The sequence below is a fragment of the Staurois parvus genome, unplaced genomic scaffold, assembly GCF_062004578.1.
Source record: "Staurois parvus isolate SC_StPar_1 unplaced genomic scaffold, SC_StPar_1.0 ptg000402l, whole genome shotgun sequence".
In the NCBI taxonomy this organism is placed as follows: Eukaryota; Metazoa; Chordata; class Amphibia; order Anura; family Ranidae; genus Staurois; species Staurois parvus.
Window position 1 is genome coordinate 1,493,835 of NW_028318198.1, and position 60,948 is coordinate 1,554,782.

At 42.5% G+C, this 60,948-nt stretch overlaps 1 protein-coding gene across 1 annotated transcript; it reads right to left on the reverse strand.

Moving 5' to 3' along the window:
- Positions 1-34,679: 34,679 nt before the first annotated feature.
- Positions 34,680-59,609, reverse strand: EXTL2 (exostosin like glycosyltransferase 2). Its single transcript, XM_089686586.1, has 5 exons — positions 59,541-59,609; positions 50,891-50,941; positions 50,674-50,701; positions 47,573-47,643; positions 34,680-35,424 (listed from the first exon to the last, which is right to left on the reverse strand). The coding sequence occupies exons 4-5, from the start codon at positions 47,633-47,635 to the stop codon at positions 34,936-34,938; spliced, it is 552 nt and encodes a 183-aa protein (XP_089542712.1). The 5' UTR covers positions 47,636-47,643; positions 50,674-50,701; positions 50,891-50,941; positions 59,541-59,609; the 3' UTR covers positions 34,680-34,935.
- Positions 59,610-60,948: the final 1,339 nt, after the last annotated feature.

A 60,948-nucleotide genomic window follows, 5' to 3' on the forward strand; every position in this document is an offset into this window, starting at 1 on the left:
TCCCTGCATTTACTACATCTGTCTCCCACAGTACACAGCGCATGGAAATGCAATTATTTTAGTAAATATAAACTGCTAGATACCTTTTCTCATCAGCAGTTAGAGCAGTCTTGTGACTTCTATCAGTGTTTAGCAGAGCAGTGGTTCAAGCTTGTAGTAGAAGTTTTCATTCTCCTCTGACTGTCCTATGAGACTGCAGGAACCTTGACCCTCTGTCTGGACAGTGATGATTGGCCCTGTGCTGATCACATGCACTCTCCGAAGAAAAAAAAAAACCCTCTCTAGCAATACACACCAAACTGAGCATTCAGTTCCACATGGAGTATAACAAGCATGCTTTACTGCATATACAGTTTGATTATACTGTTGTGCGTTTAGTAACACTTTAAACATATACTTATGAACCTTACAGATAACATCCCTTGGGCTATCTGAATCTTGAGAGATGGTTCTGAGCACCCTATGAGCTCCCAATTTCAATGGGAACAGTAGCAGGGACTTCCAGGATTTCTCTGAAAACTCCAACTAGAGTAGGGATAATGGCCCTGGGAGCTGTATCTTCTGGCAAGCCGCAAATACAGATATTTGGCTGCTGACTGTGGCTCTCAAAATCATGCAGCTGACAAAGCAAATCTTCAATTCTCTGGTCTTGGGCCGTACACTGGTCCTTGAACAAAGAAATGAAAGGAAGAGCCTCATCAAATTTCTGCTTAAGTGATTCAAATCTAGTTCCCAGCTGGGTAGTGTTGGATTTAAGCTGTTAAATGTCCTGTTTGAAAGCCTCCATCCCCAAGAAATTTTGCTAGATCAGAGCCCCTATCCTGCAATGTTCGCCAGAGCTGTGGCATAGTAGGCGGCTATGTTAAGCTGAGAATGACCCTGTAGCTGCGGTTAAAGCAGCGGTTTGAGCAGAGCTTCAGAGTGGCACATCTTCACTCTTCCATAGTCAGGCCACGACCCCAGTACCTGTTCATTTAAATCTGGAACCGCTGTAATTTTCTGAAACTGTCAAATCTTACCTCCATGCAACAACGCAACCTGGAGGCATTCTCTGAGCCCTCAAATTCCTCCTGTATTGAATTGTATTGTAACTGTACTGTCTGCCCTCATGTTGTAAAGCGCTGCTCAAACTGTGGCGCTTTATAAATCCTGTATAATAAGAATTTTTGTACAGAATGCCCCCAGAAATGTAAATCAACATCTTTGTCATTGGCTCAAAGATTTTCCCAGAAGTTAGATATTCCAGGACATTTCTTTTTTAGGTGAAATACTTTCTAAGAACCCATCCAAATGAGCAGCTGCCAGCAGGTACTTGCTGGTGGAGGACATCTACTTTTACACAGTGTGTGCAAACCGCAGCTGGAGCTCCAATCATCTCTATAGTCTAAGAAACCAGAAGCTATGAGCACTTTGGTTTCGCTGGATATAAACAGCGCTATTTTTAAATTGGGAAAGCATCTGATCACAGTGATCTTGGTGTGATTAGATGCTTTAAGGGCAGTGGATAGATCTAGAGTCTAATAGACCCCAGATTTCTCAGAAAAAAGTACCTGCCACTGTCTATTGCCATCACAAGGGATATTTACATTCCTAGTAGTGATAACAATAAAAGTAATAAAAACAAATGAAAAGGAACAATTTACAAATAAAAAAAGCAAAATAAAGAATAATAATTAAAAAAAAAGTGCAGAGGCGAATGCAAGCGTCTGTCCCGTGCTGGTATATAAACAGCAGTTGCACCATGCATGTGAGGCATCACAGCAAATGTCAGATTGAGGACAGTGATTCTAGACCTCTTGTGTAAATCTAAAGTGGTAACCTGTAAAGACTTTTAAAGCGTTGCCTATGGATATTAAAAATGTATGTAGTTTGTAGCCATTATAAAATAAAAAGTGCAGCGCTGATAGTCATAAAATATATGAATATGAGTACATCCAATGTAGGAAATTAATTATAAGTAGGTGAAAAGTTCATATAACGTATATAAATGATCCTCTTTGTAGCATATTTCAGACAAGCTTGTGACTGGAACCAACAGTAAAATTGCGCACTCACCGGAAGCGCATAGGTAATGCGAATATAAATATAACCACCAAGGATCTCTTAGGTAGGCAGGATTATGGGCATGGCTGTGCACGAAGAAAGATAAGTAATAATGCGGAGCACAAACTGCTCAATGGCGAAAAGTGGGAGTGGTTTAAAATACACTGAATATTAGACGTAGCTTAAAGGGGGGGGGGGGGAGTGTGGTTACAAAGTCTGAGATAACTTACATAGTGAAGAATGTGGTAATGTTAAACAGGCACATATATTTGCAGGATGGAGATGACAGAATGGAGGTGACTGTGTATGTAGGATGAAGATGACTGGCAACCATCACCACCAAATAGACCCCAAATGGCTGCTGCTCTCTTCCCTCACAAAAAAAGCAGAGAAAGAGCAGAGTAATGATATTCCCCCAGTGATGGAGATGCAACATGAACCCAAGCACTGAACACACCTCTTCTCGGGTCCACTCCAGCCTCACACGTATTGCAGTTCAAGGCTCAAGGTGGGCTGGCATATTCATCTTCACCCCTCTGAGGCCAGCCATATCCCCTCAGAGTCGCACCCAGTGAGAGGTAAGTGTCACCTATCCTCCTTGCATGCTGACTTCATGGAAGTGGAGAAGGTAAGGGGAGGACCTGAGTCAGTCTGTATGATTAACCTCTGTTACCCTGGTGCCACGGCTGTTTTGTAATACTGAGTGAACTAGGCTGCTGACTGTCCGTGATGGACCTTAATTTTTGTGATTCTGCCCGGGACAAGGTCTGAGCGAGACATCAGTTGATTTTCTGTGAATATCCTGGGCAATTAGGGACTGTTGGCAACTATGGGTATAGATCGACTCACAGGAAAAAGAGCTCCTGGCTGTCGGGGACTGCTTGAACTACAAAACATTCACCTGGTAGTGCTAGCAGAGATCAGGCCTGATTCTGCCAACACTGGTTTTGTGTGCAATGTATCACAGGTGACAATGAACAGAAATTACACTGACGCTGCACTTCTGGTTTGGGGGAGGGGGGGGGGGGTCGAAGGTCTAAATGCTAGTACTGGCAGTGAGCAGGCCTGGTCCTGCTAGCAGTAAGTTTTTGGGGACTCTATACTAAGGGGGCACTATTATAGTTATGTTCGTGATCAATATATTGATCTATACAAACACTATACTAGCAATGGTGGTGATCAGCGACCTATAGCATGAGTGCGATAGTACGTGGGAAATCTAACGCTAGCTGACCCTGGCTAGGAGGGGCGCCAACTAACCCTGATGCTGATGTCACAAGTGGCAGTAATACAGCGATCAGTGAAAAATTCTATATACCGACACTGTCTAAATGGCACTGGCTGGGTGACAGGGGTAATCAAAGGGTTAATAGGGGCAATCAAAGGGTCAAATGCGCTAATCTAAATGTGAAATGTAGTGCTTTTACTCAGTGTGGTGTGTCTCTCTTCTTTCCCTGGACTGAAAGGGGGAATCAGCTGTGGCAGAGCACATGCGTGGTAACAGTCGGAAATAGATTGCGATGTAAGGGTATGTTGCTTTGCCCAGACCCGCCGCTTCCCCTCACACTGCGGGCAGTTGGCAAACAGTAAAAAAAAAATTATTTCTTATTCAATAATTTAAATTTTTTAAAGTTTTTATTTTTTTACAATTAAAGCTTGAGTTTTGTTTTAACTAAATTTGTACATTAGGTATTTTATGTGGTTTTTCTATTGCATGAGTGTATAGGATAAATTGGTCCTACCCCCAATATACAGTATTTACTGGAAATCTTAAATATTTGTTCCATGAAATTCTTGTAACCTTAAAAATTGTGAAAAAGAGAAAGGAGAAGTTATTCTAAGGTTTTAAAAGAAACAAAGCAAACACGTGTATAAGTGATTAGAGGAAAGATCTCTGCTGTTCTGTGGAATTTTCTACAACTTGTGTAAACAAAGCATTCTGTTTCCTTCTGAAAAGTGAACTACACTTCCCTGCCTTGTAAGTGCCTGGCACAGATAACATTTCCTGACCGGACACCTTGTTTCATTCACCAAAATGCAAAGAAGGGTGATAGTACTGCGGTCTAACGGCTGTGTTAAAAGTGCCAGTAAGACCTTTTGAAATGGCTTGAATAAAATGATAAGAACAAACATTACCACAGGATAGAACGCTCTTTAAAAAAAACACATTGCTGCACATCGCTGATAGTAAATGGTGCTTTAAAACAGTATCAAGCTCAAAAGCAAACATTTATTATACTGCAACATACCAATTCTTAGATGTGATGACTGCATTGGTATTCTTTCTTTAGGCTTTCTTCTATTTCCACATGGTGATCCTGCCAGCAAGTCTGTTACTTTTCAAAAGACCAAGCTGTCCTGCAGGTGTATCAGTTACAGGGAGGAGAAAAACCATTTAACACTGGCAGGGGTGCTTACAATGAACAGCTTTTATTTACTTATGTAAAACCTTTATTCCAAAAGGAAAAAAACAGTTTCCTGTAACTGCCTATAAAGTATTAGCTGGAGTTTGGCTTCAGTTTGTTAGGGTATTTAAAGCTGTTAGTACATCTAACACTCCCCTGCCCTCCCCCCAGACTGAGTGGAGGCACTCTGACATACAGTGCCTTGAAAAAGTTTTCCATTTTGTCATGTTACAACCAAAAACGGAAATGTATTTTATTGGGATTTTATGTGATAGACAAACACAAAGTGGCACATGTGACGATCGCGGCGTCAGATCCCTGCCCTTCTCACCAAACTCGTGACCGAAGGACTAGCCAATCTAAAACCGAGATGTCATGTACGTAACAATGCCACGCCCAGCTGTGCCCTGCACACAGATTTTCCAGCTGATGGACCACAGTCTGTGGACAGGCAGCCTGGAAGCGATTGTTACTGGGTCAGATAATTACGCAATTAACCCTTCACACTGCCACCACCTCCTTTTTGTACAGAGAAAGAGGAACTCGGCAATATCAGCAATAACACTAGGATAGTTGAAATAATCGTCTGTATACCACTGTCACCGCAGGCAGGTTATACAGAGGGTTAAACACACATAGTAGAGCTCTTCAGCGGCAGGAATTCTTAATTTGCGTTAAAGAGCTTTAGAAACAGTTCAACACTTTCAGAAAGCAAGATTTATTACTAAAAGGTCAAAAGGGTGCAATAAAAATATTTACAAAAAAAAGATGTAGCCAATATATATATAACTATACAGAGAACAATAGCACAGCAAAGAGATAACAGAAAGGAGTTTAAAGGGTTAAAGTACTTGCCAATCAGCCGTGGTTTAAGCAGTTTCAAGTCTTATGAGCTCAAAAAAGGTTTCTTGTCTCTCATTCAGTTTTGATGTTAAACAGGAGACTCTTCTTTCTCTCACACACCGCACACTAAGCATAACAGCCCTTTTCTAGGATCTCAGCAGGGTGTCTCCTTTTGGGGAGTAAACCAATCGTTTCCTTTTGGGGAGGGGAGTGTAGGTGGAGACTTAAGTTACAACCAGAACTCTCATAGCTGCTATTAAGATTCATAACTTGGTCTAGGGGTATTTGCCGGCCTGGTCACTAGTATAATAATACTCAGCCACATCTGCGGAATGGTTAGAGAGGACACGTCATATACACTTGAATGGTTCAGGAGATATACTTTTCTGCTTTTCTATGTATGGCAGCTAAGAGGTGTAACATACCAGGAGAATGGTCTCAAATTGAGCCTTCCAAATATAGGCTCCATGTTTAGGTAATTATGTCCTACGTGAAGATATCAACTTATATGAAAAAGTGAGTTTTTAAAAGTAAGTCTGTTTTTACGACCCCTTGGAAGGTCTTTTGAAGTTCAGTGAGGGACTTGGTTTACACTTTTGCGATACGCCAGATTGCACAGTTTCTTAGACAGAGAGGCACCCAGCTAGTGAGGTTTTATAGCCAGGACACTCTCCCACTGAGTTTGGTGCCTGTGATCTCTGCAAACACACAGCGACCACATGTCACTCAACAGAGAGGGAGGGGGGATGAGCAAAGAGGGGGAGAGAGATCTACAAGATGGAGGGTTGGAGCAAAATGGTTGAACCGCGTCCATCTCTATGGGTACGATTGCTACAGCACATAATTGTGAAGTGGAAGGAAAATTATGATTTTCAAAATAAATATCTGAAAAGTGTGACATGCATTTGTATTCAGCCCCCGAGTCAATACTTTGTAGAACCACCTTTTGCTGCAATTATAGCTGCAAGTCTTTTTGGGTATATATCTACCAGCTTTGCACATCTAGAGTGAAATTTTTGCCCATTCCTCTTTGAAAAATAGCTGCAACTCTGTCAGATTGGATGAAGAGCATCTGTGAACAGCAATATTCAAGTCTTGCCACAGATTCTTAATTAGATTTAGGTCTGGACTTTGACTGAGCCATTTGAACACATGAATGTGCTTTGATCTACACCATTCCATTGTAGCTCTGGCTGAATGTGTAGGGTTGTTGTCCTGCTGGAAGATGAACCTGTGCCCCAGTCTCAATTCTTTTTGCACTCTATCAGGTTTTCTTCTAAGATTGCCCTGTATTTGGCTCCATTCACCTTCTCACCAACTCTGAACAGCTTCCCTGTCCCTGCTGAAGAAAAGCATCCCCACAACATGATGCTGGCACCACCATGTTTCACAGTGGGGATGGTGTGTCCAGGGTTATGTGCAATGTTAGTTTTGCGCCACACACAGCGTTTTGCTTTTAGGCCAAAAAGTTCAATTTTGGTCTCATCTGACCAGAGCACTTTCATCCACGTTTGCTGTGTCCCCCACATGGCTTCTTGCAAACTGCAAATGGGACTTCTTATGGCTCTCTTTCAACAATGGCTTTCTTCTTGCCACTCTTCCATAAAGGCCAGATTTGTGGAGTGCACGACTAATCGTTGACCTGTGGACAGATTCTCCCACCAGAGCTGTGGATCCCTGCAGCTCCTCCAGAGTTACCATGGGTCTCTTGGCTGCTTCTTTTATTAATACTTTCCTTGCCTGGCCTGACAGTTTAGGTGGACGGCCATGTGTTGGTAAGTCTGCAGTTGTACCATACTCTTTCCATTTTCGGATGATGGATTGCACAGTGCATCGTGAGATGTTCCAAGCTTGAGATTTTTTTTTAATAACCCTAACCCTGCTTTAAACGTCTCCACAACTTTATACCTGACCTGTCCGCTGTGTTCCTTGGCCTTCATGATGCGGTTTGTTCATTCATGTTCTCTAACAAACCTTTGAGGGCTCCACAGAACAGTTGTATTTATACTGAGATTAAATTACACACAGATGGACTCTGTTAATTAATTAGTTGACTTTTGAAGGCAATTGGTTCCACTAAATTTTACTTAGGAGTATCAAAGAAAAGGGGACAAAATATAAATGCACATTAAACTTTTCAGATATTTATTTGTAAAACATTTTGAAAACCATTTATAAATTTTCCTTCCACTTCACAGTTATGTGCCACTTTGTGTTGGTCTGTCACATAAAATCCCAATAAAATATATTTATGTTTTTGGTTGTAACATGACAAAATGTCATGAATACTTTTTCAGGGCACTGTAGGAGGTATGTTACTGGCCAGATCACCTAGTGAAAAACGGGAGGAAAAAAGTCTAAAAAGATAAAAATAATGCAGCCACCACATCTAATGATTGGTAAGCTACAGTATATAACATTTTTGGTATTGGGTTTAATACCGCTTTGAGGAGAACAGTACCTTTAGAATGTATTAAATAGAATTAATAGATGTGTATTTTTTGTATTTTCTCCTTTAACTTGGTGCTATGGACTCTATAGCAGTATATGTAGTTAACAAGTCAAGGTATATCAGCTATCCAGCCATTTTATTAACCCTCGCATGCTTAGAATGCATTCAGGAACCAAAACTACCAGTAGTTGCCACTGCCCTGGACCTGCTGAATACTATACAGCTAACTGCACCATTTTACAAACACACAAATGCATTGGGAACACTACACATTGTATTCCAAATCAAAGCATGAAGAAAAATATATCACATTTGTGTTGTTCCTCTAAAAAAAAAATGAAGAAAAGTGAATATTAGTGTAAGGGACCGCCCGGCGGTACTACTAGCACTCCACTGAATAGGCGTCCCCAGCGCACGGAGTCTAAGTCCCAGGGTGCTTGTTCACCAGGGCCCCTGATGGTGGGGATGGACTTGGAGCTCCCTGAGACCAGGTCGTGGCTACCGGGTGCGCCCGTCAGTGGTAGTAGTATGCGCAAGGGGCTCCCACGGGGAAGAGTCTGATGTGAGGAGGTCAGAAGACCCCACTGCACGAGATGGATGGATGGATGAGCAAGGTCAGACGGGCCGGGTCGGTAACAGAGAGGGCGGCAAGGTACAAGGCAGCGGGCATAGAATGGTCGGGTCACACGCCAGGTCAGCAACAGCAGGTCAAATCCAATAGGGGGCATTCAGGAGAGAGGTCAGGCAAAGCAAGGGTCAGAATAGGAGAAAACAGCAAGGTCAGGTACAATCCGGGTCAATAACTTACAGGGTACAGGTTCACAGGATACAGGATGCAGGAAAGACCAGAAGGCACTGAATGACAGCTCAGGGTCGTTTAAATATCCCGCCCTGCGCTGCCATTGGTGCCCAGCGGGCGGCCGCGGCTTCTACTGCGCATGCGCGAACTCGAACGCCGCGGCCGGCCCGGACCCAGTGCTCGAGTCCCTGCGCCGGGCGGCATACTGCGCCTGCGCCGGGACCAACGCGGAGGGGATCGAGGGGATCCCTGACATTGCCCCCCCCTACGGGCAACCTCCGGATGCCCACCCGATCTCTCCACCACGGGTGATCGCGAAAGAACCTCCGGACAAGTCTGGGTGCATGGACATTATGGGCTGGTTCCCAAGAATTGTTCTCAGGACCGTAGCCCTTCCATTTGATAAGGAATTGGGTCTGGCCTCCCCTCCTTCGACACTTCAGGATTGTTTCAACCTCAAACTCTTCTTCTCCTTCGACCGTTACCGCTTCCGGGGGTCTAGATTCCCGGTCAGGGAAGGCATCTGGGACCACTGGCTTCAGCAGGGACACATGAAAGACCGGGTGGATCTTGAGCGTGTCAGGGAGGGCGAGTTCGTAGGCTACTTCGTTAACCATCCGTTTAATGCAGAAGGGGCCTATAAATTTGGGTCCCAATTTCTTTGACGGGCAAAGCATCTTTAGATTGGACGTCGCCAGCCAAACCTTCTCCCCAGGCCGCAATACCAGATCTCCTCTCCGTTTCCTGTTGAATGCTTTCCTGTAGTCTTCCTGGGCCCGACTGATGGCCACTTGAAGCTTCTTGTTGTTCGCAGCGAAGAATGTTACCACATCTTGTGTTGCTGGTACTGGGCATTCCGACACCAAATCCGGGAGGAAGACTGGGTGAAAGCCATAGTTGGCAAAGAACGGGGACTGCCCTGTTGCTGAGTGGCGGGCGTTGTTATAAGCAAATTCCGCTAAAGGAAGAAGTGGCAGCCAGTCATCTTGAGTAAACGAGGTATAGCATCTTAAGTATTGCTCCAAGGTCTGATTGGTCCTTTCGGTTTGACCGTTAGTTTGAGGGTGGAATGCAGAGGAGAGAGATAATTTGATGTCCAGGGCTTTGCACAGTGCCCTCCAGAATCTGGACGTGAACTGGACCCCTCGGTCCGAGACGATGTCTTCAGGGACCCCATGCAACCTGACTACCTCACGAATGAAGACTTGCGCGGTCTCGGCCGCCGAGGGGGTTTTCTTCAACGGGATGAAGTGGGCCATCTTGGACAAGCGGTCCACGACTACCAGGATTGCCGTGTGGTCTCGGGATGGCGGAAGCTCGACTATAAAGTCTAGTGAGATCTTTTGCCAAGGCCGTTCAGGAATAGGTAAGGGTCGCAGCAGACCCCAAACCTTGTTTCTTGCTGGCTTGTTCTTCTGGCAGGTGACACAGGACCTGACATAGCCCTTACAATCCTTAGCCATGTCTGGCCACCAGAATGAGCGTCGGAGAAGTTCCAGGGTCTTTTCTGGGCCAAAGTGCCCCGCCATTGGGTGGTCGTGGCAATGCCCCAAGACCAAGGTTCGGGTTTCTTCCGGCACCACAATTCGGTCTTCCCTCCATAGGAGTCCCCCCTTGTTCCGGAGTGGCCCTCCGCCTGGGGTAGAGAAGTTTGTGGATGCCTCCATTAGCCTGGAACGAAGATCCGACTGAAGGGCCAAGAAGTTACCCGAGGACAGGATGGTGTCAGGTACTGGGGTCTCCTTGGCGTCTTCGTACATCCGTGATAACGCATCCGGCTTAGTGTTCTTTGATCCCGGCCGGTACGTAATGTGGAAGTTGAATCTCGAAAAGAATAGTGCCCATCTCGCCTGTCGCGGGCGTAGACGCTTGGCGGTTCTCAGATACTCTAGGTTCTTGTGGTCAGTAAATATTAAGATGGGGTGCACCGCACCTTCCAGCAGGTACCTCCATTCCTCTAACGCCGTTTTGATCGCTAGTAGCTCTCGATCACCGATATCATAGTTCCTCTCCGCTGGGGTCAGCTTCCGTGAGAAGAACGCTACAGGGTGGAGCAGTTCCTTGGTGCCTTTTCGTTGGGAGAGGATGGAGCCTACCGCATTCTCCGATGCATCTACCTCCAAGATATAGGGCAGAGCGGCGTCTGGGTGACCCAAAATGGGTGCCGAAGTGAACAGCTTCTTTAAGACTTCGAAAGCTCCCTGCGCTTCTGGTGTCCATCTGAATCGGGTTCCCAGCTTGGTTAGCTGAGTAATGGGGGAGACCAGACCCGAGAAGTTCTTGATGAACTTCCGGTAAAAATTTGCAAAGCCGATGAATCGTTGGACGTCTTTCCTATCTGTGGGTTCAGGCCAATCCAGTATTGCAGCGACCTTCTGGGGATCCATCGCGACCCCCGCGGTGGAGATAATCAGGCCCAAGAAGGCAATGCTGGATTGTTCAAAACAACATTTTTCTGCCTTGGCGTACAACCCATGCTGCCGCAACCGCCCCAATACTTTTGCTACATGTATTCTGTGTTCCCCCAAAGACGGGGAGAAAATCAGAATGTCGTCTAAATAAACGATCACGAAGACATCCAGAAAGTCCCTAAAAATATCATTTACAAAGTGTTGAAAAGTGGCCGGAGCATTGCACAACCCGAACGGCATGACCAGATATTCAAAATGACCGAAGCGGGTGCGGAAGGCCGTCTTCCACTCGTCCCCCTCCCTTATGCGAATCAAGTTGTACGCCCCCCTCAGATCCAGCTTGGTAAAAACCACTGCTGACTTTAAACTTTGGAACAGCTCAGGTACTAATGGTAGTGGGTAACGGTTTTTTATCGTGACCCTGTTCAATTCCCTGTAATCGATACATGGCCTTAAGGTTTTGTCCTTCTTTTCAACAAAGAAGATTCCCGCCCCCGCCGGTGAGGTGGAGTGGCGGATGAACCCCTTCTGGAGGCTGTCCTCGATATATTCCTTTAGGGCCCCCAATTCGGGCTCTGAAAGGGGGAAGATTCGCCCAAAAGGAATTTCTGAGCCGGGTAACAGGTCAATGGGGCAGTCATAAGGGCGGTGGGGGGGTAGAGTATCAGCTCCCCGTTTGCTGAACACATCTAAAAACCCATGGTAGACCGCAGGGATTACTTGTTTTAATTCAGCTTCCCCCTCAGAGCACAGGAGGATTTGGGGGGCCCCCGGGCCCGAAGTGCGGCAGTATATCCGACAGTATGGGGAAGGGAACGTGATTACTCCGGTCTCCCAGTCAATCTGGGGGTTATGGGCCCGTAACCATGGGAGCCCCAGAATGACTGGGAAGAGGGGTAAAGCTATAGCATCCAGGCGGAGGAATTCCTGGTGCTGGCCGGCAATGACAGTGGTGATGGAGGGGGTTTCCTGGTTCACTACCCCCGATTTTATTCGGGAACCGTCGGCCAAATAAATATTGAACCCCTTCTGTTTCAATTGAAGGGGAATACCCTGCTGGTGAGCAAAATTAATATCCACGAAGCAGCTGCATGCCCCAGAGTCAATTATGGCCGATACTTCCACGGTCCTTTCTGGAAGCTGAAAGGAAAGGGGTACCACTAAGTATTGGGATGGACCAACATTGCCAATGGATAAGGAAGAAGAGGTGCACTTACTCAGTTTCTGCGGGCAGGAACGCGCCATATGACCAGCTTCGCCACAATAGAGGCACAGGTTCTGGGATCGTCTGCGCAGATGTTCCTCTGGGGATAGTTTAGGCCGTGCCAGGCCGAGCTGCATGGGTTCGGGGTTGTCTCCAGGTGGCCGGTTTTGGACGACTGGCCTAGGTGTTTGACTGGGACCCTGAAATGATCCCCAGGGATTTCCATGACCCTGGCCGGACCTCTCAAACCTGCGTTCTCGCAGTCTACGGTCAATTTTAATGGTCAGTGCTATTAAGTCCTCTAAAGTCTCAGGTACCTCCACCCGGGCGAGCTCGTCTTTCAGGCCATCTGATAGGCCAATACGGAACTGATGCAGGAGTGCGAACTCGTTCCAGCGAGTATCCCCCATCCATCGCCTAAATTCAGCTGCGTACTCCTCCGCCGCTCGGCGGCCTTGCCGGAGCGTGTACAGAGTAGCTTCAGCAGAAGCTGCCCGCTGTGGGTCATCATAAAGGATGGCCATAGCATCAAAAAAACTGTCAACCGAACTGAGGTGAGGGTCGTTTTTTCCCCGTAATCGATGGGCCCAGTCTTGGGGTTCACCCTGCAGGAGGGAGATGACGAACCCCACCTTCACAGATTCAGTCACGAAGGTTCGGGGTTGTAGCTCAAAATAGAGGAGGCAGGACTCGCGGAATGATCTAAAACGTGTGCGGTCCCCGTGGAAACGTTCCGGTAAGGGTACTCGGGGGTCGGCCGCCGGGAGTGGTGCGGATGCCCCAGACACCAGCACAGGGGCTGCTACAGCTGGAGATGTGGGGACCGCGGCCTGTGGAGCGGGAGCGGATATAGTGCAGGCCTGGAATTGAGTTTCAATCCGCTGACATCTATCCTGCAGGGCCGATACGGTCTGTGTCAAATTGGACAGGTGCCTGCAGATCTCCTCCAGCGGCGAGGGACCTCCTCTAGACTCAGTCATGGCCTTCTGGTACTGTAAGGGACCGCCCGGCGGTACTACTAGCACTCCACTGAATAGGCGTCCCCAGCGCACGGAGTCTAAGTCCCAGGGTGCTTGTTCACCAGGGCCCCTGATGGTGGGGATGGACTTGGAGCTCCCTGAGACCAGGTCGTGGCTACCGGGTGCGCCCGTCAGTGGTAGTAGTATGCGCAAGGGGCTCCCACGGGGAAGAGTCTGATGTGAGGAGGTCAGAAGACCCCACTGCACGAGATGGATGGATGGATGGATGAGCAAGGTCAGACGGGCCGGGTCGGTAACAGAGAGGGCGGCAAGGTACAAGGCAGCGGGCATAGAATGGTCGGGTCACACGCCAGGTCAGCAACAGCAGGTCAAATCCAATAGGGGGCATTCAGGAGAGAGGTCAGGCAAAGCAAGGGTCAGAATAGGAGAAAACAGCAAGGTCAGGTACAATCCGGGTCAATAACTTACAGGGTACAGGTTCACAGGATACAGGATGCAGGAAAGACCAGAAGGCACTGAATGACAGCTCAGGGTCGTTTAAATATCCTGCCCTGCGCTGCCATTGGTGCCCAGCGGGCGACCGCGGCTTCTACTGCGCATGCGCGAACTCGAACGCCGCGGCCGGCCCGGACCCAGTGCTCGAGTCCCTGCGCCGGGCGGCATACTGCGCCTGCGCCGGGACCAACGCGGAGGGGATCGAGGGGATCCCTGACAATTAGACTGTTCAAAAAAATAGCAGTGTTTGTATTCTTCTTTACAAACGCAAACATTCACTATATAAACTGAAAAATGTTTGAAGATTTTGCTTTCCTTTGAATCATTTAATTAATATTTAGTTGTATAACCACTGTTTCTGAGAACTGCTGTATATCTGTGTTGCATGGAGTCAACCAACTTCTGGCACCTGTGAACAGGTATTCCAGCCCAGGATGATTGGACTACATTCCACAGTTCTTCTCTATTTCTTGGTTTTGCCTCAGAAACTGCATTTTTGATGTCACCCCACAAGTTTTCTATTGGAGTAAGATCCGGGGATTGGGCTGGCCACTCCATAACGTCAATCTTGTTGGTCTGGAACCAAGATGTTGCACGTTTACTGGTGTGTTTGGGGTCATTGTCTTGTTGGAACACCCATTTCAAGGGCATTTCCTCTTCAGCATAAGGCAGCATGACCTCTTCAAGTATTCTGATGTATTCAAACTGATCCATGATCCCTGGTATGCGATAAATAGGCCCAACACCGTAGTATGAGAAACATCTCCATATCATGATGCTTGCGCAACCATGCTTCACTGTCTTCACAGTGTACTGTGGCTTGAATTCAGTGTTTGGAGGTCATCTGACAAACTGTCTCCAGCCACTAGACCCAAAAAGAACAATCTTACTTTCATCAGTCCCCAAAATGTTGCGCCATTTCTCTTTAGGCCAGTCAATGTGCTCTTTGGCAAATTGTAACCTCTTCAGCACGTCTTTTTTTCAACAGTGGGACTTTGCGGGGGCTTCTTGCAGATAGCTTGGCTTCACATAGACGTCTTCTAATTGTAACAGTACTCACAGGTAACTTTAGACCTGCTTTGATCTTCCTGAAGCTGATTGTTGGCTGAGTCATTGCCATTTTTCGCTTTCTTCCACGTCTTTCAGGTTTTGGTTGCCATTTTAAAGCATTTGCAATCATTTTACCTGAGCAGCCTATCATTTTCTGCACTTCTTTATATGTTTTCCCCTCTTCAATCAACTTTTTAATCAAGGTACGCTGTTCTTCTGAACAATGTCTGGAACGACCCATTTTCCTCAGAATTTCAGAGAGAAATGCACTGTAACCAGCATGTATATTTGCTGCCTTCCTTCCTTAAATAAGGGCAATAATTGCCACCTGTTTTTCAAAGAATGAATGACCTCACTAATAGAACTCCACACAGCTATTATTTTGAACATGCCCCTTTCAATTAGTGATTCAATTACACAGAATCATCAGCATGCATGTCATGACTGTTGGGTCTGTTGGATTTCTATTACTTTACTACACCTGCTAGTAAATTATTTGCCATGTAGAAATATCATTTCTACAAAAAACAGTGATTGATCAGGTTAGTGATGTCTGACTGCTATTATTTTGAACACATCTGTAGCTGTACTGAGGGTGCACACCACACACAGAGTCCAGTGCCAAAGGCTACGTTACAGGCTGTCCCTTGTCTTTCATGTGACGGGGTCAGATTCCCAGGTATGATTCCCCAAGACACTCCCAATGCATGGCCAATCTAGAAGCTACAATCCTTTGTCTCAATGGCAAAGATGCAGCTTGATGGAGAAAGGACCAGGCATAGTCTTCAGTATTCTCCTATAAGCAAAATCATATGCCAGAGACCTGCTCTCAGTAGGCACAGATCATCCATCACTTAAGGACAAAAGCAAAAAACTGTGTATTGCTGGGAGTGGGAGGAGTTATATGGGATGTTCTAACAACTTTGTTTTCCAGCGTCCTCACCAAGGTGGCAACATATTGTCCATTATTAAGACTTAAATGAGCCGAAGTCCTTTTCTGTATGATTAAAAAAAAGCACTTACCTGGTGGTAAGTAGTGTAGAGCTGTGGAGGCGATGAGGCAGGTGAATGAGCAGCTGTACTGGACCTCTTTGTGGCAGTCCCCACTGATCACAAGAGTAATTTGGAGCCCAGAACCCTAACCAGATTTTTATTTAAAGCCCTGCACACACCTGTACAATTATTCTGCAGGGGGTTCAGAAAACATGGACCCAGGAATGAAGATTTCATTCCTCCCAAATAAATAGGGTGAATGGCGCTGAGAGGGAACTATCCTGACAAATGCAGACTAAATAAACATTGACATCAGTAGTACAACTGTAAACCATGTAAGAGTACGTAATGATAAAAAAAAAAAACATAAAATAGTGAAAACATCACAAAGTCCATAGGAGGCACTGGTGAAGGCAGCTCGCCATAGAGCGAAGCAGTACACTGTTGGAACCATAAAAGGACACAAGGGGGCGCCAACCTAAGTGCAGAGAGTTAAAACCATTTATTAAAATACAATAGCCTGTAGCTACTCACAAAGGAAGGAGAATGATAAGCAAATATATCAATCTTTGGCTTGGCCAGAGGCGTTAGTCAGAGCCCTGGTCCCTCGGGATGAAAAGAGATGGAGGCCGTCAGCTGTCAGGATGCTGGAGACCAGCGCGGAGCGCACTGAAGTCCGGACAGGACGGGCGACCAATGGTAAGGCGAGCACAAGTCAGGTGACACGTTTCAAAACAACTGCTTCTTCAAATCTGACTGGATGTGAAGGATGTCACTCTCTTATAGGAAGAGGGCTGCAGAGGGCGGACTATGCAAATTGATTGACAGTAATAAACTGGAGGTGAGATGAGCAGCGCGAGTCGGCGGACGTGATTGGGACACAGCAACACAGTGGAAATGACAAATTTGTGAAACATAAAGATGGTCACTGATCCAAATACATATATTACAGATATATATATATATAACCCCCTCATTTAACCCCCCAGGGGCCAGTGAATTCAGGGTGTATATACATGTTTCTCTTTTGCATAATCTTTGAAAACGTTCAGCTGTGGTATATGTGTCAGGTATGGAATCAACGATCCATACTTGAAGGCCATGAATGGATTCATTATGAAATTCAGAGAAGTGTCGTGGGACACTATGTTTCATATTACCATCCTGCACTAGACGAAAATGTTCTCTGAACCTCTTCCTAATCGTTCTAATGGTGCGGCCAACATAAAGCAAGCCGCAGGGGCAGGAGAGGCAATAGACCACATAAGTAGATGAACAATTATAGAATGCTTTGATGGGATAGGTTTTACCATTGGTACAAAAAGTTTTTTTACCATGGGAAACATGAGCACAAGTAAGGCATAAGGTTTTATTGCAACGGAACATCCCTACTAGTGAAATGAGGGTGAGCTGTCTGGAGGTGGTATTGTTAGTAACAGTGCAATCTTATTTTTTACACTAGGTGCTTCTTTGTAAGCAAATTTAGGATGAGATGGAATGGATGATGCGAGGTGTGGATCTTGGGACAAGATGGACCAATGCATTTTAAAAAACACTGTCCATTGTCAAATGATATTGAGTCACAAACCTGATGGTGGGTTCTGGACTTCCTTTCTGGGGGGCTGGTGTGTCTATAAGATAAAAAGGAGTAGGCTTCCTTGATAAGCTCAGGTTGATATCCTTTTTCGAGGAATTTGTTCTTTAGGGCCGTGCTTTGTTGTTTGTATTCCGTCACCCAGGTACAATTTTTTCTAAGGCGATGGAATTGGCTTTTTGGAACGTTGCGGATCCATCTGGGGTGTTGCCTGCTGTAGGCTTGTTGTAATTTTTGCCAATGATAGTGGAATTTGAATGTGTGAGTTTTCAATGATTATGCAAACAAGAAACCTTCTGGATATACAACCTGATGTGATGGCCCCTGGGGGGTTAAATGAGGAAATTGAGATCCACGCCATTTTATGATTTTTTTTATCTATTTGGGTTCATCAGTATTTTATTTAGATCTGCACATAACCCCAATTCGTAGGCACCATATCCTCCTTTTCCTAACCTATGCAATTATTGCATTTTTATTTGAATGGTAGTCATATTTATCAAACTCCTCTTCATATTTAATAAGCTCCTTTTCACATTCATGAAGCTCTTTTTCATAAATATCCTGACAGCCTAACATAGTACCATACATTACATCATATACTATCATGGTTTATTCAAAACGGCTTAAGCATACTTTGTTATAATTTTTCATGCTCTATTTATTATTTTTTCATGCTCTATATATGTTTGCTGTAATCTATGTTTTTGGATCAGTGACTGTCTTTATGTTTCACAAATTTGCCATTTTTACTGTGTATTGCCTTCCCATTGGTTGCCCGTCCGGTCCGGACTTCCGTGCGCTCCACACTAGTTACGGTGCTGGTTTCCAGCGTCTTCACTGCTGACGGCTTCCATCTCTCTTCATCCTGAGGGACCAGAGCTCTGACTGACACCACCAGCCCCCCACTGGGAAAGCCGAGGATTGATATATTTACTGATCATTCTCCTTCCTTTGAGAGTAGCTACAGGCCATTGTATTTTAATAAATAGTTTTAACACTCTGCACTTAGGTTGGCGCCCCCTTGTGTCCGTTTACATCCCTCCCAAATCACTTTGAAATCTCCAGGCTTCAGATCCCAAAACGGACTTTATGAACGCATGAGGAAACTAAAAAGCCAGTTTCCTCTGCATTAAGCAACCCCTCTAGAGCCCCTCAAAAAGTTTAGTTGAGAATCCTGAGGTATAACCTTGATTCCCACTGTGAGAGTGCCCAGAACTGCCAAAATACATACATACATACATACAGTTAGATCCACATCTTTGGACACAGGCACAATTTTAGATTTTTCAGGTATTTACCAAAACATATTCAAGCTATAGTTATATAATGGATATAGGCTAAAAGTACACGTTCATGTTTAATTTCAGGGTATGTTCATTCAAATTGGAGGAAGGGTTTAGGAATTACTGCTCTTAAGAGTAGCCAACCCCCTTTTTCAAGGGACCAAAAGTAATTGGTTTCATGGCCAGGTGTGGGTTCATTGCTTCCTTATTTCTTCATCAATTAAGCAGGTAAAAGGTCTGGAGTTGATTCTAAGTGTAGTATTTGCATTTGGAATCTACTGCGGTGAACCTACATCATGTGTTCAAAAGGAGCTGTCCATGCAAGTGAAACAGGCTATTGTAAGGCTTCAAAAACAAAACAAATCCATCAACATTAGGAGTGGCCAAATCAACAGTTCAGTACATTTTTAGGAAAGTAGAACGCACTGGTGAGCTCAGCAACATAAAAAGGCATGGAAGTCCACAGAACACAACAACAGTGGTGGATGATCGCAGGATCCTTTCTATGGTAAAGAAAAACCCATTCACAACATCCAGACAAGTGAAGGACACTCTCCAGGAGGTGGGTGTATCATTGTCAAAGTCTACAAATCAAGAGAAGACTTCACAAGAGCAAATACAGAGGGTTCACCAAAAGGTGCAAACCATTCATAAGCCTGAAGAATAGAAAAGCCAGACTAGATTTGCCAAAAGAAATCTAAAAAAGCCAGACTAGTTCTGGAAAAGCATTCTTTGGATGGATGAAACTAAGATTAATCTGTACCAGAATGGCGGGAAGAAAAAAGTGTGGAGAAGGCTTGGAAAAGCTCACGATCCAAAGCACAGAACGTCATCTGTAAAACATGGTGGAGGCAGTATGATGGCATGGGCATGCATGGCTTCCAGTGGCACTGGGTCATTGGTGTTTATGGATGATGTAGCAGAAGACAGAAGCAGCCAGATGAATTCTGCACTGCCTAGAGATATACTGTCAGCCAAATGCAGCAAAGTTGATTGGACAGTGCTTCCCAGTACAGATGAACAATGATCCAAAACACACTGCAAAAGCAACCCAGGAGCTTTTGAAGGAAAAGAAGTGGATTATTCTGCAATGGCCGAGTCAATCACCTGATCTCAACCCAACTGAGCATGCATTTCACTTTGAAGGCAAAACTAAAAAGGCAGGAAGACCCACAACAAACAACTGAAGACAGCTGCAGTTAGAGCCTGGTAAAGCATCAGAAAGGAGGAAACCCAGACTTTGGTAATGTTCATGAGTTCCAGACTTCAGGCAGTTATTGCCAGTAAGGGATTCTCAACAAAGTATTAAAAATGAAATTTATGATTATATTCATTTGTCCAATTACATTTGAGCCCCTGCAATTGGAGGAACTGTGTATAAAAATAGTTGCAGTTGCTAAAATTTGTATTTGATATTTATGTTCAACCCCTTAAATTAAAGCTGAAAGTCTGCACTACAAATTCATTTGGATGGTTTCATTTTAATTTATTCTGGTGGCATACAGAGGCAAAAGTATGAAGATTGTGCCTGTGTCCAAATATATATGGACCTAACTGTACTTTAAAGCGGAGCTCCACCTGAAAGGGGAACTGAGCCAGAAGTTTGGTCCCCTTTTTTTTCCCCCCACAGTCCTTTGGGACACTTCACAGGTCCCAGAAGACTATGGGACCAATCACAAAGCGCAACACAGCAGTAAACCGGCCTTGCAGCTTCACTTGTGGTTTCCCTTACTTGCAATTGCTGCACTGGGAAACCGAAGCCGGTTGAAGAACTAACCTGTGTGACAATGGCGCTGGAGCCCGGGACAGGTAAATGGCCTTATATTAAAAGTCAGCAGCTACAGTATTTGTAGCTGCTGAGTTAATTTGCCTGGAACGCCTCTTTAAGCATATTAAAAAACCAAAAATGTAATATATTGCATATTATCAGTCTTAAATGTGGTGGTCAAATTTGTTCTTTTTCATTTACAGTATTTTTATGTGGTGATACTGCCAGTAACACACTTCCTATCCTAGGGTGACAACATTTGCTCACTTCATTGTCTCTATGGGAGGAGCAGTGTTGTCACCCTAGGCTGCTCTCCTGATTTTGGCTACAAACACCTCCATCTCCATTACATTGGGTGCTTAGCTGTCTTCTGTAAAATACAAGCTAAGAAAGCTGGCAACATTGAGATTTCATTCCACAGGTAGTTATAAAATCACATTCCTGCTCGGATCAGCTGTTATTTTTCTATATTTGCAGAAAACTTAGCCTGAAAAAAGAAAAAAACTGATGCTGCCACCACATCTAGGACTTTAAGCTGCAATATATTACAATTTTTTGTTTTTCGATGTTTTCAGTCTGCAGCTGAGGACATCAGTTATATGTGAAAATAGCAATAAACAAAATGTATATTACTCAAGTTTTTTTTTTAAATGCCATAACAATTTACTCTTACTTGTATATGTGTTGAAGGAACAACAGTGCCTCCAGCTGGACAAATGAACATTATACTAACAGCACAGCTATGCTAATGCTAGGAATTTACCACACATATGCAGTGGTCATGCATTTGGCCACAAGATTCCCTTATGACTGTCAGAGAAAGAGCTCTGTGACATTAGAAACACTTTAAAGAAAATACTAAGTATATAGGGTACATATACAATACAGCAAAAAGAGCAGTCCCCTGCATGCAGATTTTGCTCTTAAATGGGAATTAAAGGGTATCTTTGGCAAAACCTTTTTTTTAATGTTTTCAGTAAAGTAGGTAGTAGGGAAGGGTTAGAACCTCTGCTAAGTTTTTGTTGTTACCTAGAAAGTGAGGGAAAATCCAAAATGTTACAGCTGTCCCCAGAACAAGAGGTGAGGGGAATCTTCCAAAGGGCCTCTGTCCTGGGGACAACTGTCAAAGAATGGCATTCCCCTCACTATGGGATATTTCCTGTAACTTCCTGCTGAGTCTCTGCGACGGAAAGTTAAAAGGAAATTTCCCTAATGGTACACACCAAAAAAAAAAAACTGGCAGGAGTTTTGTCCCTTCCCTACACCATCTAAAACAAAAAAAAAAACAGTTTTGATAATACATTGACTTGAAACAATGGACACAAGCATTGAATAAAACAATACTAACCAATGTAATACCGTCAATTGTGCAGATGCTTCTGTCAGCCAGGTTTGCTTTTGGTCTTCAAAAAAATTATAGAGCATAGCCACCAGATCTTAGATGTCTAAAGGCTGAATTGGCTTGTTGCAATGCTATAGAGATATAAACCACCAGTGTATGTTCAAAAACAAATATCAACTTTGGGATTATATTATATGAACACGGCTAAGGGCTAAATATTTTCTCACATGTTACGTTCTAGTCTTACAACTAGAGATGGGAAGGCCTTGAAAAAAAGTGAAAAATTGGGGAGAAAAAAAAACAAAAAAAAACCTATTTTTTCCAAAGCCGGTTTTTGTTTTTTTTCCTGGAAAAAAAAATGTTTAATATGTTCTTTTACAATGATAAATAATATATCTGTGACCAGGTATTCAAACTATTTAATGTGTAAAACTTAAAGATTTTTAAGATTTTTTGTGAAGTTTTAAAATTAGTGCACGTTCTCTCAGCTGAAGACTAGCAACTTCTGAAATACAATTCAAGTAACGCTGTATTTCTCAAGGAGTTCTCAAACAAGAGAATTATGCATTTCTCCCACTAGGGGCACTACAGAGGAAAGTATCCAGTTTAGGTTGCTTTAGGGTTCCATCTTGTACCTCCTAGTTGGGTGATTGTTGAGATACAGTAACTGACCTTAAATCGACAAGAGGGTACATTTGTCTGACAAATTATGTTTACAACCTTTAAAGGATTCCTATTGATGTTCTCCACCATCACAGCATAATGTTTACCCATAGTAGTAAATTAGTCAGTAAATAATTTTCTCTTTTCCTCCTCTCAGTAAAATGGTGAGACCAACATCTAGAGTTTGGAAAGATTGTCACAGTGCAATTTCTGCTGAAAACAATTTGCAAATATTCTTTTTCAAATGCTACACGGATGACAAACACATCCTTGCATACCAGAAGTGCCCTAAAGACAAAAAAAAAAAAAAAATACTTTATGGAAATAAATGAAGGACTAGAATGAAAGTGCAAGTAGCTTTTCCCTCCAGTTCTCATTCCAGAAACACTCTTCATGCTGCTTCTGGATCATCACAGATGTAAGAAAAAAAATAGTTTGTTTACTGAATAGGCTGTACTTTTAGTTCAAGCATAATACTTTTATATACACTGAATTTTATGTCCCCAGTTTAACCAAATGACTTTCAATTTGTAAAACTACTCCACAGTTAATTTTTTTTTTCAAACATTTCAATTTTTAACAGGAAAGAAAAAAAAAAAAAAACACAAACACACACCACACCCACACAGGAAAAAAAATTTTTTTTCCATGGCTTCAAATTTTTGGGAAATTTTATCCCTCTACTTAGAACTAATCCCAACAGTATTCAACTGTCATAACATATAATCAGAAAGTAATAAAATTAAAAAAATCTAAGTAAAATTTTGTCATACATAAATGTTCATATCTTGAAATAAAAAGTAATTGCACAGACCAGTTTTCTTTGTTATTTTTTTAAAAATATCATAACTTTATATAATGGTAACATTTTCTTCAACAAAAAAAAAAATTACTTTACAGAGAATTCATTTCAAATCTAGACCTGGATAATCAAGAAGACATTTACTTCCAAAGTAATAGCTTAAACATTGACATACATACAGCAATTTGCATGTTTATATAAAACAGATGATGAAGAAACTCCTCTATTGTTGGGACTTTTAAAGGCTACAGTTTAATAAAACAAATGCTTGATTTATACAAATATTTTTATATTAAAAATTATATTAAAAACCAGTATGATATTATTTTTTTGCGGCTAAAAATACCAGTTTACACATCTACAAAGCTATACATCAAGGCACAAAAATCAGAACTGCATAGATATTCCACAATATACAACATCCGACACATTTCGAAGTCTCCTTCAGGAGTGTTCTCTATGCATTTCAAAGTGTACTATAATCAAAAAGACATTATTATTATTTTTTATTATTATTATACAGTATTTATAAAGCGCCAATAGTTCGCTCAGCGCTGTACATTATAAAGGGGGACAGAACATGTGACAGAACAATACCAATACAATGCAAAACATGAGGGGATCGAGGGCCCTGCTCTTTCAAGCTTACAATCTAGGAGGGAGGGGATGGTGGCACAGGAGGAGATAGCTGTGGGGGATGGAGTGGTAGGAAGAGTGGAGGAGGTCGGCAAGTTAGCAGGGAGCGGGGTAGGCTTCCCTGAAGAGATGGGTTTTCAGGGTGCGCCTAAAGGAGAGGAGAGTAGGTGATAATCTGATGGGTTGGGGCAGGGAGTTCCAGAGGATGGGTGACACCCTGGAGAAGTCCTGGAGGCGGGCATGGGAGGAGGAGACCAGGGAACTAGAGAGAAGGAGGTCTTGTGAGGAGCGGAGTGTGCGTGCTGGGCGGTACTTGGATATTAGGTCAGTGATGTAGTTCGGGGCAGTATGGTGGACAGCTTTGTAAGTCAGCGTTAGGATTTTGAATTTGATCCGTTGCGCAATCGGAAGACAGTGGAGGGATTGGCAGAGGGGGGTGGCGGAAACGGAGCGGTTGGAAAGGTGAATGAGTCTGGCAGACATTATATTAATAACAAATCTTAGTTACATACAGTGGGGCAAAAAAGTATTTAGTCAGCCACCAATTGTGCAAGTTCTCCCACTTAAAAAGATGAGCAAGGCCTGTAACTGGCATCATAGGTAGACCTTAACTATGAGAGAAAAATGAGAAAAAAAAACCCAGACAATCACATTGGCTGATTTGGAAAGAATTTATTTGCAAATCATGGTGGAAAATAAGTATTTGGTCAATATCAAAAGTTCATCTTAATACTTTGACCTCTGTCATTGCCAAAAAAGGATATATAACAAACGTTTCCTGTAAGTCTTCACAAGGTTGGCACACACTGTTGCTGGTATGTTTGCCCATTCCTCCATGCAGATCTCCTCTAGAGCAGTGATGTTTTGGGGCTGTCGCTGGGCATACAGACTTTCAACTCCCTCCAAAGGTTTTCTATGGGGTTGAGATCTGGAGACTGGCTAGGCCACTCCAGGACCTTGAAATGCTTCTTACAAAGCCACTCCTTCATTGCCCGGGCGGTATGTTTGGGATCATTGTCATGTTGGAAGACCCAGCCACGTTTCATCTTCAATGCCCTTGCTAAAGGAAGGAGGTTTGCACTCAAAATCTCACGATACATGGCCCCATTAATTCTGTCCTGTACATGGATCAGTTGTCCTGGTCCCTTTGCAGAGAAACAGCCCCAAAGCATGATGTTGCCACCCCCATGCTTCACAGTAGGTATGGTGTTCTTTGGATGCAACTCAGCATTCTCTCTCCTCCAAACACGACGAGTTGTGTTTCTACCAAACAGTTTTATTTTGGTTTCATCTGACTATATGACATTCTCCCAATCCTCTTCTGGATCATCCAAATGCTCTCTAGCAAACTTCAGACGGACATGTACTGGCTTAAGCAGGGGGACACGTCTGGCACTGCAGGATCTAATTCCCTGGCGGCGTATTGTGTTACTGATGGTAGCCTTTGTTACGTTGGTCCCAGCTCTCTGCAGGTCTTTCACTAGGTCCCTCCGTGTGGTCCCGGGATTTTTGCTCACCGTTCTTGTGATCATTTTGACCCCACGGGGTGAGATCTTGGGTAGAGCCCCCGATCGAGGGAGAGAATCAGTGGTCTTGTATGTCTTCCATTTTCTAATTATTGCTCCCACAGTTGATTTGTTCACACCAAGCTGCTTGCCTATTGCAGATTCAGTCTTCCCAGCCTGGTCAGGTCTACAATTTTGTTTCTGGTGTCCTTCGACAGCTCTTTAGTCTTCACCATAGTGGAGTTTGGAGTGTGACTGTTTGAGGTTGTGGACAGGTGTCTTTTATACTGATAACAAGTTCAAACAGGTGCCATTGATACAGGTAATGAGTGCAGGACAGAGGAGCTTCTTGAAGAAGGTACAGGTCTTTACGAGCCAGAAATCTTGCTTGTTTGTAGGTGACCAAATAATTATTTTCCACCATAATTTGCAAATAAATTCTTTCCAAATCAGCCAATGTGATTGTCTGGATTTTTTTCTCATTTTGTCTCTCATAGTTGAGGTCTACCTATGATGCAAATTACAGGCCTCTCTCATCTTTTTAAGTGGGAGAACTTGCACAATTGGTGGCTGACTAAATATGTTTTTGCCCCACTGTATATACAGAGTGTTTTCTATCCTTATAGACACTAACCTTTACATGTGTTGTCAGCAAGTATATGTAAAGCCGCAAACATTGTCTAAATTAAAATACCGTATATACTCGAGTATAAGCCGACCCGAATATAAGCCGAGGTACCTAATTTTACCACAAAAAACTGGGAAAAACTATTGACTCGAGTATAAGCCGAGGGGGGAGGAATAGTGCCCCATCATTGGTGTCAGTGGGGGGAGGAATAGTGCCCCATCGTTGGTGTCAGTGGGGGGAGGAATAGTGCCCCATCGTTGGTGTCAGTGGGGGGAGGAATAGTGCCCCATTGTTGGTGACCCCTGCTCCAGCCTGGGCTCGCTCGCTCCCTCCCTCTCCCATGGTACACACTTACCGGTCAGATGTCTTCCTTTTCCGGCCGCTCTCCTCCTCTTCACTCGCTCGATCTTCGCAGTGTCGCTCGGCTCCTCCTCTCCAAGCTCCACCTCCTCGCTGGTGATTGGGTGCCTCTCCTGAGCTACAGTTCTGGCGGCCAATCACCGGCAAGGATTGATCCAGGGGGTGTGTCCAGATGACAGGGACGGCATGTCATCTGCAGACGTTGACTCGAGTATAAGCCGAGGGGGCCGTTTTTCAGCACAAAAAAATGTGCTGAAAAACTCGGCTTATACTCGAGTATATACGGTAATGTTGATGCCATTCTGCAAGTGGAACTCTCCCCCTTAGAACCAGATGGAAAAGGGGAGAGAGAGAGAAAGACCCTTTTTTCTACTGCCCATAGGCCAGAGCATAATTAATTTTAGCCATAGTTTTGTGGCAATTTTACTTTGTTTGGGTACAGTTCCATTGAGAACCTGGCTTTCCGGTACCTATTTGCGCTCCAGCAAGGTTCCGTGTGCACCTGCGGGTTGCCAGCACATGATGCTGTGACGCAACGTCACATTGACGATGCGGAATGCCATTGCGCTGCTGGGCAGCACCACGTGCCGATGACTAAGGGAGCCGCCGCTGGCTGTATTTTTTAGCTTATGGGGAGAGAGGGGGAGGAGAGGGAGAGAGATGCTAACAGGACTGCTTGTGAAAATCAGATATTTGACATTCTGGCTCCTCATTGGGGATTCATATATCAGGCCTTAAAGCATTGCATGCATCCGGTTCACATGCTCAACGTACATCAATAAGACGGTGGATAAATATCCACTCTTACATATATTCGTTTCAAAAAAATATATGTAAAATATGAGGTTTATACATTTTATTATTTATTTTTCATCACCTAAAACTAATATGGTGGCCCCAGTGGTGAAAATTCCTTTTCCATCTGGTTCCTAGGGAGAGTTCCACTTGGCGGAATGGCATCAACATTTTAATTTGGACTATGTTTGGGGCTAAACATATAATTGCTGACTATGCATGTAAAGGTTAGGGTCTATGAGGATAAAAAACAAACACTCTGTATACATGTAACTGAGATTTGTTATTAATATAAAGTCTTCGATTATAGTACATTTTGAAATGCATAGAGAACACCCCTGAGGAAGATGGAGTCTTCAAAATGCATATCATGTTAAATATTCTGGAATATATATGCATTTCTGATTTTTGTGCCTTACTGTATATAGCCTTGTAGATGTGAAAAACAAAAGAGCATCATACTGTTTTTTAACACAATTTTTAATATAAAAGACTTGTATAAATAGAACATTTATATTTTATTTTAAAAAAAAAAACTTTAGTTGTAGCCTTTAAAAGCCTCAACAATAGTATATATCTAGGCATGTTAGCTACTTATTTAGCAGTCCTTTTCAAGTCTATCATGTAAAAACAGAGAAATGAGAAATATTTCAAATGGAAAAACTCAAAAAGGTGAAGACGTGCTAATTTATAGGAAACATCAAGAAATGGTAATTGTGCCTAAGCAGTACCATAAGAAAAATCCTTTATCTTGATTTACTCATTTAAAAGTGCACTTCCTGGTATGTGTGTCCCTGGATACTCCTGTGCCTTTTAGCTGTATATTCACAGTGCGGTATCATCAAAAGCTAGCCATAGATGAACCAATCCAGGTCAGCAGGGACCAGCCGAATTTTGATCCATGTATGGCCATTCTCACTCTACAGAAGACAATTCGTCGATTGACTTCTGTCGAATGTGAATATTAGAAAATTTGTTGGTCAGCGACTGCAGTAGCTGATCAGTGTATTCTGCCAGCAGAGCAGCCCCACTGTCAGAATACAATGGCACAGTAGGAAGGATTCTTCCATCCACCTCACTTCTGTGGATGGGGAAATCTGCCAGTTTTTTTTATGGCCAGCCTAAGACACTGCTGCCTCTAGCTGCTAGTCTCATGAGATTTTGTATGAGATTTGGGGGTTGATTTACTAAAGGCAAATAGGCTGTTTATCTTGCAAGGAAGTTTGCCCTAGAGTTTAGTAAAAAGTGGCGTAGTTTCACTTTGCAAAAAATATGTAATCATGTAAATATTATTAAAAAAAAAACAAAAACAAAAAAAAACACATTTTGCTTGCACATGATTGGATCATGGAAGTCAGCAGATCTTCACCTCCTTCATTAAGCTCTAAGGATCTCCCTGCTTCTGCTTCATCCTCCTCTCCTGCTGCCACGTGATCAATAACCCACCTGTGAAGCTGATCGGGGGCAGCTCTGACATAAAGAAGCAAAATCCTCTTCTCTGCAAAGATGGCTGCCGCCACACAGAGACAGAGATAGTACATAAAAAAGGCATGGTGTCAGTAAAAGGAAAATACTAACTGCAGGTAAGCCACTAGCAAAACTGGTGACTGGATTCCATTTTCCCTTTACTTGCCTTTCTTGGAAACAGCTTTCACAGTTCTGCGACACGTGTTATTTAATATACTGGGGCACAGTGCTCAAAAGTACAGTAAGACACTTCATTCAAAAACCCTAAATTCATTACATTCATATAGTTGCATTACATATTTATGCTTTTCTCATATTTACATAGCACCAAAGATTTTGCAGTACTATACAGAGTACATACCGTATTTGCCGGCGTATAAGACGACCCCCCTACTTTTCCTGCTAAAATGTAGTGTTTGGGCTATACTCGCCGTATAAGACTACCCCTCTTCCAATGCACACCAGTGGGAGGAATAGTGCCCCATCATTGATGTCAGTGGGAGGAATAGTGCCCCATCATTGGTATTAGTGGCAGGAATAGTGCCCTATCATTAGTGTCAGTGGGAGGAATAGTGCCCCATCATTGGTATCAGTGGCAGGAATAGTGCCCCATCATTGGTATCAGTGGCAGGAATAGTGCCCCATCATTGGTATCAGTGGGAGGAATAGTGCCCCATCATTGGTATCAGTGGGAGGAATAGTGCCCCATCATTGGTATCAGTGGGAGGAATAGTGCCCCATCATTGGTATCAGTGGGGGGAATAGGTGCCCCATCATTGGTATCAGTGGCAGGAATGGTGCCCCATCATTGGTATCAGTGGCAGGAATAGTGCCCCATCATTGGTGTCAGTGGGAGGAATAGTGCCCCATCATTGGTATCAGTGGCGGGAATAGTGCCCCATCATTGGTATCAGTGGCGGGAATAGCGCCCCATCATTGGTATCAGTGGGGGGAATAGGTGCCCCATCATTGGTATCAGTGGCAGGAATAGTGCCCCATCATTGGTGTCAGTGGGAGGAATAGTGCCCCATCATTGATGTCAGTGGGAGGAATGGTGTCCCATCATTGGTGTCAGTGAGGGGTGCAATAGTGCCCCATCATTGGTGTCAGTGGGAGGAATAGTGCCCCATCATTGGTGTCAGTGGCAGGAATAGTGCCCCATCATTGGTGTCAGTGGCAGGAATAGTGCCCCATCATTGGTGTCAGTGGCAGGAATAGTGCCCCATCATTAGTATCAGTGGAGGAATAGTGCCCCATCATTGATGTCAGTGGGAGGAATGGTGTCCCATCATTGGTGTCAGTGAGGGGTGGAATAGTGCCCCATCATTGGTGTCAGTGGGGGGTGGAATAGTGCCCCATCGTTGGTGTCAGTGGGGGGTGGAATAGTGCCCCATCGTTGGTGTCAGTGGGGGGGGGGAATAGTGCCCCATCATTGGTGTCAGTGGGGGGGAGGAATAGTGCCCCATCGTTGGTGTCAGTGGGAGGAATAGTGCCCCAACATTGGTATCAGTGACACCAATGATGGGGCACTATTCCTCCCACTGAGACTTGCTGACCCTGTTCTCGTATGGTGCTGCTGCAGCCAGCATATGTGGTTGCAGCAGCACCTCTACACAGAACACTTACCTGCTGCTCCGGCACTCAATTTTCGCGGGGCCGCTCGGCTCCGCCCCCTCGCCGGTGATTGGCCGCCTGTGTGCCTTTCCTGAGCTACAGTTCTGGCGGCCAATTACCGGTGAGGAGGCGGAGCTGAGCAGCCGCACGAACATCCAGTGGCCGAACTGAAGGAGACGCCGCGCTTCCTGGACCGGATCGTCGTGGGACTGGATCCAGGTAAGAGACATCAGCCCCTGCAAACCCCTGTACTTAATGCCGCAGCCCCCCTAAACATGTGTACCGGCGTATAAGACGACCCCCGACTTTTGAGAAGATTTTCAAGGGTCAAAAAGTCGTCTTATACGCCGGCAAATACGGTAGTTTATGTTCACATCTCTGCTGAATAGAAGCTTTCAATGCAATTTACCAGCCAGTACTGCTTACATACAAAATCAGCAAGACCTGTACTCTACGCCTTAAACTGGTTAATCTACAGCTGTTTTAGGCAACAGGAAGAATACAGATCATCTGAGAAAACTCATTTATTTACTAGTACAACATAAAATTATATATATGGAAATGTAGCATGGGATGTTGGTGCTGAAAAAGAGAGATGGCCTTTAAGCCGCTATGCAGAGTTAACTTTGAAAGATTAAACTGTCTTGTAAACACAAACTTTTCTTGAGGCACAGTTCTCTTTCAGGGCCGGTTTAGGGCCAGTTCACACCAGAAAGCATTGCTTGAAAGCCACATTCCATGCGTGTTTTGTGCACCACAGGTGAACACGATCCCTTGCGATCTGCATGTGGGTGCCAATGCATTATTAATTGCACCTCAAATGCAGAGCACACGCAGTGCACTTGCAAGCACCAAATTACATGTACCACAGTAACATGCAGTTTGGTGCACTGCACTTTTAAAAGTAGTGCAAGTGCTACTTTTTCAGTAGTCCAACGCGTTTGCAGCCAAATCAAATGAATGGGCTGTCAAAGCACACTGCACAGAAACGTGTGTTCCCATGCAATCCTGATGTGAACCAACCCTTAATAAAAATACATATACAGTACATAGTAGAGTGCGGTCTTTTAAATAAAGATAACTGCGATCCTGTGGCATTGTAGATAGAATGTACAGTGGGGAAAATAATTATTTGATACCCTGCAGATTTTGTAAGTTTGCCCACTTACAAAGAAATGATGGGTTTCTAATTTTTTTTATCATAGGTGTATTTTAAAAGATAGAGACAGAATATCAACCAAAAATCCAGAAAAAAAAAAACACGATACAAATGTTATAAATTGAGTTGCAGTTCAGTGAGTAAAATAAGTATTTGATCCTCTACCAACAATAATTCTGGCTCTGATAGACTGGGAATGTGCTCATGTGGTACACAGTAGTCTTGTCAATTTAAGAAGGTGCTCCTAACAACAACTTGTTATGTTTATAAAAGACACCTGTTCATAGAATCTCTCTCTTCTATTCAAACCTCACCATTATGGACAAGACCAAAGAACTGTCCAAGGACATCAGGGATAAGATTGTAGACCTGCACAGGGCTGGAATAGGCTACAAGACCATCAGCAAGAAGCTTGGTGAGAAGGAGACAGCTGCTGGAGAGATTATTCGCAAATGGAAAGAATACAAAATAACCATCAATCACTCTTGGTCTGGAGCTCAGTGCAAGATTTCACCTTATGGGGCAAGGATGATAATGAGAAAAGTGAGGGAGCAGCCCAGAACTACACAGGAGGAGCTTGTGAATGATCTCAAGGCAGTTGGGACCACAGTCACCAAACAAACCGTTGATAACACAATACACCGCCATGGATTGAAATCCTACAGCGCCCAAAAGGCCCCCCTCCTCAAGAAGTCACATCTACAGGTCCATCTGAATTTTGCCAATGAACATCTAAATGATTCAGAGAAGGATTGGGAGAAAGTGCTGAGGTCAGATGAGACCAAAATTTAGCTCTTTGGCATTAACTCTACTCACCGTGCTTGGAGGAAAAAAAATGCTGACTATAACCCTAAGAACACCATCCCTGCAGTCAAGCATGGAGGTGGAAACATGCTTTGGGGCTGTTTCCCTGCTAAAGCTGCAGGCCAACTTTGCCACATTTAAGGGCCCAATGGACGGGGACATGTATTTTAAAATCTTGGATGATAACCTTGTTCCCTCAGCCAGAACTCTGAAGGTGGGTCGTGGATCGGTCTTCCAGCATGACTCAAAACATACCACCAAGGTAACAAAGGAGTGGCTCAAGAAGAAGCACATTAAGGTCATGGAGTGGCCTAGCCAGTCACCAGACATTGATCCTATAGACAATTTATGGAGGGAGCTGAAACTTTGAGTTGTCAAGCACCAGCCAAGAACCTTAAGGATTTAAAGAAAATCCAGAAAGAAGAGTTAACCAAAGTCCATGCTGAGATGTGTGCAAACCTGGTAACCAACTACATGAAACATCTTACCTCTGTGCTTGCCAACAAGGGTTTCTCCACCAAGTACGAAGTCATGTTTTGCTTGGGGATCAAATGCTTGTATACTGAACTGCAACTCCATTTATAACATTTGTATCATATGTTTTTTCTGGATTTTTGGTTGATAGTCTTTATCATTTAAAATACACCTATGATAAAAATTATAGACCCTTCATTTCTTTGTAAGTGGGCAAACTTACAAAATCTGCAGAGGATAAAATAATTATTTTACCCACTATAAAAAGTACTCCAAAACATTCTTACTGATCAAAGCCAGGGCAATTATTAGAACCAAAAAGACTCAAGGGGGTCCCATTGTAATCCTTGGGAATTGCTTCACAGTACTTGCAGCTACAGAGATCAGTAAGTATTAAAGCCTATTTACTGCATAATAAAAATATGCAAATATTTAAAAGGTTTGAAGTAAGCTAAATAATAAGGGATCCTCCTGCGCTCATGGGAATAATTGACAAAATACAGCTGCTGTCACTTAGCTGATACCAATAAGTGCAAAATAAAATTAAAAATTAGTGAAGCGCTTGTATCACATGAATACAATCATGTATCTCCATATAGTGTAATTTATAAATCAAAGTGACCACTATATATAATAAATGTGTGTTGACTCCCTCTAGTGAAAAGAAAAAATAGTGTCAACCAAAATAGCTAAATAACACACATTAGGAAACTAAATATATAGTGCATAAATCAAATATAATGAACAGAATATATATATACGTGAAAACAGAATATTGGCCACATACAATGGTATCTAAATTATACATAAATGATATATGCCATAGGTGAACAAGACAATATCAAAGGTGAAAAAAATATTCCATGCATGTGACTGTGCTTTAAGCTGGAACACACACGTGATCTCCACTTCTAAGTGCAAGTACTCTCCTTCAAATGGCAGCAATGCCTGCTCACCTCCCTTCCTCGACCCACACAGGGCCTCAAAGCAGTTACCACCTCAGTGGTGTATTCCTCTGGCAGACTCCTTATTCCTCCTCCTCTCTTATGCAACTCATAAAAAGACAAGAAAGCCTTCCATAGTGTAGTAAATTTAATAGGCAAAGTTAAAAATTACAAAGTATTCCACTCACATGCTCCTTTCCATAAAAAAGCGTTTTTCCCAGCCTGTGGGTAGATATGCATGCACCTGGGGGAATCCAATATGGCCACTGTGTCCGGACATACGTCACCAGGAAGTAGACAAACCGACGCGTAGCGTCACGTGCGTCGTGACTTCATCAGTCACCCTGATGAAGTCACGACGCACGTGACGCTACGCGTCGGTTTGTCTACTTCCTGGTGACGTATGTCCGGACACAGTGGCCATATTGGATTCCCCCAGGTGCATGCATATCTACCCACAGGCTGGGAAAAACGCTTTTTTATGGAAAGGAGCATGTGAGTGGAATACTTTGTAATTTTTAACTTTGCCTATTAAATTTACTACACTATGGAAGGCTTTCTTGTCTTTTTATGAGTTGCATAAGAGAGGAGGAGGAATAAGGAGTCTGCCAGAGGAATACACCACTGAGGTGGTAACTGCTTTGAGGCCCTGTGTGGGTCGAGGAAGGGAGGTGAGCAGGCATTGCTGCCATTTGAAGGAGAGTACTTGCACTTAGAAGTGGAGATCACGTGTGTGTTCCAGCTTAAAGCACAGTCACATGCATGGAATATTTTTTTCACCTTTGATATTGTCTTGTTCACCTATGGCATATATCATTTATGTATAATTTAGATACCATTGTATGTGGCCAATATTCTGTTTTCACGTATATATATATTCTGTTCATTATATTTGATTTATGCACTATATATTTAGTTTCCTAATGTGTGTTATTTAGCTATTTTGGTTGACACTATTTTTTCTTTTCACTAGAGGGAGTCAACACACATTTATTATATATAGTGGTCACTTTGATTTATAAATTACACTATATGGAGATACATGATTGTATTCATGTGATACAAGCGCTTCACTAATTTTTAATTTTATTTAAAAGGTTTAGTGTTACAGAAAAACAAACTAGCATTTTTATACTAAATCAGAGATGAACAATGTCAGGCTATATATTTGACAGATGACCGATTTTCTTTACTACAGTAATTGATATATTTTTAGAAATTGTTACAGTGTCCATGTTCCTTCTATAACCAACCTAATAACGAACATATCAACATATAATTTCTAATGCAGTACAATGTGTCCTGTAGTGATTCATTAAATACTGTAGATCTGCAATATCATAATGTGGCCTTGGACTCTAATATGTCACTGGTATAAACTCAGAAAGAAAGAAATCCTTGGACATGGCTGCATCTTCTTTAGGATTTAGACTTGTGATTGGCATAGTTTGGGAAACCAAACTGGGAGATCATTATATTGGAATATCTTAAGGGCATCTTCCCATATATGCCCACCAACTTGTTAAGACAATAGGACCTCTGCAGGAGGTGCTCAGGTCGATGCCACATCCCCGTATAACCACTTCCTGCATCTTTCTCTAGGTTTCTCATATCTATTGGTTTTACCAGTACACCAGAAGCTTTCTCTGTATAATTTGCTACCATGAAATTCATTGCAATATCATCACAGTTCTGTGTCTGGTCAATCATATTATGGATTGAGGTGGGTTGTTCTTGGAAGAGCTTTAGGTAATCTTTGTGAAAAAACGCAGCCCCAATAAGTATGAGGGAGTACATGTCACCAGGCCCTGAGTCCGCCTGTAGTTCAAAGCTGCCATAGCTATATATTCCAGAAGGCGATGTAACATGCTTCCTAGGCACAAAGCCAACAATTTGACTGGGAAATAGCTGGAAAAAGACAAAAGGAAACTACAATAAAAATAATTTTACAAAATCAAACTTGTTTCAAAGAAAATACAACTTGCAGAATGTAATCAAATCTGACTGTATTATATAACAGCAACAAACTACTGTGATCTTTTCATTTCCAGCTTTTCTTCTAAAACAGTTATCTTGCCTTTACAGAATCCAAGATAGACAATGTGAATCACTAACATTTCATTACACACAGGTGGTCATAACAATAAAAAAGATCTGAAGCAGTGTTATTTCAAGATTTGAAACAAATATTCAGTGAATATCATTCATTACTGCTATCCTGTTTAACCACTTCAATACTAGGCACTTTTACCCCCTTCCTGCCCAGGCCAATTTTCAGCTTTCAGCACGGTTGTTCTTTAGATGACAATTGTACGGTCATGCAACACTGTACCCATGACATTTTAAGCATTTTTTTCCTACACAAATAGAGCTTTCTTTTGCTGGTATTTAATCACCACTGAGGGCGGGAAGGTGTTAAGCACTTAAAGACTTTTATTTTTTTTATTGTTACTAACAGTTTTCAATATCAGTTAAAGGGATTGTACAGTGCTATCTGTTTATCTATTCATGTGTAATCTGAGCGTCAGCTTTCAGCCTTGTCCTGCCAAGCAGCCAAGGTTAGCTTGGTAAAAATTTTTCCTCTTAAAAGTGACATTAAAGCTTCCTTTTTTTCAAATAAAATGAATTCAATTAAAATAACAAACACATCACACTTACCTGACACTACAACTGTTTTGCACAGAGCAGCCCCGATCCTCCTCTTCTTGGGTCCCCCGCCAGCACTCCAGGCTCCTCCTCTTTGGTGAGTGCCCCCATAGAAAAGCCACTTTCCATGGGGGCACCTGTGTGGGCTCACTCCCGATCGGCCCTGGCTGAATGCATTGACCCAGAGCAGACGACTCAGCCCTGCTCCCCCATTCACTCAGCACAGCATTTAATTGACAACAGCAGGAGCCAATCTGTCTAGGGAGGGGGAGACAGCGGCAAGAGATGCTGCCCTCGTGCACATTGCTGGATCACATCGGGCTCAAGTAAGAATAAAGAGGGGCTGGGGATTCTGCAGCACAGAAGGTTCTTTACCTTAATGCATAGAATGCATTAAAGTGAAAGGCTTTAGAACTACTTTAATGTACAAAGCTAAAAAAAAAGTAAAAATATTTTGACATTTTAGCCATAAAAATGTGTAATATTACGTATGACTTTTTTTTTCAGGCAAATATTAAATGCTTTACTGAAAAACTTGTTTAGCTGAAACACCGATTACACAAGTAACTAGCTCCCCCACCTCCCTTTCTCTTGTTCTGTAGGGTTTTTTCTTTTTTTGTTTTTGCTTTTTTTTTTTTTTTTTTTTTTACACACATTTAAATAGAAATGAATAGTCTCAAAGGAAATGTTACTTTTGTGCTCTGACAAAATGCCTTAAATACCTGTATTATGAGTATAATGCTTTATAAACAGCAAATGGTGGCACCATGCGATTAGCACTACCTGCTGAGAAACAACAAGAAATTTTCCAAACCAGTTTCCTATTTTCAAGGTGATCTGCAACGGTTTTCTCTCTGCAGCAGCAGGATTGAAAACTAAACTCCGGGAAGTTCTACAATAATTTAAACTGCATAACATGCACTGTATATTTCAAACGCAAACATTTTAAACACCTGAATTTGCCTTGCTATGCCTTTTTTCAGTATAGCAAAGCACAGGGATAAGCAACACAAGGAGCCAAATCAGCAATGCTGCAGCACAAGAAGCAAGCAGACAGTAGAACAAGCTCATCCCATGGACTGCTTCTCTTTTCACTGTTCAGTTTTAGGATGGGAATGGGAAGGACACCGGGTAGGAGACTGAACAAGATCAGGTCCTCTACCCTGCTAGACAGGGTAATGCTGTGGGGAAGAGCTTGCAAACTCAGGACTGGATGGACAGTAATGCAAATCCTTTAGCAAGTAGCATAGGTCACATATATATATTTAATTTGTGTATTTAGTAGATTGCTTGGTGTTTAGCTTGAACTTGGTGTGATGAGCTTGTGTTTGGACACCATGGGAGTGTTTATTCTGAATAGAGTAAGGTAGGAGTAATAACCTCCGGGAGGATTGTTTTGGCCATCTGTGTCCCACTGGGGAGATTTCTCTTCACTTTCTGTCCCATGGTCAAAACAGGAAGTGAAAGGAAATCCTTTGTTGTCACCAGGGTCACTACAACTAGTGTCCCCATTGGACGTTTTCCCCTCTATTCCTGTTCTGGTGACAACCCAATAATAACATAATAACGGTACACAGGACAAATAAAGAGGATGAATCTTCCCAACAGGGGCACAGACAGCAATAAAAACTAAATTACAGTTCATACAATTATACAGCATTTATGGAGCAAAATCAAACAAAAAGCACAGAATCCCTAATCACACACAAAAGGAAGGAAGGTAAATCCTTCATTTAAACTATAAGGTGCCCTTGAGCCTAAAACGGAAAATCCATTTTGCTTCAAGTTTCAAAAGACATTTATCTAGGTTTTCTTTTCTAGAACCCAGATTATATTTGTCAATAATCCAAAAGTTTAAGAGGTCAGCCTTACCATCATGTTTTTGTATCATATGTCTTGCTACTAGTCTATCCTTGTTTCGAGCAATATCGTTCACATGTTCAAGAACTCGTCTCCTAAAGGGGAGAATTTGACATCTAGAGATAAGGAAGCCCTTAAGTTTATTGGAATCATTACAAGCTGACAGTGGGGATGCTAAAATACGGGGTCCTTTTTCCACATTCAAACCAAGGAATAACTATACCCTGCCCTTCCCTCAGGGGAGCAGTATCCAACTGTTTATAAAATTGGTTGAGAGAGATTTGAATGATTAATGGTTAAGAAGGAAGAGAAAAAATAAGTCATATGACTTATTCTAAATGGAAGGCATTGGAATATCTGTGCAGTAATAAAGAAGTAGTTATAAAGGCAGTCGACAAAGGGGGAAATATAGTCTTGATGGACAGAGCATTTTATTTGAAAATGTGTTATGAGTTATTAAGCAATGAGAATAACCATGAAATACTTCAGCATGATCCAACCTATTCAAATACTTGAGTGAGTTGAACTCTATTTTGAAAAGGGCCGTTGAAGAGGGGATCCTCTCCAAACATGAAGGTGCCTTTATTATGAATTCACATCCAACTATTGTGACTTTTTATGCCTTACCTAAGGTAAACAAAGAAAAACCTCCTGGCCACCCTATTATCTCAGGCAATAACAGTCTTACAGAAGGAGCAAGCAAATATCTAGATGTCAGGTGTCCATTTGTATATAATTTACCTTCATATATTGAAGATACACAAGACTTTGTAAACAGACTAATAGATATCACAATGGAAGATGATGTGTGGTTAGCTAGTCTAGCTGTGGAGGCTTTATATAGTAATATCAATTATGACTTGAGTCTAAAAGCTTGTAAATCCTTTCTGGAAACTAGAGGCAAACTATTTAAGAACCATACTCTCCAACTTTTTCAGTTTGTATTGGAACACAATTTTTTCTTATTTGATGGTAAAGTATATAGACAGAGCAGAGGAACTGCGATGGGTTTATTGTGCGCACCTACGTATGCAAATCTCTTTCTTCGGTGGTGGGATTGTATTATGGTCTTTGTAGAAGAACTAGAATGTTTTACGTCACACATTCTTATATGGGTAAGATTCATTGATGATGTGTTCATATCAGGGGCGGACTGACCATTCGAGCACTGCCCAAGGGCCTAGGGTCAGTAGGAGGCCCCATGAGATGCCCCTGGTACCTTTCATTGGCTTTTTTGCGTGTGGGCAAGAACACAGGGGCCCCATGATCCCCTATTGCCCGTGGGCCCCATGAGTTGTCAGTCCACCCCTGGTTCATATTATGGCAGGGTCGAAAAGGATCTGTTCGTGGAATTTGTAGCCACCTTAACTCAGAAAAACATTGGGATGTACTTCACGAGTGAAATTAAATATGATGGCATACATTTTTTGGACTTGGAGATTAAAAGGGGTGAAGGAGGCAATATTAATACAACAATCTATCGAAAACCGACCTCCACAAATAGCCTGTTACATTGGGGAAGTTTACATCGAGCCGCCTTTTAAAAAGAGGAATCTCCACTGGTCAATTTATGAGAGCAAAGAGAAATTGCTCAACAAAAGGGGCATTCCAAATGGAGAGTAAAAAACTGTTTGACAGTTTTATGAGTCATGGCCATCATAAGACTGATTTGATTAAATCCTATGAGAAAATGAAAGTTGCTCCGAGAGAAATCTCGGTTGGGTCAGAAAACCATAAAAGTAGATGACCAGCAAGGCATGCATATCATACGTACATACTCAAGTCAATAAGGGCAGATTATCAACATCATAAAGAGATATTGGAACATTTTGCATGAGGACAAATATCTATCACAGATCCTATCTAAATACCCAAAGATAACCTACAGACGGGGTAGGAATTTGAGAAACAAGTTAGTACATAGTCATCTAGAAAAAACTTCTAAAACATCAATGAAACACACCTGGCTACCTGAGAAACCAAAAAGGTAGTTAAGGTGTGGTCACTGTAAAGCATGTACTTTCTTGAGCAATACCAAGGAGTTTGTTAACCCTAAAAATGGGGAGATAATTAAAATAAGAGATTTCTATAATTGCAGCATAGAGTGGGTGATTTATGCTTTAAAATGCCCATGCCCTCTAATATATTTAGAAAAAACAATTCGCCCCTTTAGGAGCCAAGTTCTTCAACATGTGAACGATATTGCTCAAAACAAAAACAGACCAGTAGCAAGACATATGACACAAAAACATGATGGTAAGGTTGACCTCTTAAACTTTTGGATTATTGACAAATATAATCTGGGTCCTAGAAAAGGAGACCTAGATAAATGTCTTTTGAAACTTGAAGCAAAATGGATTTTCCGTTTAGGCTCAAGGGCACCTCATAGTTTAAATGAAGGATTTACCTTCCTTCCTTTTGTGTGTGATTAGGGATTCTGTGCTTTTTGTTTTATTTTGCTCCATAAATACTATGAACTGTAATTTTGGTCCTTAACTAGTGGGGCATTAATAGTATTTGAGAGCACCAGCAGTCTATTGTGTTGTGGACGAATATGCTGCTGTGATGTTTTTTTGTCCACAAGATGGTGTCTGTTGAGGAACTGAGCATATGCAGGAGGGGGCAGTTTGACACACACACACACACACACACACACACACGATAGGTGCCATTTTGCTACCATCTGCAGCTAAGCACTACTTCCAGCCACTATGTGACCTATTTTAATTCTTTATACTACTGACGAAGCTCTGTTTTCTGGAGCAAAACATGTAGAGTTTCTTTTTTTGCTTTGGGGCATTCTTTGGGAGCACTTTTTGAATGAACGTGGTATGCACTCCTCCTACCCCATTTTTTTTTTAGGAGAGGTCTGTACTGCATTTTACAGTGCATCATTTGCATTCCTCAAGACAGTGAGGTATTTTTGTCTGGATATGGTGATGTATGGGGCTTATCCATGAGAGGCTGACATTTAAGCCTGTGGATGAGTGTACCCGTATTACATATCTGTAGCAAGATAGATTATATGCTAATTAGTTTTGTCCATGGGGTAACTCCATTTCCTTAATAGAGATTATATATGCAAACTGATAGGCTTATGATCAAACTACAGTGTCTCTTTTTATGCCGTCACTTCATCTAAAACAGTATGGTATTTGATTTGGTCTGGTGTTATTAACCATTTGGATGTCAGGTAAATAATTGAAATGGTATCCAATCATAATGTTGTGCGCAGTACATTCCACTCCAATACGCATTAATTACAGCTGAGCATACATTTTTTATATATTTGAATAAAGGTTATATATTTTAGATTCATCAATTGGCCGGATGGTGCGTAGGGAAATGCACGCTCGTCCAGTATACAGTTTACAGCAAAGTTACAGCCATAGCATGGAAAAGCCCCATCCAGCTATCATTTTACAGTTTGGATGGGTGGTGATTGGTCACAGTGATCACATGGTACAGACAGGGACATTCACAGCCTATATGTACCATGTGATTTTCTGTGGCCAGTCACAGCTAATCACAATACTACTCAATGAATGGCTGTGAATGAATAGATGTCATTTATAAAAATGATTGTTTATAACAGTAGTAATCACTGTTATAAGCAATCATAGTGTATATTATAAAAAAAAAAAACCACACCTCCCCAAAATAGTGGTGTTTCTATGGTAAATCTGCACTGCTGTGGTCACAGTATGTAAAAATAAAATGTAAACAAAAGAAAAAAAATGTAAACAAAAAAGAAAGAAAAAAAAGACAAAACAAAACTTTAAAAAGTTTCAGTCAGTCAGTATCCATGATCACGGCCATACCAGTCCCATGATAACAGTGTATTGCACTGGTGACAGTATGAAAAAAAAATATAAAATTTAATTTGTTCATTTTCCAAAAAATTACAAAACTTAAAAAAACAAAAAAAACAAAACTCACCATGCCTCTTACTAAAAACCTTGAACTCTCTACTTTCCAAAAAGGGGTAATTTGGATGGTATTTGTACTATCCTGGCATTTTAGGGTCTCAAGAAATGATTGATCAGTTTTCAAAATATATATCCCATAGTTTGTAGACTCCGACTTTCACATAGCCTAAATAATAAACACAGATTTGGGGTATGTTTTACCAAAGAAATGTAGAAAAGTACATTTTGGCCTACAATTATTATTAAAGATTATTTATTTGCAAAATTTTATAACAGAAATATAGAAAAAAAAGTTTTTTTTCAAAATGTTTGGCATTTTTTGTTTATACAGCAAAATATAAAAAGCACAGAGGTGTTTAAATACCCCCCAAAAGAAAATCTGCCGGTCGGAAAAAAAAAAAATGCTAAAAAATTTAATTTGGGTACAGTGTTACATAACTGAGTAATTGGTATTCAAAGTGTGGCAGCACTGAAAGCTGAAATGTGGCCTGGGCAGGAAGGGGAAGAAAGTGTCAGGTACTGAAGTCATTAACACCTTCCCGCCCGTCCTATAGCAGATTGACAGCTGGGCAGGACACTCGCCTTTGTGACTGGGTGTCATATGACGTCCTGTCAAAAGCAGCCATTCATGTGGCCACGCAGTAGCACGATCTCTCACTGGCCGTGTCCACGGGACACAGCCAATGACATATCACTACAACGGCCCGTTGCCAGTGTCATGTGACCAATCAAAGCAGATCACATGTCGATTGTATACAATAGATGGCTTCCTGCCATGCCATTCATTGTATACAATTGTGTTGTTAGCTGTGATTGATCAAAAGCAGCCACATGGTACAGACAGGGCCAATCACAGCCCATCTGTATCATGTGATGAGCTTTGCCCAATCACAGCTAATCACAAGAGACTGAATGAATCAGTTTCATTCAGTAACAATGATTGCAAATATCAATTAAATACATTGGTATTAGCAATCATAACCTGTAAAAAAAAAAAAAAAAAAAAATCCTGAACACTTGCCCAGAATAGTTCAGTGTTACTATGGTAACATTGTACTGCTTTGGTCACAGTGTGTTGAAAAAAAAAAATAAAAAAAAAAACATTTTTTTTTTTATTATTTTATTATTTTTTTTCCTTTTTTTTACTAATATACTGTCACCAGTCAGTGTCCCTGATCACCGCCACACCAGTTATATAATCACGTTGTACTGGACTGGTAACAATATGTAAAAAGAAAAAAAAATAATTTTTTTTTGAAAATGTAGAACCTCCAAAAAACTCACCATACCTTTTACTAAATACCTTGGACTGTCTATTTTCCAAAAATGGGCAATTTGGGAGGTATTTGTACTATGCTGGCGTTTTTTGGCCTCAAGAAATGAGATTGGCCATCAGTACATTGATTGATCGATTGTCAGATATACAGTTGTGTTCAAAATAATAGCAGTCAGACATCACTAACCGGATCAATCACTGTTTTTGGTAGAAATGATATTTCTACATGGCAAATAATTTACTAGAAGTTGTAGTAGAGTAATAGAAATCCAACAGACCCAACAAGCATGACATGAATGCTGCTGATTCTGTGTAATTGAATCACTAATTGAAAGGGGCATGTTTCAAAATAATAGCAGTGTGGAGTTCTATTAGTGAGGTCATTCATTCTTTGAAAAACAGGTGGCAATTACTGCCCTTATTTAAGGAAGGAAGGCAGCAAATGTTGTACATGCTGGTTACAGTGCATTTCTCTCTGAAATTCTGAGGAAAATGGGTCATTCCAGACATTGTTCAGAAGAACAGCGTACCTTGATTAAAAAGTTGATTGGAGAGGGGAAAACATATAAAGTGCAGAAAATGATAGGCTGCTCAACTAAAATGATCACAAATGCTTTAAAATGGCAACCAAAACCTGAAAGACGTGGAAGAAAGCAAAAAACTACCATTCGAATGGATAGAAGAATAGCCAAAATGGCAAGGACTCAGCCAACAATCAGCTCCAGGAAGATCAAAGAAGGTCTAAAGTTACCTGTGAGTACTGTTACAATTAGAAGACGCCTATGTGAAGCCAAGCTATCTGCAAGAAGCCCCCGCAAAGTCCCACTGTTGAAAAAAAGATGTGCTGAAGAGGTTACAATTTGCCAAAGAGCACATTGACTGGCCTAAAGAGCAATGGCGCAACATTTTGTGGACTGATGAAAGTAAGATTGTTCTTTTTGGGTCTAGTGGCCGGAGACAGTTTGTCAGATGACCCCAAACACTGAATTCAAGCCACAGTACACTGTGAAGACAGTGAAGCATGGTTGCACAAGCATCATCATATGGGGATGTTTCTCATACTACGGTGTTGGGCCTATTTATCGCATACCAGGGATCATGAATCAGTTTGAATACATCAGAATACTTGAAGAGGTCATGCTGTCTTATGCTGAAGAGGAAATGCCCTTGAAGTGGGTGTTCCAACAAGACAACGACCTCAAACACACCAGTAAACGTGCAACATCTTGGTTCCAGACCAACAAGATTGACGTTATGGAGTGGCCAGCCCAATCCCCGGATCTTAATCCAATAGAAAACCTGTGGGGGACATCAAAAATGCAGTTTCTGAGGCAAAACCAAGAAATAGAGAAGAACTGTGGAATGTAGTCCAATCATCCTGGGCTGGAATACCTGTTCACAGGAGCCAGAAGCTGGTTGACTCCATGCAACACAGATGTACAGCAGTTCTCAGAAACAGTGCTTATACAACTAAATATTAATTAAGTGATTCAAAGGAAAGCAAAATCTTTAAACATTTTTCAGTTTATATAGTGAATGTTTGAGTTTGTAAAGAAGAATACAAACACTGCTATTTTTTTGAACAGTCTAATATTCACTTTGTCAATTTTTTTTTTAGAGGAACAACACAAATTTGATATATTTTTCTTCATGTTTTGATTTGGAATAGAATGTGTAGTGTTCCCAATGCATTAGTGTGTATGGAAATAAAAGCTATTAGAAGGATTTTGAGCTTTATTCACTTTTTTCAACACACTGCTATTATTTTGAACACAACTGTATATATCATGGTTTGTGGACTCTATAACTTTCCTACAGACTAAATAATATACACTAAATTGGGGTATTTTCACCAAAGAAATGTAGAAGAATATATTTTAAACCAAAATTTATTAAGAAATGTTATTTATTTGCAATAAAAAAATGTTATTTATTTGAAATAAAAAAACTCAGTGGCGATTAAATACCATCAAAAGAAAGCTCTATTTGTGTGAAACAAAATAAAATATTTTTATGGGTACAGTATTGCATGATCGTGCAATTGTCAAAGTGCGACAACATTGAAAGCTGAAATTGGCCTGGGCATGGAGGGGGTAAAAGTGCCCGGTATTGAAATGGCTAAAAACATCTGCTCCGATTGCTACTATTCCCCAATTATGTTGCAGAAACATTTAGCATCCTCCTTCACCCTTTATTCTGTTGACAAACAAGTATGTTCAGCTTATTGAGCTCCCTGTAAAGACTCCTTAGTTTAATGTTGGACATATGACAGTCATCTGGCAATGTCAACCATGTTGACCGGCTTGCAACTACAGGGAGACTAAATGGATCAGCACGTACAGTCATGGCCAAAATATTGGCACCCCAGTATTTCTGTCAGATAATGCACCACTTCACCCAACAAATTGTTGCAATTACAAATGTTTAGGCATTGTCATGTTTATTTTTTTTTTTTGTATTGGTAGGACACAAAAAAACTGAAGAAACAAAAAGCAAAATCTGACACATTCTACGCAAAACCCTATAAATGGACTGGACAAAATTATTGGCACCTTCTCAAATTTGAAAGAAATAACTGCATTTCAAGTATATGATGCACCTGTAATTTGTAAACTCACCTGTATCAATTAGCAGGTGCTGACAATATACAAATCACACTAGCAACCAGTTAAAATGGTGAAAAATTGACTCAACCTTTCCGTTGCGTGTCTTTATGTGCCACATGGAGCCTGGAGAAGAGCAGCAAAGAATTGTCTGAGGATTTGAGAACAAAAATTGTGGAAAAGCATGGACAATTTCAAAGTTACAAGTCCATCTCCAGAGATCTTAATGTTCCTGTGTCCACTATGCGCAACATTGTCAACACGTTCACAGCCCATGGCACTGTAGCCAATCTCCCTGGACGTGGGCAAAAGAGAAAAATTGATCAAAGATTGCAATGAAGAATTGTTCAAATGGTGGATAAAGAACCTTGATCAACTTCAAGACAAAATCAACCTGACTTTAAAAACACAGGGTACCACTACATCAGCTTCCACTATATGTCACCATCTGAATGAAAAGGGACTCTATGGTAGGATACCCAGGAAGACCCCACTGCTGACACAGAAACTTAAAAAAGCCAGATTGGCGTTTGCCAAAATTTACCTGAGGAAGTCAAAATCCTTTTGGGGGAAATGTGCTGTGGACAGACAAAACAAAAAATTACAGATTTTTGGTAGAGCCCATCATTTTACGGTTTCCAGAAAAAGCAATAAGGCCTTTAAAGAAAATAATACAGTCCTTACAAACAGACATGGTGGAGGTTCATTGATGTTTTGGGGTTGCTTTGCTGGTTCAGGCACTAGATATCTTGACCATGGCATTATGAAATCTGAAAACTACCAAAGAATTCTGGGGAGCAATGTAGAGCCCAGTGTCAAAAAGTTGGGTCTCTGTCAGAGGTCATGGGTCTTACAGCAGGACAATGACCAAAGCACATGTCAAAAAGCAGCCAGAAATGGTTTAAGACAAAGCGCTGGAGAGGACTGAACTGGCCAGCAATGGGTCCAGATCTCAATCCTATACAGCACCTGTGGGGAGATCTCAAAACAGCAGTTGGGAAATGGAACTCTTCCAATCTGAGAGACTTAGAGCAGTTGGCGGAAGAAGAGTGCTCCAAAATTCCAGTAGAGAGGTGTAAGAAACACACTGATGGTTACAGGAACTGATTGATTTCAGTTATTTTTTCCAAGGGGCGTGCTGCCAAATATTAAATTGACAGTGCTGATAATTTTTTCCACTCCATTTTTGGGGATTTGTGTGGAATGTGTCAGATTTGGCTTTTTGTTTCTCCGCTTTTTTGTGTCATACCACTACAAACAAAAGAAATAAACATAAGAATGCCTAAACATTTGTCATTGCAACAATTTTCTTCGCAAAGTGGTGCATTATTTGACAAATGAAAAAGGTACCAATAGATTTGGCCATGACTGTAATACCACTATCCCTACCATATAGATAAAAATATAAATATACAAACTGTTGGTGGTAGGTTCTCTTGATCTGTTTGATAGTCTCAATAAACTTTGGATTGCAGATACTAACAGAAAACCGGCCTAAGGCTACCATAAGGGCCTATCCAGAGTAAACGTATGCAGCCGATAATGAAGAGAGCAAACAGACAGGAAGTGGCTGCTGGTGAGTGGCAGATCTGTAACTAGCTAAAATAACTCAATTCTAGGGACATAAATAAATCCTTGTCTTTTACTTCAGTCATTATGTTTAATTACTTGCATAATATGATCAGCAACGCTAATGATCCAGGTTGAAGAATCACAGTTCAGACATAATCTGTTTTAATTACCTGCCATACGGTAAAAGCAAAGGAGATGTCATATGCACTAAGGAGTGTGTCATCATCCATCATTAGCACAGCTGTAAGAGACAAACAGTTTATGCCCCGCATTAATGCAGTGTTCAATCCCTCACTGCCAAAGAGTAACAGTAAGGCCCCTTTCACACGTGCGTTCTGTTTTTTTCCAAGCAAAGACGGATCAGTTTACATCCGGTCTTCCATCAGTTTACATTCATTTTTCCATCAGTTTCGATCTGGTTTTTCGATCAGTTTTTGTCAGTTCCAGGTTTTTTTGTTTTTTTCTTTAACAGAAGAAAACTTGGGTTTTCTTTCGTTCAAAAAAATGGATGTTAATGGATACGGACATTAACGTATGTAAACAGATGATCATCTGGTCACATCCGTTAGTCCATAGAAATACCTGGGTGTCCGTTTTTCATCCGTAAATGGACAGATGAAAAACGGACATACGGAACGTCCGTGTGAAAAAGGCCGAATGTGAACATTTTGTACATACCACCTCACATTCTTCTCACACTTCTTCTAGTGAGAGGTTGCAATGACAAACATTCTTAAATATTGCAAGTACAATATGCTGCCTTTCTTATTCACTTAAAGATGCAATCCAACCAATCCTAAAAGAATGGTCAAATCTCTTTTGGCCATGCTTCTCATGAGGGTCACAGGAACTGTAAATACCTCCTAAACATGCAAGATATTTACCTGTGTAGAACACCAGCATATGCACTCTGAAAGACAGACATGCTCATGCCGTTCCTTCAGAACTGTGTGCCGTAAAAAGTGACTCCTGCACGCATGCGTGGGAGTGACGGCATCGCAGTTCAGCCATTCAAGCCGATGGAGCCCGAGAACCCGGAAGAAAGGACCGAGTGAAAATAGAAGCACTGTCAGCGGTGACAACGCGCTGCTGGAGGGCTTCGTTTTAAGGTGTTTCACATAATGGGCTAGTATGAGTTCCATACTTGCCGATTAGGACATTGCCTTGCAGGGAAAAACTTCCCCCCCCCCCCAGAGTTTACTACCGCCTTAAACCTAAAATGCATACCTGGTAAGGTCTTCACACTTTTCATTCAGTTATGTGGGAATCTAGGAACCCTTTTTCTAACTTGTTTGTAATGCAGTATAGTATGTTCAAATCCATCCAGTCCAGTTTCCTTTACATCCCTCGTAAAGCCCAAGGTCCAAGAACTTCCTCACAACCTCCAGTTAAATTCAAACCTGGACCAGAAGGCTGAATCTCACTGGTGATACATTATTCAGAGGAGGGGGAGCTGCACATGCTTTAGGAAGTATATACAGGCAGTCATTCACATGTAAGTCAATCTCTGGAATCTGGTTGCATCAAAAAAACACAGAACTCGGAAAAAAATAAACTTTAGGGAACATATTGCACCTAATAAATTTATTAAACCTGGCACGTGAGAAATATGAAGGCTGCCATTGCTGACCTTCAAAAAAGGTAGCTGCCAGGCTGTCCTGCTGATTCAGTATCTTCAATACTATCTGAAATAAAGAGTAACTCCATTTTTGTTGAGGAAAAAAAAAAAAAAAAGAAAAACATTCCCCTCTGGGTGATCTATGTACATTGCAAGAATTTTAATAAACTTTGTTGCAGATTCCTACCTTTTGTTATTCTGAAGAAATAGATATTTGCTTTTCTGTGCCCATGAGCTGAGAGAATCTGTATAGGAGTGGTTTTATAATCATCAATCAGCTGCTGCTCTCGGTTCTACTGAGGAAAGCGCAAGGGTCTAAATCCTTTTAGACATGATTTCCCTTTGGAAGTATCTCACCAAAAGTGTTACAAGGGATGTAAAAAAATCTGACTTGTATTTTAGTGCAGACTTCTGTCAAAAACCTGACTTGTATCTTAGTGCAGGCTTCTGGGAGAATTAGTGAGCCAATCACACAAGAAATTACATTTCTTAGGGGCGTTCTGTACACCATCTGTGTACAGAATGCCTCCAGGTAGCCACATTTCAGAGTATTTTACAGAAAATTACAGCGCTACAGATTGAAAAGGAAAGCTCATTTTTAATAGCGATCAATTACAATATGACTTTAGTTGCAATTGTATACACTATATTTTTTTTTTTTTGCCAATTTTTTTTCCCACAAAAGTGGAGTTACTCTTTAACGTCAAGGGACAAACATACAATCAAAGTCAGACAGATATCAGGACCCTTGATATGCACATTTATCCCAAGTCAGTAACTCATAAATGCTATAACCACTGACCTAGCATGACAGCTAGGCAAAGATAGCCTTTACACTTAGTAGATATTTCTCTTAAAGGTTTGCTATAGCCTAATCACCATCGCAGCCTTTGTAACTGTTGCACATCTACACCACCACCCCTAGACACACACACTTAATGTAGCATGTATGCCGTTTGTTCCATTTAATTCTATGGCTAGGACTGTGGTCATCATGGGCCCCAGCCAAATGCCAGTAGGTTGTCTCTTGCTCAGCATGGCACTCTTCATTGGCGTCCCCAAGTGGCCACATCCTGCAGTGGTGTGCCCTGCCTCCTGTGGCATTATATGCACTGTAGAGTACTGAAAATCCCAACAAGAGAAGTGAGACTTCCTTATTCAGATGCAGACATTATGGTGCTGGAGTCCAGATGAGAAAAAAGAAGCTGGTAACTCAATATGGAATAAACTCAATGTGGATTTGTAGTGAGAAACACATTAGCTGCACTCACCTTTGGTTTGGATCTCTGGGAAATTCTGCAGTCTGTTTCGCATGAGATTAACACTCTGTTTTTTGAAGTAAACAGACACAGGATGGGGTCCAAGACTTTCCCACAACTCCTGTGGTGGGTCCTGCCCCACATTATTCCACACTACAATTATCCTATGGAGATGGGGCATGGCCTGGTAGTGATTTAACATTTTCAGTAACAAATCAGTTCGGTTAAAGCTCTGCATTATGAGAGTGAAAGAGTGCGGTGAGGAGAGGCCAGAGAAGGATACTCCCCGCCGAACCCCCAACATAGAATCTTCATGAGCAGTGGGCAGAAGGGCAGCAAGGGCACCAATCAGGAAGAGGAGGACAACGAGAGAAGCACAGAAAACCCGGAGTACCTTCATCCTCTGAAACCTTCCCAGAAATCTGCATGAAACATACAAGATAATAAATCTCTTAAAAATCTGGCATTCAGTTGGATTGATGAACATTAACCCTAAAAATGGTTAACAGGAGGTGTGTCCAATTACATTAAAGCTGTATCTATGAACTATAAAGATATAGTTCTAGCCGTATTATTAGAGATGAACAGATATGTTATACTATTACTTGTACCTCATATTCAGCTGGTGCCTCTTCTTTTAAAGGGAAAACCTCATGATGACACTAACAGAGAAGGAGAATAATAATTATTACTATTTACTTATTATAAGTATTTATATGGCACCGAAAATTTACACAACCCTTTACTGTACATACACATCAGTCTCTGCCCTTGAGGAGCTTACAATCTAAGGTCCCGATCTCTCATGCACACACATCCTGGAGCTAATTTAGACAGGAGTCAATTAACTCACTACCCAGAGGAAACCGCTGCAAACACAGAGAGAACATTCAAACTCCATGCAGAAACTGTCCTGACTGGGATAAAAAAAAAAAAAAAAAAAATGGGAACCACAGTGCTTTAATGCAGCTATGCTAACCACTAAGCCAATGTGCTGCCCAATTTTCAGGCAATTTAGATGTTAAATCAGATGTGATTTTCCTTTCTGCAACCACAAGTTGCAGGAAAGAAAGTTGCTCAATTACCCTATCATCATAGTCATTCAGAGGGAATCACTTCTGCGGAGCTATTGTGTTCTCCCAGCGGGACTGCGCAGGGGACAGCCATGCCTGCCGAGAGAACACAGTGATTACTGCAAGTGGCTATAGCCGCTGGCAATAATCACATGAAAAATCTGACAGGCTGGTTGTACCAAAGTTGTACAACAATCAGCATTCCCATAGATGGTTTGAATCTTGTTCAGTCCTTGCTAAACCGGATGAGATTCGAACCATCTATGGCTGGCTTAACTACATAACTGATAATAAAAATAACAGGATAGGATGTTAAGACAAGCTTTTGTCTTCTGACAGTGCATCTGCATGGTAGGGACTATGTTATCAGAGCAGGAGTGGTAACACTTCTCAGGAACATTAAAAGGCAGAAGGGGGATATTGTTGCTTACACACATCATCTGTAATGCTTTCTCCCCTCCATGCTGTGTAAGCTAGTGAGTCCCAAAATGGATGTCACAGTGTGGATATCAAACTGCCACACAAAATTTTGACAGTTGGGAGAAAAAGTAATTCGCTTCAAATTCCTCTATACCAGTGGACTCCATACTGTGGCCCTTTGCTTGCCTTTATCTTGCCCTTGGTGCACTAGTCAACTAACTGACATCAATGATGGAACAACATTCTTCCTCTTGATACCAACAATGGGGCACTACTCCTCCCAATAAAACCAATGATGGTGTATGGCTTATGCTCATTGATGTTGGGGCATTTTCTAATTCCACTGGCTGAAATTTGGCCCCCACTAAAGCCTGAAGGACAGTAAACTAGCCCTTTGCTTAGAAAGTTTGGAGACCCCTGCTTCACACCATTCATGGCAAACCTGTGGCCCGCAGGCCACACCTTCCCTACCTCATGCTGAGGTAAGAAAATCTAGGGGGGCTTTAGTCATTACCTACGCCAACGAAAATGAGTCATTATCCAGGGCTCCCCCAGCCTATGATCAAAAAATAAGCAGCAATGGCATACTGATGCAATCGTCTGTGTTCTGCACTTCTGGAAGCATGTTCACATGTACACTGCATAAACTTACATGCCCCGAGTGAGGGATTACTGCTGTACAGGAAATTACAGGAGGCAGATAATTAGATAGATTCATGTGCTTGTGCTAGCTCTGAATTCATAGCTGTATTAAAGTGGTATTAAGTCCAAAGCCAAATATATAACATCTTTCAGCTAAGCAATCCTTAGATGCGGTGGCCACATTACTTTTCTTTTTTAGGCTTTTTCCCTGCGTCACCCGATCTGGCCACTAACACACCTCCTGCATTAGTGTGTCCCCACTCTGGATGAAAAAGCACAGGGGCACAGCAGCATTGGTAATCTAGGGGAAGAGATGTGTTAGATGTACTAATAGATTTAGATAAGCTAACTAAAGCCAAACTCCAGCTCACACTGCAGTTACGGCAACAGTTTTTTTTCTTGTGGGATAAACGTTTTGCCTAAATGTATAAAAGCTGACCATTGTAAGCATCCGTCAGTGGTAAATGGTTTGTCCCAACACTCTTAACTGATACATTTGTAGGCTGAGCTTGTTCTGTTGAAAAACAACAGACTTACTGGCCAGTTCACCAGGTAAAAAAGGAAAAAAACCTGAAAAAGAAAACTAATGCAGCTATCACATCTCAGAGTTGGTAAGCTGTGATATAATAAATGTTTACTTCTGGGTTTATTGCCATTTTAAATGATGCATATCTAAATCTGTCTAAGGGGCAGTTTTAGGCCTTTTGTGTACAGGCGCATTAGAGCTGTATAACAAATTCTACTGGATGCCAATTATTGGGCATTTAAAACAATGTTACAGAAAATATCAGCTAACTGCCAACTAAAAGAATATAAAACAGACAAGCAACTTAGCCAAGTATATTTATTACAAAACACAGAGCGCCCTCTTGTGGTTTGGTTCTGACTTTTTTTTTTAATACAATTTTGTAAAGCAAGGTCCTTAGGTGTTGTAAATAAAGGACCAGTTCACTGAGCGACAGACAAAATTTTAGAGTGTTGTATGAATTTTTCCACGAGTTCTATGGTTACAGTTTAATGTGGAATGCCGACTGTTACAGTACCTTTGAGATCCATGCCTGTATATGACCTGTCCATGTGCGGCAAGACTCTGGACCATGGTTTTTAGCTATGGCTGGTTGCACCCAAAAGTGTGGACATGCGTTAGCGTGCACTGACGTGTTCCTGCCGCTAGGTGTGCACACAGGCCTTAGTATTTAAGCTCTGTCTCTTGTGATGACCAGTGTTTTGTTGACCCTGCCAACTACCCTGTACATGAGATTACAGTTGTTCTGCTTTGCTTGTTGTGACCTCAATTGCCCGACTCTGCCTGTATCTCATGTCCTTGCTGCTGACCTTGCTTGCTCCTGTTACTGCCGTCTGTGCCCGACTCGACCTTTGCCTGGACTTCAACTATTCTTGCCTGTCTCCTGGCTCAACCTCAGTCTGAACCTCAACCAGCTCTGGTGCTGCTTATCCGTCTCCCCATCATAGCCACCCAGCTCCTGCGGCCCCTTTGGAGAGGCAATTCTGAGGGCTGTGACCTAATCACATTACGCAGCAAAGTAGCCTGAGGGCCACCAAGGTCTCACACCCATCAATCCGTACTCTGGTGAAAACCAAGGTGTCATCTAGACTTGGCACCTTTGGTGAACCTGTGCCACAGAAGGGATGACAGCTGTAATGCCAATAGTGTATTAAACCCTGTATCCAGCAGTGAGAATTTAGACACGAGACAAAAGTCAATGAACATTGGATTGCTTCAAGCTAAAATGTAGCATTCTTCTAAAAGACCTCCAGGATATGTAAAGTTAGCTACTTTGTTTCCATTCCTTGCTTGATATCACAAAATGTCAAGGATTTTATGTTTATGTGGGATTATTAACTTTCTGGTAGTTTTAGAAACTGCAGCTTCACACATTTTTTTGAAGATCTTAATTTGTAGTCCACATACAAAAAAACAAAACAAAAAAACAATAAATATGTGAAAGTCACTGTATATATGTGTAACAAACCTAAAGATTCCTGAAAAGAAGTATATGCATCTTGCATCATCCAGCCCTTTCCTCCCCAAGCCTGCCCTTTTTAGGCTCCATGAACACTGGCTTAAACAACTGCCTGCACTCTTGGCAGGAAAAAAATGCTAATTTTGATATTTTTTGTACAAGCATTTAGCAGCTGGTACATTTAGGAGTGTTCCGTTTTTTTTTCTGCCAGAAAAATTCTCAAAAATGTAAAAAACAGAAGGATTCTTTTTCTACCTCTATACACAGAGCTTAAAAAACACCTCTAGACTACCTAATGTGCATGGCCACATAGGAGAACATTAGTTGCTTCTACAGAAAAAAACCCCACTAAACTCCTCTAAGGGCAGCGTTCTTTACCTCCCTGTCTGATTATGTCCATATTTCTGTGCTCAAAGCGGTACATTTTTTTGCATGGAAATATGTATTTTTTTTATTGTAGGTCTGTAATTTTTAGGAATAACTCACTGAAATCTGTCCGAACAAGTCTAGTAAACATCCCGAGTATGATAACATTTGAAACACGAAATCATAAATTATAATTTAATAAATCATAAAAATAATAAATTTAATTCAATAATATAATCAAACCAAAAACACTGAAATTTGAAATATAGCGCCAAGTTCGCACATCACTGAGCAAAGTCACAAAATCGTTTTCAGTGTCTGATGACGAATTTCCCCACGAATCATGATCACTCAATTCTGCAAGTGGTTCTGATTTACTATCGCTGTTCTCTAGCTGGTCTAAAACCGATTTTGACCTAAAGGGACGCTTTTTGGACGCCATGGACATTTCTCAGTTTCCAGGCAGAAAGAACAGTAAAAATGCAGGCAGGGCACAGGACAAAGCACTAGGGACAAAATTTATGTAAAAATGGTTTGATACAGTAATGTTTTACTAAGTGATTTTAGTGTATTTAGTGAATGTCACTTTTTGTCATTTTCAAATTTCCCACCAGTTCCGTCCCCGTACGCCCCGACGTCGCAGGGGATGGAACCCAGAAGACAGATGCTGGCATCAGCCGGAGGACATTACAGGGGACACTGCAGGAGGGACATCGCGGGAGTGCAGGACAAGGTAAGAGAAGAACAGATCCCAGAGCAGCGCTGCATGGTAAGCCCGAGTGTAGCTTGGGGTTACCGCTTTTGGTACTGAAACTTTACCCCGAGCTACACTCGAGAATACCGCCAGGGAGGTTAAGCCAGTGTGCATGGACCCTTAGTGAGCTGGACTGCAGTGGAGTCAACCCATTAAAATACCGGAGATTACAATTAAAGGATAAATTCATCTTTTGTAACTTATTACACGTTACATCCATGTTTGGGGTGTAACATGTTACTTTGGAGCAGTTGTCCTCTCCCCACCATACCCGCACTGTGACAGTGGGTGGGGGATCCTCTCCCCGCACCTGCTCTCACATTTTAAAAACAGCGCAGCTGTGAGGGGCTCCGCCCACACAGCTGCATCATTTATTCACAAAGATCTGTGAATTAATGAATTACAAGTCCTATCTGCCACTGCGGCAGATGGCTTATGGCTCTCAATGAACTGCAATGGCTTTGGTGAGCATCCTTGAAGTTCATGGACTCTTCCCGCACTCAAGTAATTAACTGCCCGTATGGGAGGTATAGGCAAAACGCTGTATTGAGTGTCTACAAGAGCCTAGCATTGCATCAGCAGATCACAGGTGCAATGCTTTACAGGCTGCAGTGAAAATACTTTACCTGTAAAGTATATGTGCATTTATTATTTTTTCACAAAAAGTGAGCTTAGCCTTCCAAGGACCAGCCCACTGCTTGCACCAGGGTGATAGCTCTTGGGATGTGTACTCCGGCAGGGAGCTGTGAGATTAACAGGCATTTAAGAGCACCTTGTCAACCCTCCCATTGACCCCTGCTAGTTCTACAGCAGAATAGACCCAGCTATGATATCTGTCACATTACAAGTGCAAAAATCTATAAATAGGTTGTCTAGGGGGGGGGGGGGGGGGGGAAGTGCTCCCTCTAATGGCTAGTTTACAAATCTCTGCATTTTAATAGAAATACTGTATATACCAGGGGTCCTCAAACTTTTTAAACAGGGGGCCAGTTCACTGTCCCTCAGACCGTTGGAGGGCCAGACTATAGTTTAAAAAAAAAAAAACTATGAACAAATGCGGACACAGTACAGGAGATTACCAGAGACTGCGGACATACAACGGCAGCAGGAATACTGGGCCAGCCGCTCCATAAGACGCACAGACATTTCCCCCCAAGTGTGTCTTATGGAGCAAAATAGTGCCCCATCGTTGGCGTCGGTGGGGGGTGGAATAGTCTCCCATCGTTGGCGTCGGTGGGGGGTGGAATAGTCTCCCATCGTTGGCGTCGGTGGGGGGTGGAATAGTCTCCCATCGTTGGCGTCGGTGGGGGGTGGAATAGTCTCCCATCGTTGGCGTCGGTGGGGGGTGGAATAGTCTCCCATCGTTGGCGTCGGTGGGGGGTGGAATAGTCTCCCATCGTTGGCGTCGGTGGGGGGTGGAATAGTCTCCCATCGTTGGCGTCGGTGGGGGGTGGAATAGTCTCCCATCGTTGGCGTCGGTGGGGGGTGGAATAGTCTCCCATCGTTGGCGTCGGTGGGGGGTGGAATAGTCTCCCATCGTTGGCGTCGGCGGGGGGTGGAATAGTCTCCCATCGTTGGCGTCGGCGGGGGGTGGAATAGTCTCCCATCGTTGGCGTCGGCGGGGGGTGGAATAGTCTCCCATCGTTGGTGTCGGCGGGGGGTGGAATAGTCTCCCATCGTTGGTGTCGGCGGGGGGTGGAATAGTCTCCCATCGTTGGTGTCGGCGGGGGGTGGAATAGTCTCCCATCGTTGGTGTCGGCGGGGGGTGGAATAGTCTCCCATCGTTGGTGTCGGTGGGGGGTGGAATAGTCTCCCATCGTTGGTGTCAGTGGGGGGGGGAGGAATAGTGCCCCATCGTTGGTGTCAGTTGGGGGGGGGGGGGGGAGGAATAGTGCCACATCATTGGTGTCAGTGGGGGGGGAAGAAATAGTGCCCCATCATTGGTGTCAGTGGGGGGGGGGGGGGGGGGAGGAATAGTGCCCCATCATTGGTGTCAGTGGGGGGGGGGGGGGGGGGAGGAATAGTGCCCTATCATTGGTGTCAGTGGGGGGGAGGAATAGTGCCCCATCGTTGGTGTCAGTGGGAGGAATAATGACCCATCATTAGTATCAGTGACACCAATGATGGGGCACTATTCCTCCCACTGACACCAATGCAGCAGCACCATCTGCACGGCACACTTACCTGTCAGCTGTCCTTTTTCACTCCGGCCTCTCCCTCACTCGATGTTTGCGGGGCTGCTCGGCTTCGCCTCCTCGCAGGTGATTGGCCGCCTGTGTGCCTTTCCTGAGCTAGAGTTCTGGCGCCCAATCACCGGTGAGGAGACAGAGCCGAGCGGCAGTGCAAACATCGAGTGAGGGAGTGGCCGGAGTGAATGAAGGAGCAGCGCTTCCTGGACTGGATCGTCGTGGGACTGGGACACGGAGCCAGGTAAGATACAGCAGCCCCCTGCCCGCCCCTGTACTTAGTGTCCTTTCCTCGTGGCAAATATGCCCCTGCCAGCGGGCCGGATAAATGTCCTCCGCGGGCTGCATGTGGCCCGCGGGCCGTAGTTTGAGGACCCCTGGTATATACTGTATGTATGCAACAATAAAAACATGAACAGTATTGCAGCATTCCCAGCACCATTACTGGATTCTAGTCTATAGTCCCATGCACACAGGAATTTGTTTTTCCTCCCCTGGATGGAAAAACAGCTTAAAACATACGCCTAAAGCCATGTTTTGCAAATGTGTTTAGGCACATCAGGCGTTCATTTTATTGGCCAGAATATTAATTTATTTTGGGCATTTGAATGAACACTCAGGTGATAAACATGTCTAGCATTTAGGAGAGTTAAGCATTGTTTTTGTCCAAATGCTCCTCTCCTGATTGTGTAAGTTTTTTCAGCCTCTAAACGCTCCTCTTCTAATACACCTGTAAATGCTTATGTGTGCATAGTTAACCACCATTTTAATGTCCTGTGTGCATGAGGCCTAAATTCAATCTGCAGCCTCCATTTCAAGTCCAAACTAGTATTTGAATTTCTTGAAAAAAGGCACTTCTGGTTATAGGTGACAATGCTACCTTGTGGGGTCTCTCTGTAGGCCCAGGATTTTCACCCTCCTTTATATTACCTAGGCCAAGACTACAAACCTACATTCAGCACAACATGAATATCCAGCAGTGGTGTCCTACACTGTCAATGGGCGGGGTGAGTGAAAGGGGGTGCTGCACAATAACGTGTTACATCTTAAATACAGGTGTAACATGTAACAGGTAACTAAAAGTTGAACTTATCCTTTAAAGTGATTCTAAAGGCTTGATTCATTTTTCTTTAAATAAAACCACATTTTCTAATAAACACATCATACTTACCTGCTCTGTACAATGGTTTTGCATTCTCCTCTTCTTGAATCCCCCGACAGCAATTCTGGTCTCCTCCTCACCGAGTGCCCCCTGAGCAAGCTGCATGCTCTGGGAGAACTCATGCGTGATTACTCCAAAGCTCTGACACACAGAGCATAGCTTAGCCCTGCCCCCGTTCCCTCCTCACTGGTTGTGATTGCCAGCAGCGGGAGCCAATGAGCAGCGAGAGACCCGGGAGAGCTGCTGCTCTCATGCACATCACTGGATCGAGATCGGGCTCAGGTAAGTATTAGGGGGTTTGGGGGGAAATTGCACACTGAAGGTTTATTACCTTCATGCATAGACTGTATAAAGGTAAAAAAAAACCTTCAGCCTTTAGAACTACTTTAACTGTTATGCCTAGAAGCACTTTCTTTACTTATAGTATATACTGTAACATAAAAAATAGAAAATCACATTAGTGAAATACATTCCTCCTGAAATAAGCCAAATACCTGCTGACGTATATTATCCAACTAAAGAAGAAAATGCATTCACATATAGGAAATGAGTGGTTAGTCAAATTGTCGGTCATATGTTAAAATAGGCATTGTGAAAAGCCCTCAATTAAAAGCTGAACTCTGGGAAAATGGCTAAATACACAGATGAAATGCATAAATTCAAAGTGTTTTACCTGCCAGATGATTTGTATTTCAGTCCATTCCGTCCTGAGATTCACAAAGCCTTTTGTGGCAGGACAGGAGACCTGTGAATGGACAGAGAATGGAGAAGAATGATTAGCGCATCTCTCTGTTACGTTGGCAGCTCTACTATCAGCATGTCCCTTGTTTGCACAGGATCACTGCGGAACAGATGACTGGCTCCTTGTTCAGCTTCCTCCTCTCCCAGCTTGAGATCTGCTGTAAAGAGGACTGCATTTGGCCGATAATATGTCAAATTCAGTCAAAGCGGAGCTCCCCCCTTCCCTCCCCGTAGTCTTCTGGGACCATACGGGGCCGTTCACAAAGCACAGCGCTTCTTGCGCATGTGCAGAGGACACCCGATTGTGAAGCCGCAAGCTGTCACAGCCAGGTGCCCACACTAAAGATGCCGGCACCAGGGAGAGAAGATGGCTGGTGAAACCAGTGGTGGTGAGGACACCGCTGGACCGAGGGACAGGTAAGTGGCAGTTTTTGTATCTGCTGACTTTTTTTTTTCAGCTGGAACTCTGCTTTAAGTACACATATTGCACTTTACACATTTGTGTTTATAAATCTGTATTTATGAACAACTGAATTATGTTTGTCTTTTAGAGCATAGATTATCTGGGCCATTGGACAAAAGTTTTCAGGCACCTGGATTTGTCTATACACAGGTATGGATAAATTTCACAAGGGTGCACCTGTCACTTTGAAAACTTGTTTTAATGTCCTGAATCCCTGCTCATTCTCACATGCTAAATTTCAAAATTTTTGGTAGTGATGACAGCCAACTTGCGTCTTCATATCTTTCATTTTTCTATTGGATAGTAAGGTTACCCATCAAAGAGATGTACAGGGATGTGCAATTCATATCGCCCAAACGCCCAGGACATGTAGTTTTGGGCGCCGGACAGGTAGCTTTTTTTTGCCTTTAGCCCTGCTGCGGGCAAGGAGCAAGGCTCATCTGTCAGGTGGAAGTATTCGGGCAGCAGCGCTCCTGCCCAATTGCTTCCACACAGCCCACAGTGCCAGCTGCCATGCCCCCCCGCTCACAATATATGTTGGGCTCCGCATGCCCATCTGCCCGGAACCAATCACTGGCTGCCGGTGGTATGTCAGGATGAGAGTATACAGGAGGGAGGAGAGTGGACACATAAGCTCTCCTCCCTTTCTTGTCCTGACCTGGAAGTGATGTGGGTCCCTGTTGACAGAATCCCGGCCATCAAGGCTGGGAAAAAATGTAATGCACTGCGATGTGCCCTGTATTACATTCAGTGGAGCATAGGGGAGACATGCAGGGTCTTTTAGACCCTGGATGTCTCAAAAAAGAGAACCTGTCACCAAGAAATCATCACAAGGGGATTTTTTGTCCCCTATGTGATTAAAAAAAAAAAAGTGCAA

Excerpts from the sequence above, each read along its gene's own strand:
- EXTL2 (XM_089686586.1), bottom strand. The coding sequence starts at position 47,635 with ATGATGGATGATGACACACTCCTTAGTGCATATGACATCTCCTTTGCT. Across the intron at positions 35,425-47,572 it reads TTGCTTTTACCGTATGGCAG|CTATTTCCCAGTCAAATTGT; the intron begins GTAATTAAAACA and ends GTCTTTTTCCAG.